The 72,089-nt window shown below is 38.3% G+C and overlaps 1 pseudogene; it reads left to right on the forward strand.

Moving 5' to 3' along the window:
• Positions 1-1,397: 1,397 nt before the first annotated feature.
• On the forward strand, positions 1,398-52,526 carry LOC101441926 (pre-rRNA 2'-O-ribose RNA methyltransferase FTSJ3 pseudogene; annotated as a pseudogene).
• Positions 52,527-72,089: the final 19,563 nt, after the last annotated feature.

A 72,089-nucleotide genomic window follows, 5' to 3' on the forward strand; every position in this document is an offset into this window, starting at 1 on the left:
ATACAACCTCAGGTATTCGTTCCTTTGAGGGCTAAAGAGACCCACGGGTTCTATGGTCATGGCAGATGGGGTTTACTGCCATGGCAGATGGCCCTTCTTTGGAGCCGGTGTTTCTGCGTGATGGAGCTGGACTCAGATGGGATCTCTTTGCACAAGACTTTCATGCTACTTTACTGGAGTTGTAGTTGGTGTTGGGGTTTAAGATATATTTAGGGGATTTGAATCTCTGGACTGACAATATGATAGCCAGGCCCTGAGCCTCAACAGACTTCAGCTCCTACAATCTGATTTATTGGACTCACCTCACTCAGCTAAGATGGAGTTGAAGAAGGACAACCACCACACCATGGAGTCTAGAGGGCCTACAACTGAAACCAAGAGGATTGCATCCAGTATCCATGTGGAATCTAAGCCCCCTCTTGACATAGAAGTGCAATGGACACAACCAATCCAAGGTCCACAGAGAAAAGGTGGCATTGTAGTGGGAAAAGCGGACATGGTGGCTGATGGGTATGGGGAATGGTAGGAAGAGATGAGAGGTGGAGGCGCCTTTGGGACTTAGAGTTGCCCTGGATGGTGCTTCAGGGGCAATCACCGGACATTGTAAATCCTCCCAGGGCCCACTGGATGGAATGTGGGAGAGTATGGGCCATGATGTTGACCATTGACCATGGGGTGCAGAGATGCCCAGAGATGTACTTACCAGGTGCAATGGATGTGTCATGATGATGGGAATGAGGGTTGCTGGGGGGTGGAGTGGTGGGGTGGGGGTGGTAGGGTTGAATGGGAGCTCATATTTTTTTAATGTAATATTTGTACAAAACCAATTTTAAAAAAAAACAAAAAAAAAGAACTCATTGTGATATCTTGTTGACTTAAGATCAAAATAATAAATTTTCTATATAATTGAAATTCATTCCATTAATAAATGATTAATCTGTTTTAAATAAAAATCTGTCTAAATACTTCCTTGCTTATCTCTCCTCAAAGAAGAATGATTTTCTGGATCATTTCTGGTCCCCCCTACTGTATTTCACAACAGCATGTGCACATCTTAAATCTCAGTTATTGCATATATATCCCCAATAAAAACACTTTTCATTCCATTACTAAGTATTCTTGAATGGGCTATTGTGTTTTATTTTTATTTTTACCATTCATAAATGGTGAATTTCCTCCATGGGTACTAATATACAAAATTGTTTCTCTTCTCATTCTTACTTTCAATCCTCTATCCTCCTAGCTGTCATTCAGGACCAGATGTTTTTGTAGCATCTCAGTGCTAGCCAAGTACATAAATTCTTATCTTTGACTGGGCACTTAATTTATAACAAATTCCATGTACAGTCATGAAAATGGCACAGGATCCAGACTAAGTGTCACTCCTCCATTCCACCATGAGTAAGAATGGCAAAGTTGGGAAAAGCCAATGGAATAAGTTGTATTATTTGACGAAGGAGACTGGTTATTGCTCCTGCTCTGCTGAAGGCTATGCTCAGGGTGAACTCCTTCTCTATCACTGTACTTCAGTCACAGACTTGCTTCATGCTGCCAACCCTGTTGAATTCCTCTCCAAGGCCAGCAAAATCGTGCTAGATGATGAAGAATTAACATAGCACCCAGGTTCCACTGAAGATATATGGGGCATGCTGTCAGGATGTCAAAATGCTGGGGCATAAGAAACTCAGGTCTCTGCTGAACTAGAGAATAAAACTTCATTGATATGTGGCCAAGAAGCTGACCAAGCAAGCAAAGGCCTTGGACATCAGCCTCAGCTTGAAGACACTAATACAGTGATAAAGAGGTGTCAATACCTGGGGCCATGATGCAGCCCTCTAAGGAGGAAGAGGAGGAGGAATAGCTGAATTGGACCCTAGCAGAGATGAAGGCCCAGAAGGTGTCAGAACTAAAGAGAAAGAAAAAGAAACTGTTGCATGAGCAGAGAAAACAGAGCAAGTGTATGGTGCTGAAGATGGATCTGCCTGGGGTTTCTATTGCAGATGAGGGAGAAACTGGCATGTTCTCCTTGCATACCATCAGGTGTCACCACTTGGTAGAGGATGTAACACAAGGGCATATGAGTGCTGCAGAAACATTTGTATCTGATCTGCCAAGGGATGACATCTATGAATCAGATACTGAAGAGGACAATGATGCATCTTTGACAGCAACCTGGATCCAGAGGAACTGGCAGGAGTCAGGGGACATACAGATCTAAAGGACCAAATGTGTTTGCGATTTGCTGATGTTGAATATGATTTTTTAAAAAAAGAGGAGGAAGAAGAGAATCCACTGCTGGTGCTGTTGGAGGAAAAGGCAGTACTGCAGGAAGAACCAACCAACCTGTGATTCTCAAAGGATGGCTTTAATGGAGTGGAGGATGATGCTGATGAAGTTCTGGAGATCAGTAAGGCCTAATTGTTTTATGAGTGTTGTCACAAGGGGCAACACTTTCTGCTACCACCTTCAGCTCCTGAGGGGATGGAGGTTCCTTCAGGGACAGAGGTTACCAGTACCCCTGAGGAGGAAGAAAGAAGTGGTAGCTCAGAGAGTGATAGCAGCAGCAGTAAGGATGAGGAGAGTAAGGAACCACAGCTGAAGGGAAGCTGGAGGTCTACATGAGATAATGATGATGGGTTTGAGATAGTGCCTATTGAGGGTCCAATGAAACATTGGATTCTGGACCCTAAAGGCCTTGCACTAAGTGCTGTTATTTTTTCTTCCAAAAAAGCCAAGAGAGACCTCATAGATAGCACCTTCATCTGGCATACATTTAAGGAAGATGAGCGGGAACTTCAAGAGTGGTTTGTGCAGGAGTAAAAGCAGCACAGAATATGTGCAGGAGTAAAAGCAGCACAGAGACCTCATAGATAGCACCTTCATCTGGCATACATTTAAGGAAGATGAGCAGGAACTTCAAGAGTGGTTTGTGCAGGAGTAAAAGCAGCACAGAATTATGTATTGACAAGAAGGAAGTGGAACTTGACATTACTAGAAATGCTGGTGGGTAATCAACCCATGACCCAACAAGAAAGTGACTGAAGCTAAGGCCAGAAAAAAAAATGGAGGATGCTGAAGAAGCTGGGGTAGACCAAGAAGAAGGCAGAAGCTGCAGTGAGTACAGCAGACATCTCAGAATGAGAGAAGGTGACATAGCTGCAAAATCTCTATAAAAAGGCTGGGCTTGGTAAGGAAAAATGTCAAGTCACCTATGTCATAGCCAAAAAAGGTGTGGGTTGCAAAGTCCACTGGCCAGCTGGAGTCAGAAGTCATTTCAAGTGGTGGACTCAAGGTTGAGGAAGAAGAAAGAACACAGAAACATAAAGAACAGAAGGAAAAAAAAACACAGCCTTTCCTTTATACTCAAAGATAGCATAGAGGAAAGATTCAGTACTGCTTATACCAGCCTCCTTGATTGTTTCACAGCTGTCTGAAAAGATGGTGAGTTGGGTACTGAGCAGTGAGGAGGACATCCTCCTGCTGGAAGGAAGAGCTCCCATTACAGCACTGCTGAAATGTCTCTGTGCTCTGATGGACCCTACAACACACCCACGAAGAATATGGGATATTTGGATGAAACTGGTCAAACCTTTTAAGTAACAAGGGGAAATTCAACATTGGAGTGGCATTCTTGGACAGATGGGCTTTCAAATTTTCACCCATCATTTTCCATTAAAATCAGGATGACAATTTAGTTCCCAGTAAGTATTACTTTAAAACCTGTCTGAGGGTGCTAGGTGTAGCTCAGTGGTTGAGTGCCTGCTTCCCATGTATGGTCCTGGGTTCAATTCCTTGTACTCCCTAAAGAAAAAAATGTCAAAATTGTTCCTAATATGTTAGACATATTACTTTACATATGTCTAGAATGTTAGGGGCACTTAAAAAACAAAAACAAACACATACCTGAACACATCCCTATATCTGAGTGTTCACAGTATGTGCCACACTATTCTGTATCATATATTACTGACTTAGAAATGGCAAACAATCCAAGATGTCCCAGTAGTAAAACATTTACTAGAGTAAGCAGAGAGGAATGCACATCTTAAACCGGCATTTGCCAAGTCTCAAAATTTCAATTTTATATATTCCTTTTCCTTTTGTAAACAAGATAGAACAAAACTCATCAAAATCAATTCAGCAAAAGATTTTTTCTACCATTATGGCAAGTTTAAAAAATGAGATAGAAGACTTTAAAAACTGTGTTTTGTTTTATTTTGTTTTTAATTTAACAACGTCTCAGACCCTGAACAATTCTGGAACTGTTTCCAAGATCAAGAAAAGGATCATCCCATTGTAGATCCCCCCAGGGCCCACTGGATGGAACGTGGGAGAGTGTGGGCTATGATGTGGACCATTGACTATGGGGTGCAGTGATGCTCAGAGATGTACTTACCAGGTACAATGGATGTGTCACGATGATGAGAGAGAGTGTTGCTGTGGGGGGAGTGGGGGCTGGGGGCGGTGGGGTTGAATGGGACCTCATATTTTTTTAATGTAATTTTTAAAAATAAAAAAAAAATTAAGTGAATTTTCAGTCAAAAAAAAAGAGAAAAGGATCATCAAAATCATTTCAGCAAAAGATTTTTTTTTCTAACATGGCAAGTTAAAAAAATATGAGATAGAAGACTTTAAAAGCTGTGCTTTTTAAAAAAAAAATTAACAATATCTCAGACCTGGAGCAATTTTGGAACTGTTTCCAAGATCACCTTTCCCCTTTCAATCATAGTGGCTCTGGGAAACTGGAAGGCTGCTTCTTTCTACATGTCTCAAGGCTGCATACGAATATTGTCGGGGAATCAGAGCACCAACTTCCATTTAGAAGCAGACATTTCTCTTCCCTGCAAATATTTACAACCCCAAACTCTTTTCCATACTCCTCCCTAACACTTAAATGGACTGGGTTTGCAAAAGCAAACTCCTAAAACGGAGACTGGTCACACAGATAAGAAAAAGAATTATTTGTAAAAGTTTATAAGATGATATTTTAGTGAAAAAGTAAGGTACATATAATAAAAATACAGAGTGAGTTTTGGGCCCTATGAGGTCCTTTCTTTCAACATATCCTCAACTCAGCCTCATGACAACTTACCCAGAGCCAAAATAAGTGTCCCTGCTTTCACTGCTCTTCAGGACCAAAGCAGGTTTCCAAGGTAATTATTAGTCAGCCAAAAGGGAGCTTACTCAAAGTACTAGAAATCAGTGGGCGTTTAAAAAGTTTATTTGTTTGGGGTAAAAGCTTATAGTTACGAGGCCCTAAATAGTCCAACTCAACGTTACTTCCTCACCAAACTGTTGTCACATGTTGAAGCAAGATGGTGGGTGACATCTGCAAGGGTTCAACTTTCTTCTTTCCTCTTAAGGCTCCATGGGCCCAGCTTCTTCCACTCTCAGCTGCTGGATGGAGGGCTCATTTCTTTTTGGGTTCAGCTGCTCAGTTCTCTTCACAAGGTCTGCTGTAGACTATCAGGTGAATGGCTCACCTCTCTTCCTGCGGCCACAGCAACAAAGCTGACAAATTCTTTCCTCTTCTGTGTCTATAGAGCTCTCTCTATTCCTCTGTGTATCATTCTCTGTGTTCTCCTTGAATGGGTTTCCATTTATATAGTCCACCAAGGGGGTAGGGACTCAACCCTGCATCCTTAATGACAGTGGTCAAATCAAAGCCCCAATCTTAATTTAAGCAAGTAAACATAAAGCCTTTGAATTTAAATCAATGAAAAGGTATCAAACCCAGAGGAAAAGACCAGTTTACAAACATAATCTATATCTCTTTTTGGAATTCATAAATATCAAACTGCCACACTCCAGCATCTGAATTCCAAAAAGTCATTACAATATTCATAAAACCTTATTTAGGTTCAGATAGCAGTGCTAAGTTACAAAATCACATCACAATCAAATTATAGAAATACAGTTTGTCTTGGGGCAAAGTCTCTCTGGCTCTAGACCCATGAAGCTTACAAAAAAATTTATCTGCTTCCAACATACAAAGGGACAAAGGGTAAACATTTACATTAGTATAAGGAGAATTTTGGCAGAAAACATGAGCCAAAGGTTCCCTACAGTTCCGAAAACCTGCAGGGCATACTCCATTAGATTTCAAAATCTGAGAGTCTTTCTTAAGATGGTGGTTTCCTCTCATCCTTGGGGCCTCATGGGGGTCCACCCTTTCCACAGGCTTGCCCAATGGCCATTTTCTTGGTTCCATCCTCATCAAGCATCTGGTTGGCAACTGAGTTCCAGACCTCACCCTCCAAGAAAGTTGGGGTAATGGTCACACTTTATCTAATCTCTGGGGTAGATTCTCAACCCTCTTATACAGAGTGGTGGTGGCAACATTCTCCCTAATCTCCAGCATACAGGCCCAATCTCCTCAGAACAGAGAGCTGGTAACATGGCCTTCCCTAATCTGTGGAGAACAAGTCCACCCCTCTCAGAGCACTGGGGTGAAAAGCTCACTCTCCCCAACACTTGGGAAATGTGCTCCATCCTCTCTGTAGCCTGGGGCGGCAAAAGTCTCCCTGAACATCAGGCTTGACCATCCATCCTCTTCAACTGCTGAGGCAAGCTCACCCTCTCTTTATATATGGAGATGGGGTTCCACTCTTGGCCCAAAGAGATGTCTTAATTCCAGACCTTAGCTTCCATGGTTTTCTTCCTAAAACTCTTTTCCCAGCAGCGGACTTGGCCCAGTAGTTGGGGCATCTGTCTACCACATGGGGGGTCCACGGTTCAAACCCCGGGCCTCCTTGACCTGTGTGGAGCTGGCCCATGCACAGTGCTGATGCGCACAGGGAGTGCCCTGCCATGCAGGGGTGTCCCCCACATAGGGGAGCCCCATGTGCAGGGATTGCACCCCATAGGGAGAGCTGCTCTGTGCAAAGGAGAGTGCAGCCTGCCCAGGAGTGGCGCCACACACAGGGAGAGCTAACACAACAAGATGACGCAGCATAAAGAAACACAGATTCCTGTACCACTGATGACAACAGAGGCAGACAAAGAAGGCATAGTGAATGGACACAGAGAACAGACAACCGAGGTGGGAGGGAAGGGGAGAGAAATAAATGAATAAATAAATCTTAAAAAAAAAAACTGTTTTCCCTTCATCTCTCCCCTCCATGCCACTTTTAGTCCAGGCTGAGAGTGGTTTTGTTCATACAGTTCTTGCAGAAAGTTTATTGGTTTAGCATACAGGAAGTAGGGGCTCAAGCCATCAGACAGTAAAACTTTCCACAAGACTTTCCTGGATAACTACATTTTCAATCTTGACTTACCAGTTCCAAGTTAAATTAGTTCCTCAAATGGGGCACTATTGTCTGGGGCCTTGGTTTCCAGAGGCTTGGGATTTCTGGAAACAGTTTGTTTTCTTTGTACCCAATAATTCAGTTATCAGTTTATCTGTTTCCTCCAACCTTTTGCTATAAGCTGTAAGGAGAAGTCAGACTGCATTTTACACATGTAGTTTGGAAATCTCCTTGGCTAAATGTCCAAGCTCATAGTTTGCAAATTCTGCCCTGTATAGAATATCAGGAGTCAATCTTGTTAAGTTCTCTGTGACTGTAAAACACAGATCACCTTTCCACTAGGTTTCCAATAATAGTTTCATCGTTTACTTCTAAGTCCTCATGAAAAGTCTCTTCAGTGTATTTGGTATTCCTACCAAAAGTCTCTTCAAAGCACTCTAGGCCTGTTCTATCAAACATCTCACAATTCCTCCAAAAAATACCCCTTACCAATTTATAAAACCATCCCAATATTTTGGTAATTGCAAAAGCACAACCCAACTTCTTAGTACCCAATTCTGTATTAATCAGCCAAAGGGATGCTGATTCAAAGTAACAGAAATCTGTAGCTTTTATAAAGGGCATTTATTTGGGGTAAACACTTAAAGTTACAAGGCCCTAAAGAGTCCAACTCAAGGTTACTTCCTCACCAAACTCTGTTGTCATGTTTTGAAGCAAGATGGCAGAAATATCTGCAAGGGTTCAGTGTTCCTCTTTCCTCTTCTCTTAAGGTTCCATGGGCCCAGCTTCTTCCAATCTCAGCTGTAGGATGGAGGGTTCGTTTCTTTCTGGGCTCAGCTAATCTGGTCTCTTTACAAGGTCAGCTGTAAACTGTTAATGAATGACTCATCTCTCTTCCCTGGCCACAGTGTGAAAACTGACAAGTTCTCTCCTCTTTCATGTCTATGAAGCTTTCTCTATTCTCTGTGTATCTTCTTCTGTATTCTCCTTGAGTAAGTGTTCACATACATAGCCCACCAAGGCGGTAGGGTCTCAACTCTGAATGCCCAAATGACAGTGGTTGAATCAAAACCCTGATCTTTTTTTATGTAATTTTTATTTTAAAGAAGCTTTAGATTACATAAATGTTACATAAAAAATATAAGGGATCCCTATATGCCCCACTCCCTCCCCTTCTCACACTTTCTCATATTAACACCATCCTTCATTAATGTAGTACATTTGCTAATATTGATGGACATATATTGAAGCATTGCTACTAACCATGGACTAGAGTTTACATTATAGTTTACACTTTGTCCCACACAATTTTGTAAGTTATGACAAAATATACAATGGCCTATATCCATCAGTGCAATGTCATGCAGAACAAATCCAATTTCCCAAAAATGTCCCCATATTACACCTATTCTTCCTTCACCCATCCCTCAGAAACTCTGGTGGCCACTGCCTTTGTATCAATGATAAGAGTTCTTCCATTGCTAGAATAATAATAAGCTTATAGTAGAATAACAATAAGTTTACTTTGGTCCATTGTTCATTCCCTAATCTTGAGGATTTGGGGATGGCAATGCCCATTTTGCTTCTAAATGAGAGGGGCTTAGATACCATGGGGCAGATGGATGCAAATATCTTGCTTGCAATTGCAGACACTCTCTGTTCCTTGGGATGGGTGTTGTCTATCATCATCTCCTTGTTAATTGTCCTGGGTGAGTCCAATGAACAGGAAAGTAGGCATTGCAACTCTGCTGAAATTCAGGGCCCAACTGGCACATGGATGGACCAAAGATTTAAGTCTCTGGGACATATATTTATCAAGTATAGTGCTAATTATAGGTTCAAATAAAAGGAGCAGAAGAGCCATGTGTAGAGAACCTGTAAGTGAGTCCAATTCTGTTACACTGGGGAACATAAATTCCAAAGTAAGGCCCACAGATAGCTGCTGAATTCTTGAGCTGTCTTTCCTGCTTATAGTTTCTGGATATCTCTAGAGCGCTCATGAGTCCCACTACTTGAGGCACTGTTTACCGTCACAGTCAGTGAGATCTTGCTGAGACTTGCATAAGTGTAACATCTGGAATGACCTCTGACTCACATTGAAATCTCTTAGCCATAAAAACTCATTTATATTTAATATTTCCCCCTTTGGTCAAGGTCTTTTACCAGATGCAGTGCTACTTGGTGCTTGGTAATAATCTCTTGGTGTCAAGGAGGCCAACCCCGGGAGTCATGTCCCAACCCAGGGTAAACAAAGCTCTAATCTTAATTTAACCAGGTAAACATAAAACCTTTGAATTTAAATCAATCAAAAGGTATCATGTCCGGAGGAATAGTCTAGTTTAGAATCATAACCTATATCTCCTTTTGGAATATAAATAGTATCAAACTTCCACAATAGGAAATATTGGATATTGATTCAGGTGAAAAGATAATGTCTTCAAGCCCCAGTTATCTATAAAGGGCAAGGGGTCCTTATACCTTGCACCCCAACCCAGCCCTGAGACACTGAGTTACCAAAATTGAAAAACAAAATTAAAGACAATTGATTTCAAGCTTCAACAAAATAATAAAATTGCACATTCACCCTATCAATGAAAATAAAGGGGCATCTATAAAAATGCGTCTCATTCCTTCATATTTCAACTCCCATTCCTTGGTATGATTTCTGTGATACCTTTAGAATTTCAAAAATGGTGTTTTACAAAGCAGCCATTGATTTGAAACAAATCTTTGTTTACCACACTCTCGTAAATTTCAATGTCTGTGAAATTTAAACTAAAATTTCTCACCAATTCTGAATTACTTATCTCTGTATAAGAATACACATTAAAGTACCATCTATATTTGACCTGTTTTATAGAGGCAGGTAACTATAAAAATGGTAAAGATGGCAACTCAGAAACAAAAGCCAAAATAAGATGACAATTTCATATTAATTTTACTTAATTTATGCCGAAGATATGGTGTGGTGGTTAAGTTCATGTGTCAACTTGGCCAGATTCTGGTGTCCAGTTGTTTAGTTAAGCAAGCAATTGTCTGATATTTACTGTGAGTGTATTCTGTGTACTTACGTCGGTAAGTTGATTGCATCTATGACTGATTACATCTGCAATCAACTAGGGAAATTGCCTTCAACAATGAGAGATACCTCATCAAATCAGATGAAGTCTTTAAAAAAAGAGAAGCAATGATTTTAGCAGTCAGAAGAGAGAATTTCCTTGTCGCTTCAGTCAGCCAGCTTCTTCTGAGGAATTCATTGAAAACCTTCATAAGAGTGCCCAGTTTGTGGCCTGCCTTATGGAATTTGGACTTGCCCATTTCCACAGTCACATGCGACGATTTTAATAAAAATCTCATATATATATATGAGATATATATATCTTGTCAGTTCTATTTACCTGGAAATTTGTGACTTACAGAGCTTTGGTACAGGGAGTGGTTTTTGAGAAGCAGAATCTTAAGGATGCTATTTCTGAATTGGTTCTGGGGCTTTGGAATTGGCTCTCTACTCTGATTAGATTCAAAGGCAACAATGACTCTATTTCCAATAATTAGGATGGCACTGGTAGACCATGGCATGAATTGGCAATAGAGATACACAAAATATCACTACTGGACATGGCAACTCAAATACTTATAGGAGGCAAGGCGCTGGGAAAGAGTGTTTTTGACATCTTAACGGAGTTTTGTGGTGTTAAAAGGTATAATGATATTGGCTGGTTTTTCCTAAAGATGCTGTATACAGTTGTAAAATAAACGGATGAAAGCAAGCCTTCAAATTTTTAACTTAACACTGAATGAAGGATGTAAAAGTTTCTACGTGTGTCCTGAAAGAAATTCTTATTTCTTGTAGCTGCAGACTTGAGATTTCTAAAATCCATGCCCAGAGTTATTGTGCAAGTGGCTGGATTACAACAGAAACTAAATCCCCGACCTTGCAGGATGTCTGCTGTTAAAGTGAGACCATTGCTTGGAAAGGAATAGGATCCTAAGAAGTGGCTGGGGACATAGGAGTTGACTATGATGAGGGTGGGGACATTGAACCCTAGATTCTGCTGAGTGTTTGTCAGGTAAATCTGTAATTGTCTAACCTGAGGAATCAGTCACCTGATCCCCAGCCTGCCCCGAAGGATCCAACATACAACCTCCCCCTGAAGACATTATCCCTGCTGTCTGATAAACCTGTAGCCACCTCCCTTGAGGAAACAGCTTTCACTCTTCTGTAGGAAGAGATTAATCTTTTTTCACCAGATGAAGCTGCAATGGAATGACCTGAGGTAGGTGTCTTGCAAGACACGTCTAATTCTTCCTGTGACCCACCTCCACAACTGCTCTTTCCTTCTAGGCCTAGAACCAGACTGAAGTCTCAATAGGCCCCAAAAGATAAGGTACAAAGAGTGACCCATGATTTTTCAAATTTATGTAAACAGAAATCAGGGGAATATGTGTGGAAATGGATATTAAGAGTGTGGGATAATGGTAGAAGGAATATAAAGTTGCACCAGGTTGAATTTATTGATATGGGCCCATTAAGCAGAGATTCTAGACTTAAAGTTATAGCTCCAGTGGTTAGAAATGGCTCTAACAGTTTGTTCAGGTGGATGGCTAAAACAAGGAGCAAAAGATGGCATACATTGCCAGATATCAAAATGCCAGAACGGTCCTGGTATAATATAGATGAGGGGATCCAAAGACTTAGAAAGAATGGAATGCTAAAGTCAGTTTATCATATAAGATCTGCTCACCCCCTCAGGAATGTCCAGAACACACACATTTCACCAGGCTGCATTCATATGCCCAATAAAAATCCATTATGTTCAATAAATAATAGTTTAAATTTGCAATAACAATATGCAACTTTAAGTAACTGCAATAACAAATTCAACTCTAATTGACTGCCAATTTAATAATAAATTTGAACTTTTACATTTCCTTTCATTCCATTGCCTGGGAATCATTCAGCACTCTTGTCAATATTATACCCTATGGTGTAAACCATTTAACTCTTTTCCGTTAGTGTACCTTTGCACATTTTATTAAAAGGATTCTAATTTAAAAGAAAACTTATAAAAATTGCAGATGGGAGGATTCATTCACAAAGACAGGAGGTTATTTAAATGAATGTCACAATTAGGAAGTGCTTTGATAATGACATGGAAATTTGAGTGATGGGAGATTACCAAAACCTACTAAGTAAATGTCATCCATGTAAAGAGCAGGAAGTTTTATTTTTATTTTCATGATTATTATAGGGTAAGAATCTAAAAGATTTGGAAGAGAAGAAACTTAAAAGATCCTAATCTTCACCCATATTACTTCTCAAGGACCTGAGGAATGTGGCAGTATTTGAGGCCAGGTTTGGGAGGAGACATTAATAATTTTCAGCTCACTTTCATCATTGCTGAAAGCGCCAGCATCTTTCCTGTGTAAACAATCATTTTTTATTTGTTTGTTTTATTCAAATAAAATGAATTATTCCATAGAAGTACATGCATTTTGCCTAGGGTTCATAATCAATGGTAATTGCAGTGACGTCCCTGCCTTGGAAACTCAAGCAGAGTAAGAGTTCTTGAGTTCCTGAGTAATATTCATGCCTTCTTTTTTGTGCATAAACACAATGACTTCAGGATAGGGAAAGGGGTCACCTGGAATTTTTCGAAGGGGAAGAGGAGTGCGTAGGATTGAAAAAGGAAAGCTTTTCAAGCAGTTGCTGCTGATGCCCCACCCACAATTCCTTCAAAATCTTAGTGCTGTATTTACAACTGTAAGCACCTGACATTCTGAGAAATTTGTCTTCAGTGCTCACTTTGTCTGCCTTTGGGACAGGTTTGAAATGCCCTGGAACCTTACCCCCACCTCCACCACATTCCAGATGATTAACACGAATTGGAATGTAAATATACCTGTTCTCTCATACCTCAGTTGAGATACTTCTGAGCTGTCTATTTGGCATGTTTTCCTGGAGCTGCCTAGTTGGCTTATGCTCCACTTCTATGAAATCCTGATGCATATAATGAAATAATATATGCAACCAAAACAATAGGTAAACTTTTGCAAAGGAGAAAACAAATATTATCTGCAGATACATACTTAAGAAAACCAACTGAAAACCTTTTAGAAATTGAAGTTCCATAAAATGTCAGAATATAGTTAAATAAGTCAACTTCATATATACCAGATATATTATTAAAGGTAAAAGATTAAATCAATAATAGTATCAAATAGCATAAAACCATATAGTCACAGCTCTAACAAGAAAATGCAGAATCTCTGTAAGGCTGAATATTTATTGAACAGTTAAAAGTACTGGGGAAAAATTGGAGCAAAATACCACATTGCTGAATGAGAAAATTAAATGCTTAAGAGGTTGCCATTCTTACCATATTGATATAAAAGTTTAACACAATCTCCTATCTTTGTACATTGACACAAATGTTTTAGTTTAGTTGGAAGAACAAATAGGAAAGAGCAATTGAAAAACATAAGAAAGAATAATAATAAGCAATACTTGTCTTAAAATGTACTAAAACATGTTTTAAAGCAACAAAAATAGAAACATTATGATAATACAAAAATTAATATCAACGTTAATTTAAATGCTTACATAAAAATAAATAAGCAGAATTCAAAACCAGAAATACTGTTTGCCATTATGGTAATTTTGTGTGTCCGTCATGTTATCTAAGGGATGGCTTAATTACCTCAGAAAAAGACAAAGTTATTTTGGGGATTTAATTTGCTTTTCAAAACCATGACAGCTTTAAAACTTAATATAAAACTATAGCCATCAATACAGTGTGATATTAGCAAAAGTAGACACATAGATCAGTGGAAGAGATCGAGAGCTCAGAAATAGACCCCAAAAATGTAATAAACTAATTTTTCAATTTAGATTATTATAGAGATAATAGTAGAGTCATACACAGTTGTAAGAAATAACACAGAGAGAACCTTTGTACTCTTTACCCATTTTCCCACAATGGTACTATTTTGCGAAACTATAGAGAAATATCATAACCAGAATATTGACAATAATATAATTCACTAATCATATTCAGATTTCCACAGTTTTACTTGTATACATTTGTGCATGTGAGTGTATTAAGTTCAATACAATTTAATCAACTCTGTAGTTCCAAGTATCTCTACCATACTCAAGGTACAGAACAATTTCCATCACCAAAGGATCCTTTGTGTGGTCCTTTTATAATCACAGTTACATCTCTCCTGCCACCTCTTCTCTCCTCCAAACATAAACCTTGGCAGGCACTAGCCTGTTCTCCATTTCCACAATTGTATCATTTTCAGAATACTATACATATGAAAGCATAAGGTATGTAACCACTTATGACTGTTTTATTCACCCACCCTAATTTTCTAGAGATTCTTCTGAGTTGACAGGTATATCAATAGTGTATTCCTTTTTTATCACTGAGAAGTATTCCGTATTCCATGGGATTGGAGAAGTATTCCATATTCCATGGAATTGATGTATCACAGCTTATTTAATGGTCCAACTGTTGGAAGACATCTAGGCTGATTCCAGTTTTGCCTTTTATGAACAAAGCTGTCTGAATATTCATATACAGGCTTTTGCGTGAACATAAATTTTAATTTCTTGATCCAGGTTCTTCTCATGCTTGCCAGAGTTGGTGTTGTCTCTAATTTTTTATCCTCGCTGTATTGATAGATGCACAGTGATAACTCAATGTGCCCTTAATTTGCATTTGCATATTTTGGATAATTTGGTCTTAATTTACATTGGTGGATAATGATGTTGAACATCTTTTCATGTGCTTATTTGCCATCTGTATATCCTCTGTGGTCAAATGTCTCATCATATCTTTTTGCCCATTTTCTAATTGGATTTTTTTTACTGTTGAGTTTTGAGATATTTTATATTTTGGATAATTGTTCTTTGTCAAACATGTGGCTTGCAAATATTTTCTCCCAGCCTCCAGTCTATAACTTCCCTTTTTATCCTCTGCACATGGGCTTTCAACAGAGCAAAAGTTTTATTTTTGATGAGGTATAATTTATCAATTATTCCATTCATGGATTGTGCTTTGTTTACATCTGGATCCTAACGATTGTATCCCAACTTTTAATTCTAAAACCTTTATATATTTACATTTCACATTTAAGCTATGATCAATTTTGAGTTAATTTTTATATAAGATGTGAGGTTTAGGTAGAGGTTCATTTTTTTTTTAACAACTATAGCTACTTAAATGCACCAGCACCATTTCTTGAAAAGGTAATCCTTCTTTCATTGAACTAGTTTTGAACCATTGCCAAAAAGCAGTTGAACATATTTGTGAGGGTCTATTTCTAAGTTCTCTATTCTGTCTCTGTGTATCCCTACACCAAGACCACACTATCTTAATTACTGAAACTATAACACTAAAGCCTCTATTTCTGGTATTGATTCCTCCCACTTTATTCTCCTTTGCCAATATTGACTTAGCTATTCTAGGGTTCAAGCTTTCCATATAAATTTTATAATAATTGTGTCTGTATCTACAACAAACCCTGCTGGGATCTATAAGCATTATATCTATAGATCAATTTGGGGAGAACTGCCATCTTTACTATGTTGGGTCTTCTTGCCCAAGAACACAGTATATCACTCCATTTATTTTGGTCCTATTTTACTAATTTTATCATCATTTTGTAATTTTAAGCATACAGATCCTGTACATGTGTTTTTAAGTGTGCTTCCAAGTTTCATTTTCTTTGAAGTGATTGTAAATGGAATTGTATTTATAATTTTGGTTTTCTCATGTTCATTGGGAGTATAGAACTACGATTGATTTTTGTGTTTTTCTTGTATCCTGCAAGCTTGCTTAACTCATGTATTCATTCTAAGAATTTTTTGGTAGATTCCATTGTTTTTACATAAACAATGATGACATTTACAAGTAGATATAGTTTAATTTCTTCCTTTCCAATCTGTATATCTTTTATTTATTTTCTTGCCTTAGTGCCGTGACTAGATCTGTCAGTATTATGTTAAGTAAGGGTAGTGAGAGGGGACATCCTTCCCTTGTTCCTGACCTTAGGGGAAACACATTAAATGTACTACCACTACGTATGATGTTATATGCAGGTTTGTTGGCCGATACTCTTAATCAAGTTAAGGTAAGATAATTCCTCTCTCTTAATTTGCTGAGAATTTTTATTTTTTGTCATGAGTGGGTGTTGGATTTTTTCAAATACTTTTCTGTATCAATTGTTATAGGCATTCTTCTTCAGCTGTTTTGTATGGTAGATTAAATTGATTAATTTTCTCATGTTTAGCCAGCTTGGCATACATGGAATACATACCGTTTGTTCATGTTGTTATAGTTCACAAGAGAATGTTCTCTTATTTGTACTCTTAACCACAGCGCATCATCCATCTCAGGACTTGCTGTGCTATATTTTCCCTTGCCTTGAACAATTCATCCAATGTGTACACTTAGCGGCTCTCAGGTTCATGAAAAAGTTGTGATGTCACCACCTTAGTAAATTTTAGAACATTTCTTTATTCCTAAAGGAAAAATCCCACACCAATCTCTTTCAGAAAGTAGAAAATGAGGGAATACTTCCCAACTAATTTTATGAGGCTAGTACTACCCAGATACAAAATCCAGACAAGAAGAGTGCCAATAAATTAATAAAAGCAACAATCTGTAAACCAGTATCTCCCATGAACCTAGATACAAAAATCCTGAAGAAAACATTGGGAAAGTACAACTAACAGTGTATAAAATGATCTTTATACCATGTTGACCCTCAGAATTGATACTGTATCTTCTTTGCCATAGCTGTATTAAATACTACAGTGTTTCTATTAACTGCAGTCCAAAAGATACGTTACTTGTATTTTTCCCATGTATCACCATATAATTAACACCTAGTAATAAAAGAACATTCTTGGAGTCGGCGGGGCAAGATGGTGTCCGAGTGAGTGCACCTTATAGTATCTCCTGCAAAGAAGCAGCTGAACATTTATTACCAATACTACTTTACACAATTTCCTTTTTTACACAATTGCCTTTCCCTGGCCCTAATATTTTCCTTCAAAGTGAAATCAGCCAGCAACAAGAAATTAGAATAAGAAGAACAAAGTGACAAAGAGGAGATATAACACTTACACAAGAAAAACAGCTAATTAATCCCCAAGACTAGACAAAGAAGCTAAGGAACTGATTAAACCCGTCAAGATAAAATGATGACCAGACAGCGACAAAAAACTACAAACCAAACCAGTAATCAGGAAAACATGGCTGAATCCAATGAACAAACTAAAAACCAGGAAGGGGAGCAGAACTTTGCACAAGTAATTAAAGATCTCAGAACATACATCAGAGACAAACTTAATAAAGTAAAGGAAGAGTTTAACAATATGAAGAAAACACTTGGAAAGGAAATTGCAGACATATGCAAAAAGATAACAGATATGATGGTAATGAACACCACAGTTCAAGAAATCAAAACTACACTCACAGCAAATAGCAGCAGATTAGAAGAGGCAGAGGAGAGAGTTAGTGATGTGGAAGACAGTACATCAGAAATCAAACAGATAGTAGAATTGATTGATAAAAAGATAGAAAAAAATCCAGCTAGGACTTAGGGAAAAAATGACAATGTAAAATGCACAAACATAGATATTATAGGCATCCCAGAAGAAGAGAAGGGAAAGGGATCAGAAGGGGTGTTGCAGGAAATAATGGCTGAAAACTTCCCAAATCTACTGAGAGAGACAGATGTACATAGCAAAGAAGCACAATGCACCCCAAACATCATAAACCCCAACAGGCTCACCCCAAGACATATACTTGTCAAATTATCCAATGCTCAAGACAAAGAGAAAATTCTAAAAGCAGCAATAGAAAAGAAAACCATCACATACAAGGGAGGCTCCATAAGATTAAGTGCTGATTTCTCATCTGAAACCATGGAGGCAAGAAGGCAGTGGTATGATATAGTCAAGGTACTAAAAGAAAAAAAATTCCAACCAAGAATACTCTACCCAGCTAAACTAGCATTCAAAAATGATGGAGAGTTCAACATATTCACAGATAAACAGAAATTGAAAGAGTATGCCACAAGAAATCTCCCCTTCAAGAAATACTAAAGGAATTTCTGCAGGAAGAAAGGAAAAAACAACTCAGACAGAGTTGGAGGAGAGAGTAAGAGCAACAAAAAAGACAAAAAAAGAAGAAAACAAACAAACAAACAAAATATGACAAACACAAGTCCAAACAAAATATGGCTAACATAAATAATTCCTTGAAAATATTAACACAGAATGTCAAAGGATTAAACTCACCTATCAAAAGATTCATACTGGGACATTGGATAAGGAAATATGACCCATCTATATGCTGTCTACAAGAAACACATCTTAGACCCAGAGATTCATGGAGGCTGAAAGCGAATGGTTGGAAAACAATCTTACAAACAATAACCATAAAAAGGCAGTAGTAGCTATATTAATATCAGACAAAATAGACTTTAAATGTGAAACAATTGTGAGAGATGAAGAAGGATACTACATATTAGTGAAAGGGAAAATCTCTCAAGAAGAATGAACAATCATAAATATTTATGCTCCTAACAAGGGTGCCTCCAAATACATGAGGCAAACAGTGGAAAAACTAAGTGAAAGAATAGATACATCTACAATTATAGTGGGAGATGTTAATACACCATTATCAACTCTGACAGAATATTTCAAAAGAGAATCACTAAAGAAACAAAACATTTGAGCAGTATATTAGAGGAGCTGGATCTAATAGACATATACAGATCATTACACCCGAATACAGCAGGATATACATTTTTCTCAAGTGCACATGGATCCTTCTCCATGATAGACCATAGGCTATGCCACAGAGAAAGTGTCAATGAATTCAGAAGATGGAAATCATACAAAATAATATCTCTGACCACAGTGGAGTGAAGCTGGAAATCTGCAAGGGTCAGAGGCCCAGATTTCACACCAAGATATGGAAATTAAACAGCACACTCAGAAAAACAGTGGGTCAAAGAGGAAATCTCAAAAGAAATTAACTACCTTGAAACAAATGATAATGATAACACAACATACCAAAAGTTATGGGATGCAGCAAAAGCAGTACTGAGAGGGAAATATATAGCCACAAATTCATACATCAAAAAAGAAGAAAGAGCAAAAATTGAAGAACTAAATGCACATTTGGATGAATTAGTAAAAAAAACAACAAAGTAATCCCACAGGAAGAAGAAAGAAAGAAATAACAAAGATAAGAACAGACCTAAATGAAATAGGAAATAAGAAAGCACTTGAAAAGATAAACAAGACCAAGAGCTGGATTTTTGAGAAGATCAATAAAATTGACAAACCTTTAGCGAGACTAACAAAGAAAAAAAGAGAGAAGATGCAAATACACAAAATAAAAAATGAGAAAAGAGATATCACCACTGACCCCACAGAAATAAAGACTATCATAAGAGGATACTTTGAAAAACTATATTCCAACAAAAATGACAATTCAGAGGAAATGGACAAATTCCTAGAAACACATAAGCAGCCTATATGGATGAAAGAAGAAATTGATGAACTCAACAAACAAATCACAAGTAAAGAGATAGAATCAGTCATTAAAAACCTCCCAACTAAGAAGAGCCCAGGGCCAGACAGCTTCACAGGTGAATTCTACAAAACATTCTGGAAAGAACTCACACCAATGCTGCTGAAACTCTTCCAAAAAATTGAAACAGAAGGAACGTTGCTTAACTCATTCTATGATGCCAACATTACCCTAGTACCAAAGCCAAACAAAGACACCACAAGAAAGGAAAATTACAGACCAATTTCTCTAATGAACCTAGATGCAAAAATACATAACAAAATACTTGCTAATCGTATTCTACAACACATTATACACCACAACCAAGTGGGATTCATTCCAGGTATGCAAGGAGGTTCAACATAAGAAAATCAATCAATGTAATACACCATATAAACAGATGAAAGGAAAAAAATTGCACGATTATATCTATAGATGCAGAAAAAGCATTTGACAAAATACAGCACCATTTCTTGATAAAAATACTCCAAAAGATCAGAATACAAGGACATTTTTTGAACATTATAAAGAGTATATATGAAAATCCCAGAGCCAACTTCATTTACAATGGTGAAATCTTAAAATTCTTCCCTCTAAATTCAGGAACAAGACAAGGATGCCCACTCTCTCACCTTCTATTTAACATTGTCTTAGAAGTACTTGCTCGAGCACTGAGGCAAGAACCAGATATAAAAGGCATTCAAATTGGAAAGGAAGCAGTCAAAATTTCATTATTTGCAGATGACATGATCCTATACATAGAAAACACTGAGAAGTCTACAACAAAGCTTCTAATACTCATAAATGAGTTTAGTAAAGTGGCAAAATACCATTTACAATAGTAAATAAAAAATCAAATATTTAGGAATAAATTTACCTAAAGAAGTAAATAACTTATACACAGAGAACTACACAAGACTGTTGAAGGAAATCAAAGAAGACCTAAACAAATGGAAGAATATTCCCTGTTCATGGATAGGAAGACTAAATATTATTAAGATGCCTATCCTACCAAAACTGATCTACACATTCAATGCAATCCCAATAAAAATCAACACAGCTTTCTTTAAGGAACTAGAAAAAATAACTATGAAATTTATTTGGAGAGCAAAGAGGCCCCGAATAGCCAAAGACATATTGAAAAAGAAAAACAAAATTGGAGGAATCACACTACTTGACTTCAAAACATTCTACAAAGCCACAGTAGTGAAAACAGCATGGTATTGGCATAAGGAGAGACACACAGACCAATGGAATCGAGTTGAAAAGTCTGATATAGAACCTCATATATATAGCCATATAATATTCGATAAAGCCACCAAACCCTCTAAACTGGGAGAGAATGGCCTATTCAACAAATGGTGCCTGGAGAACTGGATATCCATACATAAAAGAATGAAAGAGGATTACCATCCCACACCTTATACAAAGATCAACTAAAGATGGATCAAAGTATGGACCACAATGTAAGCACAGATGTCACCTTTTTTGAAAGCTGTTGTCTCAGAGTCTGTACATCAGTTTAAGTAAATATGATATGAATAAGTTATAAGATTATCGCTGTGGAAGGGAAAAGGTTTTATGGTGGATGTGTGGGAGTACTTTATATTGTATATAAAAATTACTGTGATCTAGGACTCTTGTGAAGAGATGCTCAATAATTAGGACAAAAGAAAAGAAAAAGATAGGATGTAGAATTTTTCCAAATCAATATGTATTCTAGATCAAATTTTGAACTCATCTCTATATTCCATTTTACTAGTAAGGGAACCTGACATTATATTGGGCTTCACTTTTCAGGAAGTTATGGATCACAGAGTGTTTCAACAATGGCCGTGGAGGAATACTGGTATGGGATGTTATGGACAGGCGATATATGGTTGACAGGGAGTTATACAGGGCATATGTCCAGGGTGCATGGTAATGTTTGTATATACTCATAGTGGAAACAATTAAAAACAACAACTGGGGGGGGGTACTGGGTTCCTGGCCAGGGGTGCTCTGTAGTGGGCCCTAGGGGAGCAGCGGCAGTCCCACAGGTGCAACGGTAAGAACCAGGAAGGAAAGAGGGTCCAACAGTGAGCCCCTGATACAAATGACTATGCTTGTGAGCCTATACACCTGATATAAGAACAAGGCCTAGAGCAGCACTGTGCCTAAGAGTTCCCTCCTGACAGCCTTCATGTTACACAAATGTGGCCAGTCTCAAAGCCAAACTCAGCATGTAGATGCAGTGCATTCCCCCCAGCGTGGGACATGACACCTGAGGATTAGCCTCCCTGGCACCAAGGGATCACTACCAAGTACCAGCTGATGATGCAACTAGAAAATGACCTTGAATTAAAGGTTCAATGCAGACTAGCAGAATATCCCTGTCAACATATAATAACAGGACTTTAAAATGCTGTTTGACCTAATGTAAGGGGGAAATGGAAAGGAGAAATGAGTTTATATGGCTATGAGTCTCCAAAAAATAGTCTGGAGGTTGTCAGAAGGATTGCCCTTATGCACACCTGAGCAGAGTCTCAGAGACAGATAAAGTAGGTACAACCCCAGGTATTGGTTCTTTTGAGGGCTAATGACACTGACGGTTTCTATGGTTATGGCAGATGGGGTTCACTGCCATCTCAGTTGGCCCTTCTTTGGAGCTGGTGTTTCTGCGTGATGGAACTGGCCTCAGATGGGATCTCTTTTCACAAGCCTTTCATGCTACTTTATTGGAATTGTAGTTGGTGCTTGGGTTTAAGATATATCTAGGGGATTTGAATCTCTGGACTGACAATGTGATAGCCATGCCCTGAAACTCAACAGACTTCAACTCCTACACTCTGATTTATTGGACTTACTCCACTCAGCTAACATGGAGTTGAAGAATGTCAACCACCACACCATGAAGCCTAGAGTGCCTACAACGAAAGCAGGAGGATTGCATCCAGTATCCATGTGGAATCTAAGCCCCCTCTTGACATAGAAATGCAATGGACACAACCAATCCAATGTCCACAGAGAAAATGTGGCATTGGTGTGGGAAAAGTGGTCATGGTGGCTGCTGGGTGCGGGGAATGGGAGGAAGAGATGACATGTGGAGGCTTTTTTGGGACTTGGAGTTGTCCTGGGTGGTGCTTCACAGACAATTATGGGATATTGTAGATCCCCACAGGGCCCACTGAATGGAACGTGGGAGAGTATGGGCTATGATGTGGACCATTGACCATGAGGTGCAGTGACGCCCAGAGATGTACTTACCAAATGCAATGGATGTGTCATGATGATGGGAGAAAGTGTTGCTGTGGGGGGAGTGGGGGGTGGGGGCAGTGGGATTGAATGGGACTTCATATTTTTTGAATGTAATATTTTTTAAAAAATGAATAAAAATAAAGATGGATCAAAGACCTAAATATAAGAGCCAAGACCATAAAGACTTTGGAAAGCAGTATAGGGAAACTTCTACAAGACCTTGTATTAGGAAATGGCTTCATGAACACCACACCAAAAGCACGAGCAGCAAAAGAACAAATAGATAAATGGGACTTCCTCAAAATTAAAGCCTTCTGAACCTCAAAGAAGTTTGTCAAGGAAGTAAAAAGGGACTCTACACAATGGTAGAAAATATTTGGCAACCATATATAGGATAAGAGACTTAAACTTGCATATATAAAGAACTCCAAAATCTTGAAAATAAAAAGACAAACAACACATTTAAAAAATGGGAAAAAGATTTAAACAGACGCTTCTCCAAAGAAGAAATACAAATGGCTAAAAAGCACATGAAAAAATGCTCCAAATCGCTAGCTATCAGGGAAATGCAAATCAAAACTACAATGAGATACCATCTTACTCCCATAAGATTGGCAGCTATGAAATAAACAGAAGAATACAAATGCTGGAGAGGATGTGGAGAAATGGGAACACTCATCCACTGCTGGTGGGAATGCAGAAGGCTCCAACCATTCTGGAGGACAGTTTGGCGGTTTCTCAAAAAACTAACCATAGATTTGCCATATGACCCAGAAATTCCACTGCTGGGTATATAAGCAGTAGAACTGAAAACAAGTACACAAACCGATATATGCACACCAATGTTCATAGCAGTATTGGTCACTATCGCCAAAAAGTTGGAATCAACCCAAATACCCATCAACGGATGAATGGATAAAGAAAATGTGGTATATACACACGATGGAATACTACTCGGCTGTAAGAACAAATACACTACAAACACACATGATAACATGGATGAATCTTGAAAACCTTATGTTGAATGAAGCAACCCAGGCATTGAAGGACAAATACTACATGACCTCAATTATATGAAATAAGTAAAACAAGCTGCCTCAGAGAGCTAGATACTGGATGATAGGCTTACAGGAAATCGGGGGTAGAGGAAGGAGGTAAACTGACATCTACATGGGTGAAATCTATGATAATCTGGAGGTAAGTATGTGTACAAGGAAGGGATAAAATGGGGGCATAGGATTACTTCTGGGTGGGGCTTTGCGGGCTTAAGGAGGGCTAGGGATGGGCAGATGGGTAATATTGCCCTAGAAATTGGGGGGAGGGTGGGGCAACATACGAACATAGGAGATTGTCAGGTGTTGGTTGAGAGAATAATGCTGAGAAAACCTTTTCAAAATATAATAAGGAATCCCATTTTGCTAGTAAGGGATCCTGACATTATATTGGGCTTCAATTTTCGGGAGGTTTTGGATCACAGAGTGGTTCGGCCGTGGCGGCGGAGGAATACTGTTATAGGACACTATTGACAGGTGATATAGGGCTGACAGGGAGCTATACAGGGCATATGTCCAGGGTGTATGGTAATGTTTGGATATACTCATAGTGGCAATAATTAAAAACTAAAGCTGGGGGGGTACGGGGTTCCTGGCCAGGGGTGCTCTGTCATGGCCCCTAGGGGAGCAGCGGCAGTCCCCCAGGTGCAACGGTAAGGACCAGGAAGGAATGAGGGTCCAACAGTGAGAGCATGATACTAATGACTATGCTTGTGAGCCTATATGCCTGAAATAAGAACAAGGCCTAGAGCAGCACTATGCCTGGGAATTTCCTCCTGACAGCCTTCATGTTACTCAAATGTGGCCTGTCTCGAAGCCAAACTCAGCATGTAAATGCAATGCCTTCCCCTCAGCATGGGACCTGACACCCGGGGATGAGCCTCCCTGGCACCGAGGGATCACTATCAACTACCAACTAATGATGCAACTGGAAAATGACCTTGAATTGAAGGTTCAATGCGGATCAGCAGAATATCAGTGTCTACATATAATAACATGACTTTAAATTGCTGTTTGACGTAATGTAAGGTGGAAATGGAAAAGAGAAATGAGTTTATATGGCTACAAGTCTCTAAAAAAGAGTCTGGAGTCTTTCAGAAGGATTGCCCTTAAGCACAACTGAGCAGAGTCTAAGAGACAGATAAAGTAGATACAACCCCAGGTATTCATTCCTTTGAGGGCTAAAGAGACCCACGGGTTCTATGGTCATGGCAGATGGGGTTTACTGCCATGGCAGATGGCCCTTCTTTGGAGCCGGTGTTTCTGCGTGATGGAGCTGGACTCAGATGGGATCTCTTTGCACAAGACTTTCATGCTACTTTACTGGAATTGTAGTTGGTGTTGGGGTTTAAGTTATATTTAGGGGATTTGAATCTCTGGACTGACAATATGATAGCCAGACCCTGAGCCCCAACAGACTTCAGCTCCTACAATCTGATTTATTGGACTCAACTCACTCAGCTAAGATGGAATTGAAGAAGGACAACCACCACACCATGGAGTCTAGAGGGCCTACAACTGAAACCAAGAGGATTGCATCCAGTATCCATGTGGAATCTGAGCCTCTTCTTGACATAGAGGTGCAACGGACACAACCAATCCAAGGTCCACAGAGAAAAGGTGGCATTGTAGTGGGAAAAGCGGACATGGTGGCTGATGGGTATGGGGAATGGCAGGAAGAGATGAGAGGTGGAGGCGCCTTTGGAACTTAGAGTTGCCCTGGATGGTGCTTCAGGGGCAATCACCGGACATTGTAAATCCTCCCAGGGCCCACTGGATGGAATGTGGGAGAGTATGGGCCATGATGTTGACCATTGATCATGGGGTGCAGAGATGCCCAGAGATGTACTTACCAGGTGCAATGGATGTGTCATGATGATGGTAGTGAGGGTTTCTGGGGGGGGAGTGGTGGGGTGGGGGTGGTAGGGTGGAATGGGACCTCATATTTTTTTAATGTAATATTTTTACAAAATCAATAAAAAAATATAATAAGGAAAGTTACCTGTTTAAGATACTTAAGGGGATAATCTGATGTAGGACCGACTCCTAGGGAATGCGTGAATGCTCATTTTGCCAGAGTGGGTTATATCATTGGGTGGTGACCCATATAATGAGAGTGAAGGTATACCCACATCCTGGGGAGGACTAATGCCATCAAATAGAGGAACTGCATCTCTCAAGAGAAATGGTGACTCCCAGGGCATTAGGGCAGTTGAGTATGTCAAGCCCTCAACACTGTTGCAAGTATCTCTGAACATGGCTTTTCAAGAAATGAAGATTGACTGTCACTGTGTGCCCTAAGGGGAGGGGGAAATAGATATTGAATAGATGGAATCAATGTAATTGTGAGGGCAATAGAAGTGTTTCACAAGAGTACGCAAGGATGGATATAAATTGTATAGCCTAAACTATAAACCACAATGTAAACACTAATGTTACCTAGTTTGAAAGCTATTGTCTCATTATCTGTACGTCAGTTTCAGTAAATATGGTATGAATGTTAAAAGATTATTGCTGTGGAAGGGAAAAGTTTTATATTGGATATGTGGGAGTACTGTATATTGTATATATGAATTACTGTGATCTAAAACTCTTGTGAAGATAAGCTTAATAATTAGGAAAAAAGAAAATAAAAAGATAGGATTAGAATTTCTTCAAATTAATATGCATTCTATATCTAACCTTTAAACTCATTGCTATATTCCATTTTACTATTAAGGGAACCTGGCATTATATTGGGCTTCACTCTTCAGGAAGTTTTGGATCACAGAGTGGTTCAACAATGGCATCGGAGAAATACTGGTATGGCATGTTATTGCCAGGGGACATATGGTTGACAGGGAGTTATACAGGGCATGTGTCTGGGGTGCATGGAAATGTTTTGATATATTCATAGTGGAAACAATTAAAAACAACAGCTGGGGAGGTGCTGGGTTCCTGGCGGGGGGGGGGGGGGAGCTCTGTCACAGTCCCTAGGGGAGCAGCAGCAGTCCCCCAGGTGCAACGTCAAGGACTAGGAAGGAATGAGAGTCCAACAGTGAGCCCCTGATACTAATGACTATGCTTGTGAGCCTATACACCTGATATAAGAACAAGGCCTAGAGCAGCACTGTGCCTAAGAGTTCCCTCCTGAGAGCCTCAGTGTTACTCAAATGTGGCCAGTCTTGAAGCCAAACTCAGCATGTAGATGCAGTGCATTCCCCCCCAACGTGGGACATGACACCTGGGGATGAGCCTCCCTGGTGCCGAGGGACCACTACCAAGTACCAGCTGATGACGTATCTAGAAAATTACATAGAATAAAATGTTCAACTCAGACCAGCAGAATATCCCTGTCTACATATAATAACAGGAGTTAAAAATGCTTTTTGACCTAAATCAAGGGGGAAATGGAAAGGACAAATGAGTTTATATGGCTATGAGTCTCTAAAAAAGAGTCTGGAGGTTATCAGAAGGTTTGCTCTTATACACACCTGAGCAGAGTCTCAGAGACATATAAAGTAGATACAACCCCAGGTATTGGTTCTTTTGAGGGCTAAAGAGTCCCACAGGTTTTATGGTCATGGCAGATGGAGTTAACTGCCATGTCAGCTTGCCCTTCTTTGGAGTTGGTGTTTCTGCGTGATGGAGCTGGACCCAGATCTGATCTCTTTTCACAAGCCTTTCCTGTTACTTTACCAGAATTGTACTTGGTGCTGGGGTTTAAGATATATCGAGGGGATCTGAATCTCTGGACTGACAATATGATAGCCAGGCCCTGAGCCTCAACAAACTTCAGCTCCTACTCTCTGGTTTATTGGATTACCCCACTCAGCTAACATGGAATTGAAGAATGTCAACCACCACACCATGGAGCTTAGAGTGGCTACAACTGAAAGCAGGAGGATTGCATCCAGTATCCATGTGGAATCTCAGCCCCCTCTTGACATAGATGTGGAATAGACACAACCAATCCAAGGTCCACAGGATAGAGGAATACAGTAAGGATTAGGGTGGACTTACTGATATTCTATTCTTGAACTATTGTGGTAACAGAGAAAATGTGGTACTGGTGTGGAAAAAGTGGCCATGGTGGCTGCTGGGTTCGGGGAATGGGAGGAAGAGATGAGATGTGGAGGCATTTTCGGGACTTGGAGTTGTCCTGGGTGGTGCTGCAGGGACAATTACCGGACATTGTAGATCCTCCCACGTCCCACTGGATGGAACATGGGAGAGTGTCGGCTATGATGTGGACCATCGACCATGAGGTGCAGCGATGCCCAGAGATGTATTCACCAAATGCAATGGATGTGTATGTGTCATGATGATGGGGGAGAGTATTGCTGTGGGGGGGGTGGGGGGTGGGGTGGGGGCCTTGGGAGGTGATTGGGGACCTCATATTTTTTTAATGTAATATTTTTTAAAAATGAATTAAAAAATAAAATTATAATAAAAGAACATTTTTGCATTTGTACTATTAACCACAATACTCATCTACCACCAAAATCACTGTTATACAGTCCCTGTGTTATCCTCTAGTTCAGGAATTCTTAACAGTGGGTCTATGAGTGTGAATTGAAATTCAAAGAAACTTTATTCTTGTGGGGACGTGTTGGTGAGCATGTGATATATTTATTAAATAATACACAGTATAGTGTACATCTCCAGATTTTATCACTGAATTATATGACTTCTAGAAGTCATACAACTCAGTGATAAAAAGATAAGCAACCCAATTTAAAAATGGGCGAAAGGCTTGAAAGAGACATTTTCCAAAGAGGACACGCAAATAGCCAAATAGCACATGAAAAGATGCTCAATATCATTAACTCTTATGGAAATGCCAATCAAAACTAAAATGAGATATTTTTTCATGCCTTACAAAGTGGCCATTATTACAAAAACAGAAAACTACAAATGCTGGAGATTTGGAAATATAAGAACACTCTTTCACTGTTGTTGGGAATGTAAAATAGTGCAGCCTCTGTGGAAGACAGTTTGGCAGTTCCTTAGCATGCTAAATATACATCTGCTGTATAATCCTACAACTAGGAATATATTCAGAAGAACTGTAAGCAGGGACGCAAATAGATGCTTGCACACTGATGTTCATAGAAGTATTATTCACAGTTGCTTAATAATGGTAACAACCCAAGTGTCCATCAACCTAAGAATGCATAAACACAGTGTGGTATATTACATAGGATGGAATACTATTCAGCTATAAGAAGAAATGTAGTTGGGATGCATACAACAACATGAATGAACATTGAGGACATTATGTTGAATGAAATAAGCCGGACACAAAAGGATGAATATTGTATTGTCTCACTAATATGAACTAAATATGAAGAGTAAATTTATGGAGGTAAACTATAGAGTATAGGTTACCAGGAGATAGAATGTGGGTTGAGTAGGGGAAGCTGATGCTGAATGTATGTAGAATTTTTAATAAATTTCATCGTAAATGTGTGGAAATGGATAGAGTTGCTGGTAACACATTATAATGAATTTAACTAATAATGTTGATTTTTAAATGTGACTATGCCTGAAAGGGGTAGTCTAGGGATGTAATTGTCAATTGAAAGGAAGTAGAGCAGGAGTTCTTAACCTTTTTTGTTCCACAGACCCCTTTGCCAGTCAGGTGAAAAATCATGGACCCCTTACTAAATCCACACTATACTTCATATTATTTAATAAGTATGTCACACCCTAACCAACACGTCCCCACAAGCATAATGTTTCTTTGAATTTCAGTTCACACTCATGGACCCACTGTTAAGAATTCCTGAGCTAGAGGATAACATAGGGACTGTATAACGGTGATTTTGGTGGTAGGTGAGTATTGTGGTTAATAGTACAAATGCAAGAATGTTCTTTTATTACCAGGTGTTAATTATATGGTGATACATGGGAAAAATACAAGTACCTTCAATATAAAATATCACTCCCTTCTCACCTTATTGATTTCTGATAAGAATTTGGCATTTATTCTTACTGAGTGTCCCTTGTATGTGACACATTGCTCTTTCCTGGTGGCTTTCAGGATTCTCTCTTTATCTCTGGTGTTTGACATTCTGAACAGTATGTGTCTTAGAATACATCTATTCAGATTCATTCTATTTGGTTTGTGCTTTCCTTCTTGGGTATTGATATTTACATATTTCATACGGGTCTGGAAATTTTCAGGAATTATTTCCTCAAATATTCTTTCTGCCCCTTTTCCATACTCTTCATCTTCTAGGCACATAATAAACAGGTAAGTTTGTGTGTTTTGCACTGTTTTTCAGTTCACTGAGACCCTGTTCCATTTTTTTCCATTCTCTTCTCTTTCCGTTCTTCTATCTTTTCAAGTTCAGATGATCTGTCTTCTAATTTGCTTATTTATTTCTTGGCCAATGAAAATTTTCTTTTATATATCTCTAATGTATTTTTATTCTCATCCTTTGTGTCTTTCATTCCCATAAGCCCTGTTAAGTTTCTTTACAATCTCTCACATTCATCTTTATCTTCCCCTTGTGTCTCCTTAGTACCCTTTATCTCTTTGTCATATTTTCCTTCAACTTCTTGATTTGATTTAGAAGATTTGTGTGAACATCCCTGATTAGCTGTTTTACATCCTGTGTCTCATCAAGACATTTACTTGTTCCCTTAGCTGGGCCATATCTTCCTGTTTCTTTGTATGGCTTGTGATTTTTTGTTACTGTCTAGATATCTTATGTTAGTGAGTTTACTCTGATGGTCAATTTCTCTCTCTTGACTAGTGGTTTTTGTTTCTTGGCTCTTCTTTGATTTTTGATTCAACTTATTCTTTAAAATTGCCCTGTTTATGTTTTTGGTTCAACTTATTCTTTAAAATTGCCCTGTTTAAATTATCAAAACAGTGACAGGGATCCTCTATTGTGGTGCAGACAAGATTCCAAGGGTCCTGAGGATAGGGACAAGAGAGAGTTCAAAAAGTCTTATTTTCTTTCATTGCCCTGGCCTAACTGAATATGGAGCTCTTTGGCAAACATTTTCATGGAGGTGGTTCTTTCAACTTCTATTAACTTATGTTTCTGAGCTGATTAAGGCCATGATTCAATTCTGGGCTGGACCCTGTTGCTTAAACCTGCTGAAGAGAAACCACACTCAGTCCTCTGCTGTATTTTTCTCTCTTCCCAGAGAGGAATATGCCCATTCCCCTCTCAGTTGGCCACTATCAGCCATGGGTTTTACTGAGGCTATTCACCTCAAGGGTGGGGGATGGGTGTCATTCCCAGCCACAGGGGCTGGTAATTCACACTTTTCTTTTTGGCCTCTTCATCTCACCATCTCCCCTCCCTTTTCGATGATGCGCACAGCATTTTCCTGAACTGCAGATCCCCAAATCCATTCCTTCAGAAAGTTTCTGTCCCTACTCCCTGTTTTTGCGAGATAGCTGAGCTCTGCCTACCTACTCCATGCCACCCAACCATAATACCCACAAGTGAAATTTTGAAATCTCATATCCATTTAATTCTCTTCACTTCCTCAATTATAAATATCTTTGCATTAAATAGCAGATGGTGTTATAATTTTTGTTGCAATCATAAAATATTATGTGTATAATTGTAGAGGGAAAAATAGTCTATTGTATAAACCCATATTTTACCTCTTTCTATTGTTCTTCTTTCTTTCTTGATGCTTCAAGATTCCTTCATTTTTATTTCCTTTCTATTATTCTTCTTTCTTTCTTGATGCTTCAAGATTCCTTCATTTTTATTTCCTTTCTCTTGGAAGAACATCCTTAAACCAGTCTTTTTTTTAATATATAGGAACTGGATCTCTCGTCATTTATTAACTCAAAACTACATTTTACTGTGAGTGTACAATTCTTAGCCCATTGTAGATACTATTCTTTATAAAGATTACATATCATTTAGTCCCAAGAATTGGAAACATAACAGTAAAAGGTATAGAAAAAACAGACATGTTTTCCAGTATGCCATATTAGAAAAAAGGTACATAAGGCATCATTATATAGCTACAGATTCTCAAATCACTTAATTAGACTTTAAATGTTGGTCAGCTAGAAACAAATTCTTTTAACTTTTCTTCATCAGAGGCTGTCTATGTTTCCCCTTCATTCCTGAAGGATTGAATTTATGGTTGACTTTCTTTCAGCAATTGAAAAACACCATGTCGCTTATTCCTGGCCTCTTCAGCTTCAGGTGAGAAATCTAGAGTTATTTGAATCACTGTTCTTCTGTAAGTACTGTGTCCATTTCTTAATTTTTTCTTTGTTTGTTTTCAGTTTGCAGAATGTTTTGATGTAACTTGGTGTGGATTTCTTTGAGTTTATCCTTTTTAAAATTCACTCCGTCTCTGATTTTGTAGGCTTGTGTCTTTTGCCAAATTTGGGAAATTTTAAGCCTACTATCTCAGCATAATATTTTGCCCCCACTGTCTTTCTTCTCTCATTCTTCACCTCTGATGATATGAATATCGGATCTTTTGTTACTGACTGACAGATTTCTGGGGCTCTATTTTTTTCTAGTCTATTTCCTCTCCTCTCTTGTCCTCAAGTTCATTGAGTCCATCCTTTCTTATTCCTTCTCTATTATTGAGCCCAACCATCTTGCTTTCTTTGGATTTCTTGTTTTTCACTTCTTTTGAGAGAATTTGTAATTGATTATTGAAACATTTTTATTTCTGGCAAGGATTGTCAATTCTTGCCAGAAATACCATAATCTTATTTATCTCAATGTTAGCATCAGTGCATTGTATTTTCTCATTCAAGTTTGATGTTCTTTGTTCTTGTTATGATGGTTGATTATCCATTGTATCTTGAACATTTTGTCTATTATGTTAGGAGACTCCAGGTCCTATGTGAATATTTCATTTTTTCAGGCAGTCATTCTGTTTAGGGTTATCATGCAGTCCTTGGCCTACTTTTCTGGGATGTTTGCCAATGGCAGTTTAATTTTCAGAGCCTTTGTGTGTTATTTGTGTCTGCTTGGCTTGTCTGGTGCTGCTGGAGCTTCTATTAGCCCCTACTATTATTGCTTAAGTGGGGGAAAGAGTATCTCCAGGACTGGCCATCAGATATCTCTCAGTGAGGAAAGGGAAACTTAGGACAAATGCACAAGAGGGGTTCCTAGTCCGGGTGCTTGTTGTGGTGGGATCATTTTTGCAAGTGTTCCAACATACCTAGCCTGTTCATTATCTATAGACCAAGGAGGACAGTCATAGGCCCATGGGAAGAAAGAGGTTTCCCTGGCAGAGAAACATGGAGCTGAGTGTCACTGCAGGATTTACCTGCCCGAACAGTTGTCTACCTGTTCTTGGAGACAAGAAAAGGCTTCCCTGGCTGGATGTTTGTTGTTGCAGGGTCCTCACTGCTTATATTGAACAAAGCATGATTCCTAGACTGAACAGTTGTTGAAGCAGAATCTCCCTGCCAATGCTTCCTGGCTGTCCTCTACTTGTTTTAGAAAGGTGTCTTTTGCCATTTCTGTCTGTGTTCTTCAGTATCTCTCAGTGAAAAAATGGAGTCTTATTCCTGGTACCAAAGAAGAGCATTTTTCTTGGCTTCTAATTGTTAACAAGCCTCCTATCAAGTTCCCCTTGTATGATCTTGGTGATATTGAAAGGACTCCAGTTCTATCTGGGACTACCTTCTTTTTCTAGTTTGGAGGTTGGAAAATGCTGGCTCCTAGTTGCCCTCTTCAGCTGATATAGAGACATAAGATATCTTGTCACTTTTTTGTTTCTCCAGTTCTGGGGTCCCACACTAGTTTGCCTTCTTCTTACCATCGTTCAAAGTTCTCCTTTAGTTACCTCTCATTTTTTCCCAAGGTTTATGTATACAAAAATTAATTCAAAACGGATCTCAGACCTCAATATAAAGCATAAAATGATCAAATTTATAGAATATAACAGAGGGTAAAATTTACTCTACTTTGAGTTCGGTGATGAGTTTTAAAATATACTATAAAAAGACTTAAAATGCAACAAGAAGACAAACACTCAATGAAAATTGGGAAGAAGATTTGAAGTGGAGGCACTTCACTTAAAAATGATATTTGGAAGGCATGTAAGCATAGGAAAAATTGTTCAACCTCATTTGTCACTGGGAGATGCCAGTTAAAATATAACTATTAGAATAGTTAAAATCCAATAAAAACTGATAACACCAAATGCTGGTGGTAATGTGAAATAATAGGAGCACTTGTTTTTTGCTGGTGAGTATATGAAATGGTACTTCCAATTTGGAAGGAACTTTGGCAGTTTCTTATAAAATTAAATATACACTTACTATGTGACCCAGAAATAACACTGCTAGATGTTTACCCAAGTGAACTGTAAACTTATTTTCACACAAAAAACCTGTTTATAGCAGCTTCATTCATATTTGGCCTAGGCTGGTAGAAATTAAGATGTCTTTCAGAAGGTGAATGAATAAACAGTGGTCCACCCATACAATGGAATAGTATTCAGCAAAAAAAGGAACAAGCTATTGATTTACACAGTAACATGGATGCATCTTAAGTGAATTTTTCTAAGTGAAAAACCAGACCCAAATTTCTATATATTATGTTATTCCAGATAAATGACTTTCGGGAAAATAGAAAATTATAGGGACAGAAAACAGATCAGTGGTTGCCAGGAGTTGGGTGAGTGAGGGTGATTGATTAAAAAGAAGACATATAGGGGAGTTTTTAAGATGATGAAACTGTAAGTATGTAGCATACTGGTATGGTGGCTACATGTCTTTAAGATGCATTTGTCAAAACCCGTAAAAATGGTCAATACAAAGAGTGAATTTTAATGCCGGAATCTATTCTCTGATAAACGAATATAATTATATTACAAATGTATGACATAATCTCATGGAAGGAGATGAGAAAGTTGACATAAGTTACTTTGGGAAATGATGTTTTGACTGGAAACTATAAGGCAGAAGATAAAAGAACCTGTATATAAACACTGTACTTAGGTGGTAAATTTGTTTTTCACAGGAGATTGGGTTAACAATTTTCAAACCACTTTATATGTATACAGAGTATAAACAATAAATAATGAATAGTGAATGGTTGGAGTCAAGTTTTTTCGCTTGGAGAAGGAAATAATGGAGAAGCAAGAGGGAAGGCTAGAATGAGCATTTGTGGTACTGGATTGGAGTTGGAGTTGTCAACTCATGTTTAGCTTAATATAGGTACAGATGGATAAATACAGAAACAATTATTGATATGTTTATGTATATGAATCAGTACACATGCATCTATTTTCTAGCTCTATCTACTGAGAGGGTCTAGAAACAATTACACCCCAGTAACCACAAGTACACCCAAAGCCAAGATCTTGGTTTTTAAAAAATCATTTTTCAATAAAAAGAACCAGGCTCCTTGTAGAATTGGCTGATGATTCTAGGGCTACAGCAGGGAATATACAAGATGAACCTGGAACATCTTGTAGTACCAGAAATTAAGGGAGTGTTCAATAAACAGAAGAATGGAGGAATGTCAAATGGACAAAGGAGCCAACTGAAAAAGCTCGCAATGTTAGAACAGTTCAAGTAACAATATAAGTAATATAATATTGGATTATAATCCAAACTATAGAATAAATATATTTACGTTCATACTGATATATGTACATTATTGAATGAATAAATAAATGGTGAACAACTAAATCTTCCCTAGAGAAGAATTCCAAATACTATATATAGTTGACCCCCTTCAGTAGGTGGAGTTTAATTCTTCTTCCTCATTTCCTTACTCTGTTGAATGTAGGCTGGCTTTTCTGACTCATTTGCATAAAATAGAATATAGAAAAGGGAACAATAATAACTTTATAGCACCAGTACATTAAGAAAGGGATCTAAGTTAGCATAACCAGTTATTAGTCATATTATCATCATGTCTTCCCTTATATATCCTGATATGATGTAATGAGAAAAGCATATTATGTCTGTCATATTCTTCCCCAAAACTGATAAGCCCAGTTTAATGATGGGGGAAACATCAGATAAACCAAAATTTAGGGATGTTATACAAAATTGCTGACCACTACTCATCAAAATTGTCAAGGTTATAAAAAATATGGAAACATTTTGAAATTGTCATAGGCCAGAAGAGACTAAGGAGACATGATGATTAAATAAAATGTGGCATTCTAGAGTGAATTGTGTAACAGAAAAAGGACATTAACAGAAAAGCTGGTAACATCTGAATAAAGCCTGGGGTCCAGTAAAAACTAAAAAAGGTACTGGGTAATAAAATATGGCCTTTGTCAACAAAGGGAACCACCATTACTTTGACCTCAATGAATTTTAATTGAACATTATGAACTCTATTATTGACTATTTACCAATGAAAATTCTATTATTTGAATTCATAAAGGACTTCATGTATCAAACTTATTATTTTAAACTATTAAAATTTATATTGCTTACACTAACTGAAATATTTCCACTGACTCCAAAAGAGAATGTTCACCTTTCTTTCAGGTTGTTATCTTATCTCTATTTCTCATTTTCTCTCTCTAAAGGTGTTTCTCATTTTCTTTTCTTATACCACTTGCTTTTTCTATTTCTTGTTGTGTTGCTCGCTTGAACACTCTACTCTGCTTCATAATTTCATTTTATTTATTAAATGGGTGGATTCTCATAGAATTGTATAAATAGTATAATTATGAAAGTTTTTTCAGCTTCTCATTTTTTGCTGTGAACCAAGAATCACATTCTCAAGGACTGCTGAACATAATGGATGTTATTATCTGCAGAGAAAACAAACAAAACCTTAGGAATAACATAGTCATATTTCTTTACGTTTAAATCACATGATAAATATAACCAACTGTTATAAATGGAAAATGGACAGAAAAATGTTATACATGGATAAATAGAAAAATAAAATCACCATATGCTTAAATTTATTTGATAGCTATCTGGTAGAAAGACTAGAGAGAAAGGCCTGGAAGTAGAAGAAGCTTTATCCTACATCTCTACTGTCTGCTATTCTTTTCTTTCTTTTTTTCAGTTTTTCAAATTTTCCTTCATTAGAAAATTGTGGGTTTACAGAACTATCAAGCATAAAATACAGGATTCAGCAGTGAAGTGATTTTGGTAAAATACCTCTTGTTTCTCAACTATATTATGTAATGCAATACTGGATCATCAAGTTTTAACCTATGTTTTCCAGACTTCTTTTACTGCTTAGATGCATTTGTAGCAGTTAGAAAGTAAGATTTTTAAAAACTTTTAAAACTTCAATTCAATGTCAATCTAAAAATATACAGAAAGACAATCCTGATCATCTGAATGACCACTTCTTCACCAAGTACTGACAAACAGTTCCAGTAACAAAGATTATTTATGATCATATTGAAAAGTAAGGCCAAGTACAGGCTACAAGAAGAACACTTTACAGTGGTTCAAATGGAAAATGAGTCATCAGATAGTTCTCAAAATACGTCTCATCACACAATGGAGTAAGAGCTATAGCAGTTTGGACTGTATTCACAATATCAAAGAATTCTTTGTGCAATCACTTTTTTATGTAAAGTAAAATGCAAAAATAACTAGTAAACTTATAATAACTTATTATTTAATTTTTCAATATTGAATTTTGAAGTACCATATTAAATTGACTATGTCATAAAAAAGATTGGTGATTTAAATTTAGAACTATTAAAATTGAAAAATTGCATTAGTAAAAGTAGCAATAAGTCATAAGATGGTCCATCATTCTCAATAGTAAAAGAATCAAGTTAACAAAAATAATGAAACATTCAATATAGCTGTCAATTTTTATTAAAAACAACATCATCAACTTAGTTTTGGAAAAACAGCTTTGATCATATTAAGGTAATAGTTTTAACTTCCTTATTTTGTCATTTTGTTGATATTTAATTTATAATAATTCATTAATGTTTAAAAAGTGAAGAGGTTTCTATTTGTTTCATGTTTAAATAAGTTCATCACATGTGTAAGGAATGAAATCATAGATGTGATATTGAGTACACCATGTTTTCGGACACTGGAATGATTAAGGAAAATTGAAGTTAGATAAGCCCAAGAGTAGCATGATCAGTGATTTCAGGTGAGAGGTGGCATTCAAAACCAGATAGAGGAGATTGAATTCAATAGAGTAATAAATAGGAAACCAGCAACAGGAAATTTATCCATCATCAGTACATAGAAAGCAATGGAATGGGGAGAGCTTAGAGTCAGGAAAGAATGATGTTACAGAAATTTAGACAAAAAATGATGGAGATATGACCTAAGATAATGACAAAGATAATGAATGGAGAGACATTTTGAAATACTATAAACCATAGCATAGTGATTATACCATGAAGCCACTGTCCATGTGCCAGCTGGGCCCTGAGCCTCAGCAGAGTGGCAATTCCTACCCTCTGGTTCATTGGACTTACCCAGGTCAGCTAACAGGGAGGTGAAGAAGGTCAAGCCCCACACCAGGGAACCGAGAGTGCCTACGACTGCGAGCAGGAGAATTGCATCCATCATCCATAGGGAATCTAAGCCCCCTCTCAATATAGAGGTGGAATGGACATCACCATCCCAGATGGAAAAATAAAATACGGATTAGAGTGAACTTACTGATATTGTACTATGGAACTATTGTGACTAGTAATAGAAGAAATTGTAGCATTGCTGTGGAGAAAGAAGCCATGGTAATTGCTGAGGGCAGGGAGAGAAACGAAGAGATGTGATAAGGGGGCATTTTCGGGACTTGGAGTTGTCCTAAATGATATTGCAGGGACAGATGCTGGACATTATATATCCTGCCATAACCCACTGAATGTATTGGGAAAGAGTGTAAACTACAATGTAAACTATTATCCCTGTGGTGCAGCAGTGCTCCAAAATGTATTCACCAAATGCAGTGAATGTGCCACAATGATGAAAGAGGTTGTTGATGTGGGAGGAGTGGGGTGAGGGGGTTGGGGGTATATGGGAAACTCTTATATTTTTTTAATGTAACATTAAAAAAAATAAAGAGATCATAGAACCAAAAAAATAAAAATAAATAAATATAATTTCTATGATTTGATTTTTGAGTTTCCTTTTTTCTACAAGGGAAGGAATAGTCATCCTGGAGCCCCAATAAGACCTCAGTATTAAAGACAGGAGGCCAGGGATTTAGTGCTGGATTGATACCAGCTTATGGACATTCATAAATTCTTTTTTTATCATTGTATTTTTTTTCTCCTTTATTTTTTAAAAAAATTACATTAAAAAAATATGAGGTCCCCATATACCCCCCACCCCCCTCACCCCACTCTTCCCACATCAACAACCTCTTTCATCATGGTGGCACAGTCATTGCATTTGGTGAATACATTTTGGAGCACTTCTGCACCGCAGGGATAGTGGTTTACATTGTAGGTTACATTCTCCCCCAGTACATTCAGTGGGCCATTGCAGGACATACAATGTCCAGCATCCGTCCCTGCAGTACCACCCAGGACAACTCCAAGTCCTGAGCAGGCCACAAAAAAAAGTCTCAATGAATTCAGAACGATTGAAATCATAAATTCTTTATGGTTTGAGATACTCATCTGTAAACCAAAAAGTTCAGCTAGAAGGGCAATTTTCAAATATCATCTCTTCCTACTCCACCCCTACCAGTACTGGCATACTTTCTTTAAAGACACCTGAAATCTTAGACAAAACTCAAAAAGTTGAAAAAGAACACCCGGAGTTTCATAAAAAGTTCTCTATATAACTAAACATCCCATTCCTTTACCCAGTTTTCCCAAGAGAAATTAAAGCATATATCTATGCAAAGATCTGCACATGAATGTTCAGAACAGCTTTATTTCTAATAGCCAAAAACAGGATATAACTAAAATGTCTATCAGTAGGTGAATAGACAAAATATGGTATATCCTTACAAAGGAATGCTATTAAGCAATTAAATGGAGTTTTCTATTGATACATGCAACAATATGGGTGAATCTCAAAATAATTATGGTTAGTGAAAGAAGTCTGACAAAACATATCATATGATTCACATAAAATTGAAAACATGTGAATTATTCTATGGTGACAGGAATCAGATCAATATTTGCTCATGGAAAGGTAGAGAGATTGTGAGGGGTAAGAATTACAAAGAGACATGAGGAAATTTTTGAGGATAAGAGATATGTTCACTGTTTTGCCTGAAGTGATGGATTCACAAGTGTATGTAAGTAAAAATTTATCAAATTGGACTCTTCAAATATGTGCGTTTATTGTGTGTCAATTTTACCTAAAAAAGCTGTTAAAAATAAAAGCAACGCAATCGCTTACAGCTGGCAGCTGGCCCATTTGTTGCAACCAAGGTCATGGTATTCCTTTGCTGCACATGAAAACTTCACAGATTATCCACATGAGATGAGAACTCTCTAAAACTCTGACGGAATGAGACAGTAGCAAGAGCCTGGACAGAGCTATACCTATTGTGTTGCTTTTAATTTTAGCAACTTTATTGAGATATAATTGACATAACGAACTGTACATATTTAAAGTATACAATTTGATAAAATTTGACATATATATATTTGTGAAACTATTACCTTGGTCAAGACTGTGAATATATCCATCACCCTCATAATCATGCCTGAACAGAGCTATAAACCGAGACATAATACAACCATAGAATGAACAACTATCCCACCATCTTAGCTAACATGAGTGACTACTGTTTTTCTCCAGTGACAACTCTTGCTCCATTTCATTCGTCCTAACTCCGAGGTAAAAACTCAAGGTACCCTATCATCAAATTGCCCTTGCTTCCTGACAGCAGCCAATTAAACCTTTACCTCCTTAAATCCTCCATCCAAAAAGACATATAACTCAAGACTTGATCCTACAGTAAACAATAGGCACCGCTATCACTCCTGCTCATTCCCTCTTTCATATCAGTTTCTCCATGGTATACAGAAAGTAATATACCTAACTTTATTGACTAAAAGTGTTCCTGGTGATCTTTGGCTGGTAGTAATAAAAAAAAAAGCAATCTTGAAATTTGAGTTCTCTAACAAAGGCAAGGGAACTCTCCCTCTCACATCCCTTCCATTGTACCCTGGAAACCACTAAGGTAAATAATATGAAGGACTGCTAAAATGCATGTTTTCATGGTACTGGTGACGATTATATTGATCACAGGACATAATGATAATTTTTCTTCAGTTTTTTAATTGAGACCATCTCCTAAAAATACTAAATACTACAATTTCTGTTTCAACATTAATATTCTGTCTGAGAATGGGAGGCAGTTAGCATGGAGGATTTTACTTTTATGGAAAAATCATTATGATTCCTTTTAAAATTTTAATATTTTCCCCAGTGCTCTCAATTTCCCTCTACATGTAGTCTGTGACATCAGGGAATATAAACCCATTTTTGCTGACTTAAATGAAATTGATCCATAAATGTGCTTTCCTTAGCTTCCTGCTGATATATGTTTTCCCCCCACTATTTTCTTGAGATATTTCTGCCCTTGGATAAACAGAGAATTTTAAAATGAAGAACAAACTTAAACATTTGGAATGCACTGTCCAATGATGGAAAGTTGTAACAGGATCAAAGAAAATTTGATAAATTAGAGGTGTTTTTAGAAATTACCTGTAGACAAATGCCAGTACTTTTTTTAAAGGCAAGAGTATGTATGTATAAACCTCTTTTTTCTATTCTATTGCCTTAAAAATACTACCTGCTATCATATATATTATCACTTTAGAGAGTTTGAGAATTAAATTTATATACCATTTTTATATGTACATGTAAGCATGTTATTTTTTTCAGGTTTTTAAAAGTTTATTGAAGTATATCACTCACATATAAGCATCCATAAATAGTAAGTGTGTAGTAATAGTTATGAACTTATAAAACAAACATAAAAAACATCATACAGCACTCTTGCACCTCACCCTAACACCAAAACCTTGCATTGTTGTGAGATGTTTTTCACAAATTAGGAAAGAATATCATAAAAATCTTACTAAGTATAGTCAATATCTTATACTTTGTGCATTTTCCCCCAACCCACCATATTATTTTTAAAATATATTTTTATTACAGAAGTTGTGAACTTACAAAATAATCATGCATAAGTGCAGAATTCCCATACAACACCCCTCTATCAGCATACCACAATATGGTAGAATATATTTTACAGATTATGAGAGAATATTATCAGACTATTACCACCAACCATGTTCCATAGCATATATTGACATACTTTATCCACACTCCCCCATTATCAACACAGTACATCTTTGGCATACATGCATGAATTTTACAGTATTGCTACTAACCACATTCCTTAGGTCACTCCAGTTGTATTTTGTCCATGCTTCTCCACATTCCCACCACCCTGCAATAGTGACATACATATCTACTCTAGCTCACAAAGCACACTCTTGCATTTGTACCATCAAACACAATTCTCATCCATCTCTGGGTTTATTGTGTTATTCAGTCCCTAGATTATTCTCTAGCTTCCTTTCAATTGACATTTACATGCCCAAACTACCCTTTCCAGCCACATTCCCACTTATAAGCCAACTGTTACTAACTATGATGTGTTACCATCAATTCTATACATTTCCACCCTTTTACAGTAAAGCAATTTAAAACGTCTACATACATTAAGCATCAACAGTCTATCTCAGTCCTCCTCTTAGCTTCTTTATGAAACCACCACCTACTACATGGCCTTGAATATGTTTTCCTACATTTTCTTCTAGAAGCACTATGGTTCTTGCTTTTATATTTAGATTTTTTATCCATTTTGAGTTAATTTTTATATAAGGTGAGAGATATGGATTCTCTTTCTTTCTTTTGGCTATGGATATTCAGTTCACTCAGCACCATTTGTTGGATGGACTGTTCTGCCCAAGCTGGGTGGGTTTGACAGACTTGTCAAAAATCACTTGACCTGGGGTTTTCTGATGTTGGAGTTTTGATGTTGGAGTTTGATGCCGAAGACTTAATCTAGAGCCCTGGGAAGTCAGCACGCGGAGGAAAGAGAAGCCAGCACCAGGAAGGAAGGAAACTTGAACCCAGAGAAAGGCAAGCCCCAGGAACGTAGGAATCCAGGAAACCTGAACACTCACAGACGTTGGCAGCCATCTGGCTCCAAATAGACTTTTGTGAGGGAAGTAAATTATGCTTTACGGCCCGATCGATATCTGTAAGTTTCTACCCAAATAAATACCCTTTATGAAAAAAAAGATCACTTGACCCTAGATTTGAGGGTCTGCTTTTGAATCAATTCGGTTTCATTGGTCTATATATCTGTCTCTATGCCAGTATCATACTGTTTTTACTACTGTAGTTACATAACATGATTTAAACGCAGAAGTGAGAGTCCTCCAATTTCACTTTTCCTTTTTAAGATGTTTCTGGCTATTTGGGACCCCTCACTATTCCAAATAAATTTGATAATTGTGCTTTCCATTTATTTGAAAAATACTCATGGCATTTTATGGGGATTTCATTGAATCTGCATATTAATTTGGGTAGAATTGACATCTTAATGATATTTAGTTTTCTAATCCATGAGCATGGAATGTTCTTCCAATTATTTATGGCATTTTAAAAATTTCTTTTAACAATGCATTGTAGTTTTCTGAAAACACATGCTTTACATCATTGGTTAAGTTAATTCCTAAATACTTGATTCTTTTATTACTCACTATTGTAAATGGATTTTTTTTCTTGACTTCCTCCTCAGAGTGCACATTACTAGTGTCTTTTAAAGTTTATTTCATCTGATTTCAGTATAGCTACTCCAGCTTTTTCTTTTCTTTTCTTTTTAGTTACTGCATGAATGGAATATCTTTATCCAGCCTTTCACTTTCAATCTATTGGCATCCTCAGGTCTATGTTGAGTCTCTTGCAGACAGCATATAGGTGGTTCATATTTTCTTATCTATTCTACCAGTCTGTGTCTTTTGATTGGGGAATTTAATCCATTAGAATTCAATATTATTACTTGAAAGGCAGTTCTTATTTCACCTATTTTGACATTTGGGTTTATCAGTCATGTTTTATTTTCACCAGTCTTTTGAAATTTTAGTTACTTTTACTGATATAATCTTCATTTCTAGACTCTTTTCCAAGCCTCACTCTCCTGCTTTTTCCTTTCATATTGTAGCACACCCTTTAGTATTTCCTGCAAAGTCAACCTCTTGGTTACAAACTCTCTACTTTTGGTTTATCTGTGAATATTCTAAATTACCCTCATTTTTGAAAGACATTCTTAGCTGGATGTCTTTCTCTGCAGTATCTTAACTATATCACAATACTGTTTTTTTGCCTCCACGGTTTCTAATGAGGAATTAGCACTCAATCTTATTGGGAATCTCATATATTATGCATTGGTTTTCTCTTGCTGCTCTCAAAATTCTCTCTTTTTATATGGCATTTGACATTCTGATTAATATGTGTCTCAGAGTTGGTCTATTCAGATTTATTTGGATAGGAGTACATTGTGCTTCTTGGGTATGGATATCTATGTCCTTCAATTGGGTTGGGAAATTTTCTACCATTATTTGTTCAAATATTCCTTCTGCCCTTTTCCCTTCTCCTCTCCTTCTGGGACACCCCTGACATGCATGTTTGCACATCCCTTGCTGTCATTAAGTTCTGTGAGACCTTGTTCAATTTTTTCCATTCTTTTCTTTATCTGTTCTTTTGTATGTTTGCTTTTGGAGGCCATTTCTTTAGGCTCACCAGTCCTTTCTTCTACCTCCTCAAATATGCTGTTATATGGCTCTAGTGTAATTTTAATTTCATTTCCTACACCTTTCATTCCTGTAAGATCTGCTGTTTTTCTATGTATGCTTTCACATTCTTTGTGCTCATCCAATGTCTTCTGATATCCTTAATCTCTTTAGCCCTCTCATTGAACTTAATTAAGGACATTTGTTTGAACATCTATGATTAGTTGTCTCAACTCTTTATGTCATCTGGAGGCTTATCTTGTTCCTTTAACTTGGCCCTATCTTCCTGTTTCTTGGTGTGGAATGTAATTTTTTGTCAGTGTCTTGGCATCTGGTTTACTAGATGTTATTATTCTGGGTGCAGTTTCTCTCTTTAGTTTAGGGCTTTCTTGCCATTTCTCCCTTGCTACTTGAGTAGTAGGAGCCAAGGATGTAGTTGGTGCTATAAGCTGTGAGGGCTCAAGCTGCCCTCATTGCCACAAGGACCAATGAAGTTCCTCCCACCTTTCTTCTTTGACAGGAGTAGGGATGGAACCACAGCCATGTGTTATATTCCAAGTCATGCAAACCTAGACTAGTTGCTCAGAGAGACTGATGAATCCTCATGCACCTTCCTCCCTTGCCTGGGGCTGGGATGGAGCTGCAGGTGTGGGCAGCAATCTATGCCATGTGGGTCCAAAATGACCGCAATTGTCCTGTTAGATTTCTGTCTATTCAGTGTGAGCTAGCCAAATGTACCTGCAGTTACCCGGAGAGGCTAGTGAAGATCCCACCAGCTTCTTTCCTGCCAGAGGTGGGGCTGAAGCCTAGGGTAGGGCTGCAGTATGTTATGGGTGGAAAGAAGCCAGGCCCTACAATGAGACTGAAATGTAAATGAATTTACTAACCATCTTGATTTGCCTGAACTTCCATTTTTTCCAGGGAGTTATAAAGAAGGAAAGGAGGCTAACTGAAGCAGGCTGCCACACCAATAATAATTTGTGGTGGTGATAAAAACCCCTGCTTCAGCCCGAGAGGAAGAACTGTAACAAAGTGTTCAAGCTGACACTTGCAAGGCCTGCTGACCTTCACCAGATAACTACAATCCTACATCCACATCCAACTTGCTGATTAACAAACTGGGCCTCAAGGACACCCTGCCCAAAGATCCCCTGTAGTCGCCATAGCCCATGAAGCTAACAGAACACATGTACTAACCATAAATTATGCCCCCTTTATCCCTCCCCATTCCCCCACACCTCTCCTTTGTCTCAAGCAGCCATATAAGCTGCTCCCCCAGCTCACCCCTTTGAGAAGAAACCTGTTTTGGTGCTGCTCCTGCATTAATGAAACCTTAGTTCAATAAACTTTCTCTGTACCCCTTTTTTTAAAAAAAATCTGATTGTTTTATTTTCAGCACGACAGTACTTGGCATACAGAAGTGGGATCGAAGGTAGATGCTGGGATGATGCCTCTGATGTCTCGGAGTGGAACAAGGTACCTGCAGGAATCCTTTGTGCTCCATCATCTCTGGGGTTGTCTCCTGGCTCACCCAGCTAGCCCCTCTTGGATCACTGAACTTCCGCTACATTGTGGTTGAGGTCAAAATCTGTTTGTTGCGCTAAAGTCTGATCGAACCCTCTGTCATGGCTTCGTTTTTGACTGTCAGATAAGAGAATTCTCTTCTGTTTCTGATTCTTTACTGTTTCTCTACTATAGTGGAAAACAGACCGTCAGTAAGTTTTATATCTCTGTACTTCTGTGTTTCTATGGTTTGTGTCTGTTTATTTAATATATATTTTGCTACCCCCAGATGGTAGTTATAAATTAACAAATGAAAATTCTTAAAAGAGCTCTGTTCAAATTGCTAAAAATTAAGTAAGGGCTTATATTGGTAAATGAATACTCCTGGAGGTCAAATTAGAAAAGCCAAATAGGACAAAAAGTCATATAAAATCATACTAAAGTGCGGCGGCTTGCTCGGTCGGTAGAGGTGGGGTCTGACTGCGGACGAGGGGTCGGTCCAGCTCTGGACGAGGGGTCGGTCCCGCTTGGGACGAGGGGTCGGTCCCACTTGGGACGAGGGGTCGGTCCGGCAGCAGACGAGGGATCGGTCTCACAAGGGGTTGCGTGGTTCGGCTGACGGGGTCACCCAGCGAAGCTGGCGACGAAGGGGTCGCCCGGAGAAGCAGGCGACGAAGGGGTCGCCCGGAGAAGCAGGTGACGAACTGGGGACAAGGGAGGCCAGGCCCTTGTCGGGGGCTCTCAGGACTGGAGGGCGCACGGCAGAAGAACAACCGCGGAGACAAGGTAAACACGCAAGTCCACTTTACTGAGGGAGAGGCAACAGTTTTATAGGGGCTGGGGGAGGCTGATTGGTCGAAGCCACGCCCTGTTCTGATTGGTTGCTGGTGAAAGGTCAGTGGGCGGTACTGGACGGGGGAGGGGTGGTGGTTAGGGATTGGCTGTCGCTGTTGCTGGGGGAAGGGGCAGGGTTTAGGGATTGGTGGCTGCTGTTACTGGGGTGGAGGGCAGACTTGAGTTTCCCGTCCACGCCTGGCTGTTGCTGCTGTCGGGGGAAGGGAAAAGGGTAGACTGGATTTTTCCGCCCACGCCTGGCTGTTGCTGCTGTCGGGGGAGGGGAAAAGGGCAGACTGGAATTTTCCGCCCTGCGCCTGCGCAGGGAGAAAGAAGAAGAAGGGTGCCGCCCTACAGGCATCGTGTGGCGCCATCCGGGAGGAGGGGCGGCCGCGGAAGCATGGCTGCCGAGAAGGGGAGACCCGAGGGCACTCTGCGCCCATGCCGAGCTCCCTTCAGGGGTGGCGGTGAGTCCGACCAGCCACCCTATAATGGGGGCAGCGGCTTGGCCTGCCGCGGCTGCTCCCCCGCCAGGCCAGCAAACCACACTTCAGCCTGAGGGGTGACTGCGCTAAAGGAACTAGTTAAAGGAAAGAAACTAAAAAGTTTTTTTTCCTACATTCTTCCATAATATTTCTATAGCCTATCAGGCCCCCAGGGTCTTCTCCTAACCTTGAAATTTGGTTTGAGAAATTTTGGGGGATGGGCTAGGTATGGAAAAATAGGGGAGATGTGAGTTCAGCTTTCTGTACTAGGCCTAAAAGTTGAAATAATAGGGATGGAGGAGATATTACAGAATAAGCCTTGTCTTGTGTAGTCTGTTCTATAATTCCCCAATTAAGTTTTAACAGCTTTGAGATGAGAGTAATCCAAATTTCAGTAAGAAAAGGTCCTTAAAAACTATAGAAAAGTTTTTCTAAACTATGATAGAAACAAATTAAACAATTATAATGTATTCTTGAGAGCCTGATAGAGAGTATGCTTTTAATTTTTCACAATTTTCACGTATTATGAAATTTTAAAGTGTTCTGAAAACAGAAGTTTTAACCTACGGAAGAAAAAAGAAAAAACATGTCTTGCATACTCATTATTTTGTTTTTATTCTACTCAGGTATAATCTTCCTAGGTTTATATGGACATAATAAAATAAGGCAGCATTATGTCTGTTAAAATTTTAAAATTATGAAATTTTTAAGTTTTTGGCTAATGAAATTGTTACAAATGCCTTTAAAAAATAATTATTTTGCCTAAAATCGAAATGACTAGTTTATCACAGAACAGAATGAGTGATATGAGACTTCAATGGATATGAAAGAAATAAAAGGTTTGTGAAAGCTTGTTTAAAGGGGTGTGTTTTGTCCCAAGATAAGATGTTTGATTTTCATAATATCAGAATGGAAATATGTAGAACAATACTTGAATGCATATGGCAAGTTGTAGAAAAGCTAGTGGAAGTGAGTTTTGCTTATTGCTGGCTATAATTCAATAAGTTTATTTAAAGGTGGAATTTGTCTTGAGATGAAGTAACCAGTCTATGTGTTTATGGAGGTTATGGGAAGTTTGTAAAAGTATTTTTCCAAACTGAAAGATTACAAAGTAAAAAACTGATTCCAAGAAATAATTCTTAAGCAAAAATCTATGAGTTGATGCTGATAAAACAAAGTAAATTTATAGCAAAAAAAAAACAACCCTATCCTCAATCTGTTTATAATCTTTGCTAATTAAAATATGTTCATCAAATGGTGTTCTGATGCAAAACTAAAATTTGAATTTCTGTTGAAGTAACATAGTTTTCTTAAATGGCTGGTCTGTTTTGAGTGGAAAGATATAAAGGTCCTCTTGAGATAATCAATGTGTATGTGTGTGTGTGTGTGTGTGTGTGTGTGTGTGTGTATATATATATAACAAAGAATCTATACCTTATCAGAATGGCTTCATCATATCCTTAATAGTTATATATATATTCACAGAACCACTGCTATTTTGGAAGTTAAGACTTTTCCAAACTATTTTACTAACTTATTGGTCACTGTAATAATTAGAGGCCTGCTTAAATATAATGTTCATGCCTAACAACCTTTAATATTCTAACAAAACACTTAAGAATATCTTTAATTGCAAACTTTTAGAAATAATTTGTTCTTTCACCTTGTAAAAAGTGAGGTGCTGAAATATATACACTTAATATATGTAAAGATCCATATTACATTTACCACTCTGAATTTTTAAGGAATCACCCACATTATTAACAGTAACGTATTCTTAATGTGGGGATTTTAATGTTCTGATAAATGTGTAATATATTAAGGTGGTGGTAGCAAGAAGATAATCTTCATTCCATTGGAAATCTTGAATTTTTGTAAATTTACTAGAAAAGTAGTTTTCTTCCAGTACTGCTGAAGTTTCTTTGTGGTAGACAGTATCTTTCTAAAAGAAGAAAATGTAAAGAAAAATATAAATGTATAATCTAGTTTTATATTTGGGGATTGTATAAAAAAATTCTTAAAGACTTTTAAAGTTATTACTGCCTATTCTATCCTGATACTGATCAGCATGATGATATTGTTGGTTATAGTTTTAGTTATTCTTTAAAAAATGTGATGTTATGCAAACAAAATCTATCAGTTACACTGTTTTGCTCTGTCGCTTCTCTAAAAGAGCATGAAGTCCCAAAAATGCCCCCACATCATATTTCTTCTTCCCTCTCCCTGCCCTCAACAACTCCCATGGCCAGTGTCTCCACATCAATGGCACAATTTCTACAGATGCAGAACATGATATATTCTGCCATAACCCATAACCCAATGAATGAACTGGGGGAGAGTGTAAACTACAACGTAAACTATAATCCATGTGGTCTAGCAGTGCTCCAAAATGTATTCACTAAATGCAATGAATGTGCCACAATGATGAAAGAAGTTGTTGATGAGGGAGGAATGGGGGGATGGGGGGTGGAGTATATATGAACCTCTTATATTTTTTAATGTAGCATTTTTTTGTGATCTATGTATCTTTAAAAAAAGACAAATAAAAGTTTAAAAAGTAAAAAAGTAAAAAATAAATGAGCATGAAGTCATCCCCATTGTAAACAAAAAGGGACTTTAAAAGAATGAAGGTTTATACTTTGATTAACATATTGGTAAAAGAGTAAAATGAAACAAAACTTCTACTGTAAACTGTAATTAATAATCTCTAGGGAAGCAGATTTGGCCCAACGAATAGGACATCTACCTACCACATAGGAGGTCCAAGGTTCAAACCCAGGGGCTTCTGACCCATGTGGAGCTGGCCCACGTGCAGTGCTGATGCGTGCAGGGAGTGCCATGCCATGCAGGGGTGTCCCTCTCGTAGGGGAGCCCCACGCACAAGGAGTGCACCCAGTAAGCAGAGCCACCCAGTGCTAAAAAAGTGCAGCCTGCCTAGAAATTGGCACCGCACACATGGAGAGCTGATGCAGCAAGATGATGCAACAAAAAGGAGACACAGATTCCGGGTGCCACTGACAAGAATAGAAGCGGGCACAAGAAGAACACACATCAAATGGACACAGAGAGCAGACAACTGGGTAGGAGGGGAGGGGAAGGGGAGAGAAATAAATCTTTAAAAAATAATAATAATCTCTAGAAATAGCTTTATTTAAGGAAGTTAGGGCCTAGATTGTAAACTCTTACAGCAGTCACATTTATTCCTGAGCTCTGATCACTAATTGTTACTTCTAAATCCTGAGATGCTTTGCTCTTTAAGTATAACATAATAGCTCCTCAGAATTTAAGTACCTGCATGACACTTGGAACCCAGAATTAAAGTTAGGCAGCTCTAAAAGTGATGAAGAAGCAGCTCTATAGCTACATAAAAAGGGTGGTCATAGAGGGGGTGGTAAAACACAATTGGCATCACAGCCTGCTCCTTTTAAGAGTTAACTTGTGTGGTATTGTGAGCCCGGATCTTGCTCACTCTAAGCAAATATCCTAGGGCCTATGAAGAAATTTCCCCTATTATATTACTCACCAGAGAAAACTTCCCCTTCCCCTTCAGGGCAATTCTAAACATTTATGCGTGCACCCTTAGTCCTCTTTCCCAGATTCATGGGGCTTTTCTTAGCTTCTTACTTGACTGGGCTGCCACTGCAGCAACAAACCATTATCAGTCAGATTGTTAGATGTGCAGATATATGCCAGCATCCAGCATCTCTGGTCTCCCCTGGAATATCCTTCCCTTATCTTTAAGATAAAAGATACCCTTCTAGGTGGCAACTCCCAGAGCCCACAAACTCCTATAATTGCTTATCTTGTTTATATTGTAGCTGTAGCCTTATATCACAGTACTACCATTTATAAGACTCCGTTCTGTACTCAGGGCCTTTTGCAGAAGAGGTGGTGGAAAGACTGTAAGAGTTGTGGTACAGGGTGGATTGTAGCATAAATAACTTTGCATTTTCTCCCCCATTCCTTTCAGTTCTTTCCTCCCCAAACTTCAGACTTCAGCAGCAAGCTCTGTCAAAACCCCCTTCCCTAAGTCTTCCTAATTACTCACTCCCCTTCCAACTGTTTGTGAATGAAAAAGGAGGGAATGCCTGTGGGGTATTAACCCAAAGACATGCTGATCATTGTCACCCCATCTCCTATTATAGTCAGGCCCTAAATGCAGTAAATCAGGGCATTCCCTTTGGTCTATGCACAGCCATTGCCACTGCTACTTTGGCCAAGGCCGTGTCTGAAGTAACCCTAGACTCGGCTCTCACAATTTTTGTGCCTCATACTGTGGAGACTCTGCTAAACAGCTATCCTATCCAGTATTTCCCTGCAGGCCACCTGGCACACCTAGAAGCCTCCCTGTTAAGCAACCCTAATATTTCAATTGAGTGTGTTAAGACTCTTAACCCTGTCACTTTCCTTCCTGACTCGACCACCAAAAATGATACTGAGCCCCATAACTGTATCACCCTTCTTGATTCAGTTGTCAATCTAAGACCAGACCTCACTGAAACCCCTCTGAAGGACCCTAACTATGTCTGGTTTGCAGATGGATCCTGCTATCATAATAAAAATGGGTATCTAGGTGCAGAATATGAAATAACCTCTTCTGAAATCGTCAAACATGGGCCCCTCTCTGAAGCTTCCTCAGCTCAGCAGGCAGAACTCACTGCAGTTACGTTGGCCTGCTGGTGGCAAAAGGTAAAGAGGTTACCATTTATACAGTCGCTATGCCTTTGGAGTAGCCCACAACTTTGGCATGCTCTGGAAACACCAAGGTTTCCTTATATCCTCTGGCCAGCCCATCAAAAACAAGCTTTGAGTAAGAGAATGTCTCCAAAGTCCTCTGCTTCCCAAGGCAGTAGCAGCAGCAAAAGCTGCAGGACAGAGCAGAGCTGATTCAGAAGAAACCCAAGGAAATGCACTAGCAGACACCACACCTTGTTAAGGGCAGGTATGGAACACTCAGTAAACTACTGGAACCTGCCAAGCCAGCCTGAATTCCCCCTCTGCCCTGTGCCAATGGTCCCCCAAGGGCCGTCCATAAATGACATTGTACAAGCCCAGCAAACTATGTCTCCCCAGATCTCAAATATCTGGAGGGCCAAGGGAGGGCATAAAGATCCCCATCTGGACTTTGTGTTGGCCCCAACAGTTTATTCATCCTTCCAAATGTTCTCACTTTGCCCAATGATGACTTACCTTCACACCCAAGCTCATTGAGCTCCTAGTATGCTTGAAATTCTTGCGAGGAAGTACTGGTAGGGAAATTTTAAATCTGCAACTCAAGAAGCAGCTGTAAACTGCAGCCTCTGACCTCAGTATATTCCCACTCAACCTTTTCAGCCTGCTCCTAGTAAGTTCCAGCCACCTCAAAGACCTTTTGAGATCTGGCAGATTGACTTCACCCAAGTTCCTTCCTGTCTGGGATATAGCCTTGTTATGGTCTGTATGTTCTTTTGGGGGGGTAAAGGTTTTTCCTATAAGACAAGCAACTGCAACATCTGTATCCAAAATTTTGTTACAAAAGATCATCCCCTAGTGGGGAGTTCTTGAGAAATCCATAGGGACCATGGTACATACTTTACATTCTAAACTTCTGTCAACTTCACCATTCTGCAGTGCCTCCACTGTGCCTATCACACCCAAATCATCAGGGCTAGTTGACTGTACCAATTGCTTAATCAAGACACAGCTACAAAAACTTACTGAACAACTTTCCCTCCCCTGGGTTAAAGTTCACCCCTTAGCTAACTACCTCTCTCAATTCCTTCACAGCCATAACTGGACAACTTATTAGCTTTACATAACCTACTGGCAGAAGAAGGAGGCATCTGTGCTGTTGCCAACATATCCTGTTGTACCTGGATCAACACCAACAGACAAGTCAAGACTAACATCCAGGAAATCTTCAAATAAGCCAGATGGCTTCATATCACAAACCAGCAACCAAGAAACTTATGGGAATCAATTAAGGGGTTTCTGCCTAACACCTCTTGGTTGTATTCCCTGGTCTCCCTGCTGATCATGCTAACATCGTCCTTCTCCTTGGACCTGTTTTCATTTGCATCATCACCAGTATCATCACAGAGTCTCAAAGCCACCAGACTTTTTCTCCTATCGCCTGTTGCTTTAGAGTATCAGTCTGTAAAGCCCCAAACTAGTCTTACTTGGTCTTTGACCAAAAGGAGGGAATGTGAGATTGGAATGGTAACTGAATTTACTAACCATCTTGATTTACTTGAGCTTCCATTTTTCTCCAGGGAGTTATAAAGAAGAAACGGAGGTTAACTGAAGCAGGCTGATACACCAGTAATCTTTTGCAGGGGTAATAAACCCCCTGCTTCAGCCTGAGAGGAAGAACTGTAAGGCCTGCTGACCTTCAACAAATAGCTGCAATCCTATATCCACATCCTGCTTGCTGATTAACAAACTGGGCCTCAAAGACACCCTGCCCAAAAAGCCCCCATAGCCCCCACAGCCCACGCAGCTCACAGAACACATGTACTAACCATAAATCATGTCCCCTTTATCCCTTCCCATTCCCCGACACCTCTCCTTTGCCTCTAGCAGCCATATAAGCTGCTCCCCTAGCTCACCCCTTCGAGTAGAAACCTCTTTTGGTGCTGCTCCTGCATTAATGCAACTTTAGCTCAATAAACTTGTGCTGTACGCGCTCCCCCCCTTTTTAAGTCTTTTTTTATTTTTGCACAACAGTACTTCACTGTGATTTTCAATCAGCCCAGCTTCCCTTCATGCTGGGGGCGAATCAAAATGGTGGCCACCAACCTCCTTCCGACTTGGACAGGTTCAAACTTTTGTTGTTCTTAGGGTTTTACTTTAGCCAGCTGTAAATTTACTAATCAGTAGCTGAAATCAGTGCCCAGCTGTCTCTTCTTCCCATATTTTTGGGAAATGGAGTTTCCTCCTCCAGTCACAGAATAGCTCCTAGGGCAGCTTGCACTTCCAGAGTGGGATGATCACCAGCCTCTGCGGCGTGGCTTATGTTTTCCCAGAGTGGCTGGTGCAGGTCCAGCCAGCTTCCTCCCTGCTGCAGGTAAGGCTGAGGCATAGGCTAGGGCTGTAGGATGATCTGGATAGAAAGAAGCCGGTCCCTACTAGCACTGTGATTTTCAGTCAGCCCTGCTTCCCCTCATGGGGAGAGAGGGTGGAGCAAAAATGCAGCTCCCAGTCTCTTTGTGACTTGGACAGGTTCAAACTTCAGCTGTTCTTAGGATTATACTTTAGCCCGCTGTATTTACTAATCAGTAGCTGAGGTTGGTGCCCAACTGTCTCTTACTTCTCCATTTTTGAGGAATCGAGCTTCCAATTCCAGCCACAGAATAGCTCCCCAGGTGGCTTGTGCCTCCAGTGGAGGATGGGCACTGGCCTCCATGGCGTGGAGCGCTCTACTTTGGAATCTTCTTTGTAGATGCGTAGTCTCCTCCTTCAGTTCTTTTAAGGATGTTGCAGGATGCTCTTCTGGTCTTCTGGAGTGCCCACACAAGTGCTTTAGAAAACTCTGGGTGATTATTAACTGCCTTGTAGCATGAGTTGACTGTAGGAGCTCCTTACTCTGCCACCATCTTGCTGGTTGTGTAGCATGTTAAGTTCTGCATGTTTAAATATGTATAATACTTATCATGATGATAGAAATCAAAAATTAAAATAATACCAGAGCAGAAAAACTGACTTTGATTTGTGCCTACAATTCTTTGCTTTGAGAATAAGAAAGGGTGGGGACAAAAGTAGTGACTGCACAGAAAAACATACAGTGAATGGACACAGAGAGCAGACAACATGGGGAACAGGGGAAGGGGGAGTAAATAAAATAAATCTTTAAAAAAAATGAACAGGAGGGGAGAAGATGTAGCTCAAGTGATTGAACACCTGCTTCCCAAGTATCAGGTCCCAGTTTCGACACCTGGTACCTCCTAAAAACAAAATAAACAAATAATAAAACCAATTCTCATTGGGGGAGCAGATGTAGCAGATGTTGCTTAGTGGTTGAGCACCTGCTTCCCAAGTACAAGGTCCTGGGTTCAATCCCTGGTGACACCTAAGAAAAAAACAGAAGGCAAAGATTAACTGAAAAAGTCAAGTCCATGTTTTACTAAACAGATAGTATTCAATAGGCGGTTCTAAGAATTAAAAATGCCAATGTGATCTTGAATTCCCCAATGCAAATCCTGCAAAGGAAACAGATGGAAAAGCTTCTTGTGTTTCAGGGACATCCATTTAAAAGGGATTGTGAAAAGCCTTCAAGTCCAAATCTGCCACATGCTACACAGCATCTCACAAGGAAAATTCAGAACCAAGAGCCACCAACAAAGCAACCCCCAAACTCTCAGCTCCTGTGGTTTTGTATAATGTGATGATTGGTTGAGATATATCTAAGATTTAATCATTACTATTAACTTCTCTGATGAAGAGATGTGGCATGGGGAAATCCCATCTCCACACAGTAGAAAACAAAATAAATGATTCTATATTTAAAAAAAAAAAAAAGTAGTGACTGCAAAAGAAACCATCTTCACATATTATGTTCATATAGCCAAACATGGCAGTTTTGGTGCCACAGTCTTTATATTGGGGCAGGAATACAGATGGGGTAAGTTGGGAAGGGAACACAGCCTGGGAACTGGTGATGGGAATAGGGAAGGAAGAGTGCAGGAAAGAAGAAAGATTTGAATCTTTCCACATTCACTAATAAAATTACGAAACACCTCTAAATTCTGTCGAATGTGTCAGTTCATTTCTTTGAAGGGGTGGTGAGAAGAGATTTGGAGACCTCAATCTTCCTGATCATGTGCTTTTCAGGCCTGCTACATTGCTGTCATTTTAAGACTTTCCTTCTCCATAATCTTGGGAATTTCCTTTGTCTCTCCGCTGTGTTAGTAACTCTGATACTAGGGTCCCATCTTTTTCCACTTTTTTGGCTTGTTCTTTCATTTAATTTAAGTACACCTTCCAGTAGTTATCTTAGAAATTGTGCATAGGAAATATTTTTTTGGACTTTAAATGCCCCAACATTTTAAAAATCTATCTATAACAGTGATTGATACTTTCACTGGATACAGAAGTCTGAGAAATCATTTTCCCTCAGAATTTAGAGGAAATTGCTCCATGACTTAATTTCCACCATTACTCTTTATACATCTAACAGTATTTTGAACCCAGTTCTTTATATTAGTGTATAATATGTTTTTATATTCTCTGAAGATATGTTTGTGGCTACAGTATTGTAAAATTTCATGGTGTTATGTATTAGGATAGGTATATTTTTTAATACAAGCATTTAATTCAATGAATTTTCTCTAAGAATATCTTTAGCTGCATCCCATGACTTTTGATATATTTTCATTTCATTTCATTTCAAAATATTTTCTAATTTCCCTTAAGACTTAGTCTTTGACCAATGGATTATTTAAAAGTATGTCATTAATTTCCAAGTGTTTGGAGATTTTCCTGTTAGCTTTATGTTATTGACTTTTAGTTTAATTCCATTATTGCCGGAAACTGGCTTACCTATTTGTTGCTTCCAGTTATTGTAGAAGATGTTGCTAGTTGCTTCCTGTTATTGTAAATTACCTTATTGTAGATGTTGCAAGTTGCTTCCTGCTATTGTAGAAAATGTTGCAAGTTGCTTCCTGTAGCAAACAGCTGCTTGTTAGTTTTCAAATAAATACAATGTAGAAACTAAGGCTGAGGCTCTCAGTTTCAAAAGCTGTGAAGTGCCCTGTTCCCATCTTTGTTTCCTCTCTTGTGTCTTTCTTTCTGTCCTTTTATTTCTTCAGTTCTGCATTGCCTTCCCTTCATGCAGACCTGTTGCTGAGCTGATCTTAGCATTCCATTGTGGTCAGAGATAAGGCTATTTGAGATTTTAATTATTTAAAAAATGTTAAGGTTTGTTTTATGATCCAGGATATGATCAAAGTTGGCAAATGTCCATTTGACAATGGCTGCCTTTTAATGAGTATGTTTAGATCATTTACATTTAATCTAATTATTGATATATTTGGATTTAGGTGTAATCTATTATTATTTGTTTTCTGTTTTTTCCATGTTTCTAATTCTTCTATTTCCTCTTTTCTTGCTTTCTTTTGTGTCATTTGAACAGTTTTTAGTATTCCATTGTAATTTATCTATTACAATTTTGAATATACCTTTTTGTGTAATATGTTTAGTGGTTTCTCTAGGGACTGCAAAATGCAAACTTAATTTTTAGCAGTTTACTTATTGTGAAAGCTTGAAGCTTTGGTGAATCTCAAAAACTATTATGTTCTTGAAGCCAATCCATTCCTGTGGGTGTAGGACCCTTTGATTGGATTGGATTCAGTTGGGGGTCATTGGTTGGTGTACGTTATTGAATTGTGACCCAGGGTGGGTCTCAGCCCTCTTGCTGGAGTCTTACATAAATGGAGAACTGAAAGTAGAAACACAGAAAGAGAGCTGACATTTTACTCTGCCATGTGAGAGAGGACTTCAGGATCACCTACAGCCACAGAAAGAGAAACCCCAAGAGGCTGAAAGAGAGGGCTGAAGCTGGAATCAGTGGAGCAGCCAAAGCTGAAGCAACAAATCTCCCAAGAGCCTCATCCCACAGAGCAGTTGGAAGCTGAAAATCAAGCCTGGAGGAGAGGGGAGAGAAAAGTGAGTGGCTATGATGCCCTGCCATGTGCTTGATCAACCACAGTTGAGCTCCAAAAGGAAGCATTTTTAGGTGACCCTTAGCTGCAATCCCATAAATGAGCAGCTCTAATGATGCTTGGGTTTGAACATCTTCACAGCCTCAGAACTGCAAGCTTTTATCCTAGTAAATTTCTATTATAAAAGCCAAACCCATTTCTGGTATATTGCACTGGCAGCCTTTAGCAAACTAAATACTTATAATCATTTCAGTTGGAATGTAGACATCTTGCCACCATAAAGGTTCCTATATCTCCTCCTGTATAATATTTAACTATAGTTATATTTTGCATTTATATACATTGAAAGCTTCATCATACAATGTTATAGTTTTTGCTTTCAACCATCAAATGTATATTGCAGAACACAAAAGATAGTTTACTATATTTATCCAAATATTTACCATTTCTGGCATTCTTCTATCATTCCTGATATTGTAAATTTCTTTCCATCTCTCCAAAGAATTTCCTTTAGAAATTCTTTTAGGGTAGGCATGTTGGGAAATTTTATGGGTCAACTTGGCTAGGTTATGGTGTCCAGTTGTTTAGTCATACAATGATCTACACATTGCTGTGTAAGTATTTTGTAGATAGGGTTAGTACCTACAGTCTGTTGACTTTAAGTAAAGGAGATAACCCTCAATAATCTAGGAGGGCTTCATTCAGTTAGCTGAAGGCCTTAAGAACAAAGAACGGAGGGTTCTCAGAAGAAGCAGAAATCCTGCCTAAGGACTACAACATTAGCTCTCCTTGGGATTTCCAGCCTCCCAAACTGCCCTATGAATCTCAGACTTTCCAATCCTCAGTTCAGTAAAATAAATCTCTTTATACAAACATAGTACACACATGTATACACATGTGCATGTGCACGTGCACCTGCTATTGGTTCTGTCTGGGGAAACCTGATTGGCACAGTAAATCTATAGCTACAAACTCTTTTAATTTTTCTTCATCTGAGAATATCTTAATATCACTTTAATTCTGTAGGATACTTTTACTGGATGTAGAATTCTGAGTTGGCCATTCTTTCATTCCAGCACTTGAAAAATTTTGTGCCATTTCTTTTGGCTTTTTTTGTTTCAGATGAGATGTCTGCATTTATTAGAATCATTGTTCTATAGGTAATGTATCTTTTATCTCTGGCTGGTTTGCAAATTTTTTCATCGCTTTCAGTTGTCATCACTTTCATATCTGAATGTGGATTTCTTTGGATTTATCCTATTTGAGTTAATTCAGCTTCTTAATCTGAAGGTTTATGTCTTTGCCAAACTTGTGAAGTTTTCTGCCATTATGTATTTCAAAAATTTTTTTCAGCACCTTGCTCTTTTTCTTTTCCTTCTGGGGCTTAAATGATATGAATGTTAGACCTTTTGTTGTTGCTCCACAGTCTCTGTAACTCTTAGTTTTTTTCAATCTTTCATTCTATGTGCTGTCTATGTGGATCATTTCTATTCATCTATCTTCAAGTTCACTCACACTTTTTCTGTCATCTCCATTTTGCTACTGAGCCTATCCAGTGAGCTTTTAATTTATCATATTTTTAAGTTCTAAAATTTCCATTATGTTATTTATACCTTCTTTGCTGATACTTTCTATTTCAAATTTGATTTTCTAGAGTGTTCACAATTGTGCATGCAAGTATTTTTAAATAGCTGTTTTAAAGCCTTTGTCAGCTAATACCAACATCCATGCCATATCTGCATTGGTGTCTGTTGACTGACTTTTCCCTTGCAAGTTGAGATTTTGATGATTCTTCATATTCTATATAATTTTGAATTGTGTCTTGAACATTTTGAATATTGATCTATGAGTCTCTGGGTTCTTGTGTAAAACCTGTGGAGAATGGAGATATTTTTTGTTTTAGCGGGCACTTAACTTGTTATGTTTGAGCTACAACTTCCAATCCCCTTTCAAGTGGTTATGGTTTCAACATGAGTTTGTTTCCAAACCCTTTGTAGTGCTATTAAGATCTATCCTGTGTGTGCATCACTCCGTGGTCAGTCTGTTAGCTCAGTTCTTAATGATTTTGGCATGCTAAGTATGATGAGATCGCAGCATGGAAAGGTCAACAGTGAGTCAAAAGATCACAGACAGCTTTATGGGGCTGCTTTTCTGAGATCTTTCCTTTCCACTATCTCCTTGGTACTTTCCATTTCCCTGGGAATTTCTTTTTGGTCTTCTTTTCAGAAATAACCCACCTTGGTGGTGACTGTGTCATAGTCAAATGGTAGGAGGAATAAAAGAGTAAAACAAAAACAATTGGTTTTGGCTTTGTCCTCTTGGAGTTAACAACTTTACTGGCTGGGAGAGTTGTTTCTCTATCCTCAGAGTTTTGCTCCTGCACTTTTATATTTCCAGTTGTTTTTATTGCTGTCACTGCTTGAACTATAAAATTGCCCTGGAGCAAGAGAATATTAAAAAAAAAAAAGGAGACAAAAATGAGCAATATCCCCCATAATATCTGGATTTTAGGAGTTCCCTTTCTTATCCCTTGACCCACAGACAGAGAACTTTTTAAAGAACTATTTCTTTACTTGTACCACAGTGTTCCCTTATGAATTTTGGACTTTGTTGAGACTGCACGATACTTGGAAGGAAAGTGGAAAACCTACTGCTGTTTCATTGGCACCTTGAATGCTTATTCCATTCCCCATTCTCTTTACTGATATTTGCTTTTCAGAGTCCTCATATAGCTGTTCCATGCATTCTGCTGAGGTTTTATAGATGCCTTCAGTAGAGAGAAAGAGCAAAATATGCTCATTCCATCTTATCTGGACTAAAAATTACTTCTGCAAGTTTGAAAGATATAAGAAGAACCAAATTAGAGGGTCAACACTACCTAAATACTTATTATATTCCTACAATAATCAAGATATCTTGATGTTGGTAGAAAGGTAGATAACTAGATCAATGGAACTGGAATAGAGTGTTCAAAAATAGACTCCCACAAACATGGTGAACTGAATTTCAATTAAGGTGCAATGACAATTCAGTGGAAAAAGAATAGTTTCTTCAACAAATGGTGCTGCAACAATAAAACACTAATCATGAAAAAAAAATTTAATCCGTACCTTGTGTATACAAAATTAAGTAAAAATGGATCATAAAGCTAAATATTAAAAAAAAATAATAAAACTTTCAGTAGAAACAATAAGAGAAAATCTTTCTAAACTTAAGATAGGCAAAGAATTTTAGAAACAACCCCCAAAACACAATCAATAAAAAATTGATAAACTGGGCTCCAAAAAAAGAAAGAAAAAGAAGAAAAAGACAAGTGGAGCTGCAAAATACTAAAGACAAAGCAAAAATTCCAAAAGCAATGAAGGAAAAAATATATTTTCTTTAATGTAATAAAATTTGAACTGATAGCTAGCTTTTCATCACCAAAAATGAAAACAGGAAGACAACAAAATAGTATCGCCAAATTGCTGACAAAAAATACGTCATTCTAGAATTATAAGCCAGTAAATGAGGGACAATACTTTTCAAGAAAGAAAATAAAATAGAGATAGTTTTAGGACAACAAAACTGATTCTATTTTATTACCAATAGATCCTCACTGAGTGAACTTCTATGAGATTTACATCTGGAAGAAGACATTGAAAAATATTATGATGAAAGTTGAAGTGATCTAATGATATAGTAAGACTGAAAGTATAAGGACGAAAAAATGATATACCAGACAAAGTTACTAACAAAAATTTTTAAAGACTATGGTTTATCCATATTAAAAACATATAGTTTAATAAAAAAAAAACTTACTAGAGATATGCATAGAATGCTGAGTTCAAGGTTCAAGTGGTTTGTACAGGGAATCTCAAAAATACTACTCTTTTTTACCTTTTTAAAAAAATAACTATTTCAAATTCAAAAATAGAAAATAGAAAAAGGCAGCTCTACAAGTTATGGATGACTTACTCATAAAAAGTTCTGTCTAGACACTTTTATCTCTTCTAATTATTTTTTTCTCTCCCCTCTCCCCTCCCCCACCACACATGGATGTTTGCTCTCTGTGCTCATTCACTGTGTGTTTTTTTTGCATCTATTTGCATTATCCGGTGTCACTGGGAAACTGCGTCTTTTTTTTGTTGCATCATCTTGCTGCATCAGCTCTCCGGGTGTGCAGTGCCACTCCTGAGCAGTCTGTGCTTTTTTCATGCAGGGCAGCTCTACTTGAGGTGTGCACTCCTTGCACGTGGGGCACCCTTATGCAGGGGCACTCCTGCATAGCACGGCACTCCTTGCGCAGCAGCTCATCACACAGGTCAGGAGGCCCTGGGGGTGAACCCTGGACCCTCATATGGTAGACGGATACTCTGCCAGTTGAGCCACATCCGCTTCCCTCATCTAATTCTGACTACTGACTCAATTGCTCCTCTAGTGTTCAGAAAGATACACAGATGAACATAGATTAGTTAACGACATAGTCAAGGTCTCATTAATGAAATAAAATGAATCAAAATATTCACCGTATTCAAATCTCTCAAAGACAAACTCCGTATTCTTTTTTTTTTACCTTTAGCATTAATATAGTGCCAACTTTGCTTTTGCTACAAAAATATTATAATATTGTTGTTATCTATAGTTTATAAATTACATTAGTTATATTTCCCCATGTATCACCACATTCTTATCACCTTGTAGTAGATGAAAATTCCTATATTTATATTCTTAACCACCATCCACATCTACCACCCAAATCATTATTATACATTCCCTGTATTATCCTCTAGCATTCTTTTTTTTTAAACAGAGTGTTTTGTATTATTGTTTTTATCTTACATATATTTTTTAACATTCTTCTATATAACAGTATTAAAAAGAACAATTTTAACAACACAGGGAACATGAGGGTGAGTGTGCAAATTGTTGGAGTTGACTTAATAGGTTGATTATGGGGTATGCTTTAGCTATATTACAAAAAGTCTTCCTCAGTGGACTGTGTCTGAGATTTAAAACTTGAAAGTAAATGCTTTGCTCAAGCATTACTTTCTTCATATATACCTAAGAAAATGAAAAATGCCACAGGGTTGGTAATTTCTAGACTCAAACTTAAAAGGTCAATGGGATTTAAAGAAATCAGTATTTCTTTAAAACTGAACAAAAATTCAACTGTAATTTTTGTTTCTTGATCATTGTTTTATAAAAAATAATGAGAGACTGGCATGTTACTAAGGTTCTTCAGCTTTGGAGGAGAAAGTGCTGAAGGTTTAAAACAGGAACCATGTTTTTTGGTTGAAACTTTGAGCTATTGAAATGTTTCTCTTCCTCAAATAACTATTTTTCTTTCATCATTGTAGTTCATTCTCATTGTGACTGAGTCATTTTTCTTGTAATCCAAACACAATTTCATGTGCTGCTAAAAAATGTGAGAGATCAATTTGACTGAATGATGACAGTGTCAAAATCAGCAAGGAAAATAGGAATATAAGGATTTGCATATGAATGTTTAATATTTACAAATCCCATTCTCTCTTTTTGTATTGCGCCTTGATGGAAAAATGAATTCTTTACTGCCAAAACAGGGAGTTGAGAGAGGGAAAAACGCATGTCAAATTCATTCCAAATATTGAAACAGAGTAGTATTACCTTTTCCAAACTGAGGTATAATCCAAAGGATTGAGTTCTTAAATATTAATACATTCTTAAAGTACATTTTGAAATATAACCTACACTGTATTCTGATGAGAATCAATACTGACAATTTAAACAATTTAGCATGTCTATTAATACTCAGGAAAATAAAGTATAATTAATGTACATTAAAACAAAGTTTGGATGGTGTAATTTTACATAATAACTCTCCTTCTGGGGTTGGGGGTTGGGGAGGGGATGGTATATACATTGAAGTGGGGATGGTGTAGATACAGGAATGTTTCGTCTGAAGAGGAATCTGTTGAAAATTGAGAGTCTACAAATTCAATTATTAATTTAATTGAGTTGTGTAGCTACAGCAACTGTGGCCCTATTAATTAATATTTAATGAGTGGCCATACAAACATCCACTTCTGTCAAAAAAATGGAAAGGAAGAAGAGAAAATAATATTTTTTAAAAATCAGAGAAGAATTAAAGAGCCTCGCATCAGGCTACATGAAAGGAGATTAGTTTTGCCTGAGACTCCAAAATTAATGCCCTTTTAAGAGCCCCAATCCCAGGTTGCTTAATACACAGGGAAAGCCGTACCAGTTCTGGAGCCTTGCCACACGAAGTGTGTGCTGAGTCTGTCAGGGAGGGCAAATGGTCTTGTGCCACTGCTGTGACCCTGCGCAGTGTTCCCTCCACACCACTTGGGAAATAAAAGATGCTAGTTTTTTAAGTAAAGCAAATGGTTCCTCAGATAGTTTGTTTTCATAATCTTTAAAAGTTATGAACTAAGAAACTGCAGGAACTGCTAGGAAAAGACACATCTGTCCCTCTTCCTGACTTTGGTGTAGCTTTTGTCCTTCACATAGTCTCATTTCATTCCCACTGCCATCCTGTGTTATAGCTATTATCATCCTCATTTTACACATGGGAAAATGCAGGATATTCAGGGACTTGCTCAAGATCACCCAGCTAGTACTTAGCTGAGCTGCAAACAGATCTCTGCAAGTAAGTCTCAAGAGGAGAGGGAAAGCAAACCCCATAAATACTGCTGAATTGTCACCAACTTGAGGCCTATCAGACAGATTGTAAATTAATGGTTGATATTTCCTCAGGGTAAGATACTGCTGATAGAGGAGACACCACGTATAATAAAACTGGCTAATATTTACTGTACATTTCTGGGTATTGTTAAACCTTGGACTCAGTGAATTATACACATTATCTCAATTGTTCCTTAAAAGAATGCTGCGCTATCTTAGCAGTACATGTTATTAGTATTTTGTAGATGAAGCAAGGCTCAGAGAGAATAAATGGCTTAGGAGTTGCCCTGTCATTGTGGGTGGGAGTAGGTTGGGTACAATCTGTCTTGGACCTGGATTTGCATTGGTAGCATAAGCTTTTCCTTGTAATGTTTACTACAGAATGATAAACATGTCAACATTTTCTAAAGATGTTTTTATTCGATCACATTTTATGTAAGGCATGGGGAACAGGCATTTTGAATTTGAAACATTCTTGTATTTTCTTTGGGGTGTCTCTCTGAAAGATATAAGAGAGAATGACTTTTCCCTCATTCTGTGGCACTGCACTAGTTGTGAGCTGGTCTTAATTCAGTCTGAATCACTATGCTCACTCTCCCCCAGACTCCAGGTAGCTGGTCTTTCAAATGTGTCTTCAATGCATGGAGAAATTTGAGGAAAATGAGAATAGTTCTTCTGTGGCATTGCCTCTTGTTCTGTTTATATCTAACTGCTTAATAAACCACCCTAAACGTAGCTGTGGGAAAAAAAAACATTATTTATCATTATTATCCTTATAACTCACAGTTCTGATAATTGACTGTGGTCAGCTTTGTGGTTCTGGCTTGGGCTATTTCATGTAGTCGCTGTCAGATGGTGACTGGAGATGGAGTTGCCTGGAAGACTTCCTTACTCATATTTCTGGCTGTTTATGCTGTGTGTCAGCTGGAGCCTCAGTTGGAGCTGTCGGTCAGAATACCTACATGTGTCCTCTCTGTGGGACCCGAGTTTTCTCAGAGCATGGCAGCTGGGTTCTGAGAGTAAAGGCTGAATGAGAAGCAAAGAAGCCAGGTAAAAGCTTTTCATGATTTAGTAGCAGAAGTCACTAGTATCACTTTCATTGTATTACATTCATTAGAAGCAAGTCACTAATGCCAATCCAAAGTCAAGGGGAGGGAAATTAGCCTCTATCTTATAATAGAAGAAGTCACAAAGAATTTTCAAGTATTATTTAAACCCAGCAATCTTCTCTCAATGAATATCACAGGAAATCATGTAGTGAATTTGAATGCTCTGTTTAACAGGGTTAAAGATTAAGGAGAGTATATACCAACAAGGCAGATGTAACTGTTGTGTAATGATTGCTTTTATTAAAGTATGCAAAAATAGTCTACTGTATTGCCAAAACTCTTTTAGCCTTTGCATGAGAACAACCATTTCTCCTCAGTTCACAAGCCCAGGTATCAAAGCCATCACACGACTGATGTAACTGTTTTATTCCTGGAGAGCTTCCTCTCTTCAACTACTGCTTTTCTCTCATTGCTGTGCAGGTACCTTGCTGGAAGACCCATCCCATACACAGCTATGAGAACTGTCTATCAACAGGAACTGGCAAAGCCTCATCCTGCTAGTCTACTCCATGAACCCAGAATTCAAAAGGACATACAGTTTGTGTCATTCATAGTTTAGTCCTATGATGCCCATATCTGATAGGGTTCGGGATAGCTGACATTCATGATACTTTGTGTAATTTATGCTTTAAATGCCTGTTGAAGCCATTTGTAATTGCTACACACTTATTTTTAAATATTGAGAAATGTACAACAAAAATGTATTGTAAAAAATATTCAATAAAATCACCATAAAATGTCATCACTGGATGTAATGATTTGAAGCTGTATGAACCCCATAAAAGTATGATCTTAAAGTTAATCCATTCCTATGGATTGTAATGAGGATCTTTTGGTGAGTAGGATCTTAAGTTAAAATGTGATCTACCTCTTTCAGGTGGGCCTTAATCTTCCTATTGAAATATTTTACAGGAGAATGAAATTCAGACAGAGAGAGAAAGCTATGGAAGCAAGAATTTGGAATCAGTGAAACTTGGAAGAGAAGGGAAAGACCAGGAGATGCTGCCATGTGCCCTGCCATGTAAGAAAGAGGTCCAGAATTGCCAGCAGCAGGTCATCAGGGGAAAGGTATTGTCTTGATAATGTCTTGATTTGGATATTTTCATGGACTCAGAAATGTGAGCTTGCAAGCTAGTAAATCCCATTGGAACAGCCAACCCATTTTAGGTATATAGCTTTTGGAAACTTAGCCAACTTAAACAGATTTTGGTACCAGGAAAGAGAGGTACTGCTATTGCAAATAACAAAAATGTTAAAAAGTATTTTTAGTTGGATAATGAGTAGAGGCAGTAAGAATTGTGAGTTGCTTGATAGAAAAGGACTATATTGCTTTGAAGAGACTGTTGGGAGAAATATGGACATAAAAGGTACTTTTCTTTTTAGAGATTTATTTTATTTATTTCTCTCCCCTTCCCCGCCCCCCCCCCATTGTCTGCTTTCTTGTGTCCATTAGCTGTGTGTTCTTCTGTGTCCGCTTGCATTCTTGGCAGCACCAAGAATCTTGCTTCATCAGCTCTTCACGTGTGCGGTGCCACTCCTGGGTGGGCTGTGCTTTTTTTGCATGGGGCGGCTCTCCTTGCAGGGCACTCTCCTTGTGTGTGGGGCACCCCTACACGGGGGACACCCCTGCGTGGCATGGCACTCATTGTGTGTGGCAGCACTGCATGTGGGCCAGCTTACCACACAAGCCAGGAGGACGTGTGTTTGAACCCTGGTAAGTGGAGGCTCTATCAGTTGAGCCACATTGGCTTCCGCAAAAGGTACTTCTGATGAGGCCCTAGACACAAATGAAGAATGTGTCATTGCAAACTGGAAGAAAGGTATTTTAGTTTGCTAAAGTGCTGAAATGCAATATACCAGAAATGGGTGGTCTTTTACAACCTTTTAGAAGCCTGCTCTCATCAAACTCCAGGGTGGTTCCTTGAAAAGGGTAGGACTACCTTTCCATCAGGCCCTGGGGACAAAGCATTGTTCTATAGATGACTCTCAGACCTTGAAATCTAATCAAGTATGTCCTGCAGGCTTTCTGAATTGTTTGGGACTTGTGGCTCCTGTTTTCCATTCAATTTTTCCTTATGGAAATAGGAGTGTTTATCCTATGACTATCCCTCCATTAACTTGTTCTCTGTTTCACAGGTCCACAACCAAAGGGGAATTCTGTCCCAGGACAGACGCACCTGTAATTGGTTTTGATGAGACTTTGTATTTAATATTGTTACTGAAATGATTTAATTATTTTTGAGATAGTATGATGAAATACCTATATTTTGCATAGGGAAAGAACATCACTTTTGGGGGTCCAGAGGGTGAAGTGTGGTGTGAAACTGTATGTATCCCTTAAAATCATGTTCTCAAAGTTAACCCATTCTTGTGGGCGTGAACCTATTGTAAGTAGGATCTTTGGTGAATAGGATTTTAACGTAAAATGTGATCTACTTCATTCAGGTTGGGTCTTAATCCTCTTACTGGAGTCCTTTATAAGAGAAAGAAATTCAGACAAAAAGAAAGAAAGTCATGGAAGAAAGAAGCTGGAAGCAACAAAACCTGGAAGAGAAAGGGAAGTCCAGAAGACACAGCCATGTGCCTTGCCAAGTGAATGAGGAGTCCAGGATCGCCAGCAGCTGATCACCAGGAAGAAGGTATCATATTCATAATGTCTTGATTTGAGTATTTTCAAGGACTCAGAAGTGCAAGCTTGTAAGCTAATAAATCCCTGTTAGAAAAACCAACCCTTTTCTGGTATATTGTTTCTGGCATCACAGCAGACTAAAATACTGGTCTTCACTTCTCCTGCATTTTTCATGTCCTTCAGACCATCCAGATTCTCAAATGCTATAAGGGAAACTATAATGGTTCAATGGTACAGTAACTTTTGGGTCATGAGGAACCCAGTAACAGAACCTACACAGGACCATTGTGCCAGAACCACTACTCTGCTCACTAATTCTTTCTTTTCCTCCTGTACAGAGCTTGGCTAAATTTATCAGCCCCTTTGAGATTAGATTGAGTCCATGTGACTAAGTTCTGGGACCAATAGAATATATGTAGAAGTAGCTCAGGACACTTCCAGACCTGGCCATAAAAATTTCTATCCATCACATACTTTTTCTCTTCTGTGGAAATTTTGGAGGCCACATATTTAATATGGTGAAATTATAAGGAATTAATTAAAGGATAGAAGAAGCCATGGTCCATGGATATTCATGTCAAGCAATCCTTGTCCCCCACTGAGTGTATTAGACTATGACACTATGACATGAGAAAGAAATATGAATTAATTTAAGTAAGGCTTTGAGATTTCAAAAATTATCTGTTATAACAGCTAGTATCATCTTCACTGACTATCACCTCTGACAGATATTCTGGTAGAATAGGAGTCCAATAGAGTCTGGTACATAAGCAGTTGAAGCATAGAAGTTTCTCCAAAATCAAGAATAAACCAACTGGTAAACTAAATAGGAGATGTATAATATACCAGCACTTGTAGTATTCTGATATTTCTAGTAACAACACTTTTTACCAAAGTAAAATGGGCACATTTAGACTAATAGTTTCTAAGTTAAATTGCTTTGCATTTTTTTCTTTCAAGCGAAGTAGTACTTCCTGCTTTCTGATAATCAGGATAAAATTTCAGTACATGCTGAGCAGTTAGCCTACAATTTATTCCTACAGTATTTTTATATGGGATTTATGAAGCACAGTTCACAGCTGAATCATCTAATTTATTTCCTTTTTCCAGTGTTCATTTCACTGTTCTGAGGGAAAAATAAAAACACAAATGTTGGAAAGGAGACTCCAACCAGAAATCACTTATCAAGAGTTGTATTTCAGGAGGTACCAAATTACATTGGAAATTTGACCTTACAATACCAGATGCTTCTGTCAATTACAAAGCCCAGATCATCCACACACTCATATTTTAGACTCTGGTTCCCTTCGCATTAGCTAACTTCTAAAATTCAGTAAGTTTAATTTCTATCATTCCTCTAGAATTTTTGAACTCTGGGTTTATTCTGGATATTTGGACAATCAAATGTTGCTGGGACAAAAATGCCAATCAAACATATTGTGCCAGAAATTGCAACAATTTCTGGCAAGGCCTGATTAAACACAGAGTTACTTCCTACGAGTACTGCATCCTTAAAAATTGCTTGAGCTCTGCCACTAACTCTTCATAACAGAATTTCTCACAGAAACATATAACTAACTTTCAAATAAAATTATGACTCCTAAAAATTTGCTTTCTCACTGTTTTTCATCTTGTAATTGTGGAAGTATTCCTAAAAAGAATGATGGCCTCAAGATATAAAGCAATTATACTTATTGTGCAGCCAGGGACAAATCTATTACGAAAGCTGTTGGCTCATGACATTTCATCTGCCCTTCTATACTTTCTCTGTTGAAATACTCAGGGAAAAAACAACATGGATAGAGATGTAAGGTTGCAACAACACTGGAAATGAATAATCTCCAGATTCTAGGAGGGATTGCTACTAAACAAAAGAACCCATTAGAGAAACTAATTGTGTGAATCAGGTCTATGTTTTAGGAAAATAGAAACATCCATAAATTTTCCAAAAGAAGGCCTTAATAAGGGAATTGGTCACACAGGTGATGGAAGAACAGAGAAACCAAATGCAGGTTAGTGAGGCAACTCACTGTGTTGTGGCAGTTGAGAGGATTTAGTGATCACAGTATTGAAGCCCAGGATGAGAGACTCTTCTGAGAAGGAAGGGTCATTAACAGTCAGCCGGGCCGAGTGGACTTATGTCCAAAGACTGAACCCTGAGCAGAGTTTTCAGGTTGCCTTTATACAAGAGACACATGGGGTGGGGTCAGAAGAGGTTTTGGTGCAAAAAAGACTTTCTTTGTTGGATCAGGTTATAGTTTCGTGGGGCCTAGGGCTTTTAGGAAACTAGGTAAGCTTTAATACACACAGCCCATATTATTCTCGAATATGCATACAGCCCATATCATTCCTGAATACACACAGAGCCCACACACACCGCCCATATCAACTGCTTCTATCCCAAGGGTTGAAGAGACAAAGGAATTATCTGTTGAGTGATGGAATCATGGAAGGATCTGCAAGGCAGTAGTGAGAACAGAGTGTGGTGTTGTCAGTGGAATGCAGGTGACTTGAAGGAGCCTCCTTCAAGAGGCATTGCTTAAGTTAGAAAGAGGGATAGAGGTATAGTTTAGCATCTAATTTCCTTCTATATTACAATCTGCTATTAGTGCCTCTCTTTGTCAGGACCCAGTCAGAAGCCAGCTGACATGGAATTGTGAGAAATCCAGCCTGTAAAGTTATACCTACTGCAGTGTAGAGCAGAGCAAGGGAAAAGTGAGGATTATAGCTTAATGAGGATAGGAAAATGGTCAGCATTGCCACTGGAGGTCCAGGGCACACTCTAACTTGTGAATTCAAACACTGGAATTATAAAGGAGAAAGCTAAGAAAAAATTTCTCCCGCTTGTCACTAGGTATACATCCCCCTATCTCAGAGACATTGAATCTACCCTAGCCAGGAAATAAGGCAGTAACCACTCTGACATGCACACAAATTGGCTAGGGTTATTGTTCTGCTCTAATTCAAACATCTTTTATGTTGTTAAATATCATTCAAAGACTTTAAATCCCTAGATAAGAACATAACATGTGCTCAAATGCCAAGGTGGTGGTAAATTGCCTTCTGAAATCTTAAGTTAGAAGAGGTGCAGTTGGGTTAAGCATGCTCAAGTCTAATTTAGAAAAATAAATAAGCAAAATATAAATGAATATATATACATATATATATATATACACACATACATAAAATAAGAGAACCAAAAAAAACCCAAAAAAAGCTTCTAGTTATTCAGGAATATATTAGACTGCATAAGGGAACAGGAGAAAATCCCTTCTTGGTTACAAGAAATGCAAAAGATTAATGCTTTCCAGAATCTAGATACATGGTCAGGGGCTGTGTATATGGATTATTTTCATTCAGGTAAATATCACAGTAGCAGTTTCTCTCTGCATATAATTGGACAATGAGA

Source organism: Dasypus novemcinctus, chromosome X (assembly GCF_030445035.2).
Source record: "Dasypus novemcinctus isolate mDasNov1 chromosome X, mDasNov1.1.hap2, whole genome shotgun sequence".
Taxonomy (NCBI): domain Eukaryota; kingdom Metazoa; phylum Chordata; class Mammalia; order Cingulata; family Dasypodidae; genus Dasypus; species Dasypus novemcinctus.